This window comes from Tauraco erythrolophus, chromosome 5, assembly GCF_009769465.1.
Source record: "Tauraco erythrolophus isolate bTauEry1 chromosome 5, bTauEry1.pri, whole genome shotgun sequence".
NCBI classification, from domain to species: domain Eukaryota; kingdom Metazoa; phylum Chordata; class Aves; order Musophagiformes; family Musophagidae; genus Tauraco; species Tauraco erythrolophus.
In genome coordinates this window covers 77,301,574-77,364,097 of record NC_141469.1, presented here as the reverse complement: position 1 = coordinate 77,364,097, position 62,524 = coordinate 77,301,574, and the positions used below count along the sequence as shown (strand labels likewise).

At 44.6% G+C, this 62,524-nt stretch overlaps 1 protein-coding gene across 2 annotated transcripts; it reads right to left on the bottom strand.

Annotated features, from left to right (window-relative positions):
* Nucleotides 1-21,772: 21,772 nt before the first annotated feature.
* SLC20A2 (solute carrier family 20 member 2) lies at nucleotides 21,773-55,995 on the bottom strand. 2 transcript variants are annotated; one of them, XM_009977918.2, is made up of 10 exons: nucleotides 55,454-55,995; nucleotides 50,321-50,461; nucleotides 49,016-49,101; nucleotides 46,919-47,015; nucleotides 44,791-44,907; nucleotides 43,889-44,092; nucleotides 41,892-42,480; nucleotides 30,186-30,371; nucleotides 29,401-29,485; nucleotides 21,773-23,331 (listed from the first exon to the last, which is right to left on the bottom strand). In XM_009977918.2, exons 1-10 carry the CDS (start codon nucleotides 55,740-55,742, stop codon nucleotides 23,167-23,169), a joined length of 1,959 nt encoding a protein of 652 aa, XP_009976220.2. In that variant the 5' UTR covers nucleotides 55,743-55,995; the 3' UTR covers nucleotides 21,773-23,166. The 2 variants fall into 2 exon arrangements, with proteins under 2 accessions (XP_009976220.2, XP_086467471.1); XM_086611345.1 differs by lacking the exon at nucleotides 29,401-29,485 and having other exon boundaries at nucleotides 23,208-23,331.
* Between the last annotated feature and the right edge of the window lie 6,529 nt (nucleotides 55,996-62,524).

Below are 62,524 nucleotides of genomic sequence, written 5' to 3'. Positions count from 1 at the left end.
GGGGTGGAGATCAGCCGTGCACGCAGGATGGCAGGTCACAGGGAGAGACTGGCATGTCTTCAGTACTACCTGGCTGGTGTCACAAAGCCCCAAAGCAGGTCTCCAGCATCTCCTTAGCTGTCACTTTCTGTATTCGTGCATTGTTAGGTGCCTGGCAAGAGCTGATGTTAACCAAGGACCTAATTTCCCCCGGCATTTCAGTGCTCTGAGCTGGGGACTTTCTGCTGCTGCACAGACTCTGGCTACCTCCGCACAGCTGGGCACCCACACAATTGTCCTTTGCTTCTTGTTAAAGAGTGGAAATACACTCAGGCATACTGCGGTCATGTCCTCATCCTAATAAGATTAAGAAAAGCATGATGATGTTGTTTTCCTGAGAGAACAAAGATTTCTGTGCCCTTAAGCTTATTTCGGTAGGTCTGCGAATCTTCCTGTTGCAGAGAGGAAAAAAAACTCAACAGTCTCGAGTCTGTTGCCCATTTTTGATGTTCAGTAGATAAGAGAAGCAAAGGCATGCAAGTGTTTGAATATGTTTTTTTGATTCCTAGTTTCTTCATTCCATCTGTGATTACAGAGATAAGAAAGTATTTGGCTGAGCTCTGTTAGAAATGGAGTTGACTTGGCTCTTGGCAAATTCTTATCCCAAGCTCTTCAACAGGTACATGCAAATTGCTATATTTTTTTACTTTCCTTCACAGTCTCTATTTTCTCTTGTTGTAATGCATTAGCTTAGCCTTTTTAAAAATAAATAAATAAATAAATAAATAAACACATTTCTTTTGGGGAGAGTCTGTTCCTTACCATGCATATACCTCAGTGGAGATGGGACTGTTGGACAATTTAGTGGTTTGACCCTGCTCGCAGCATGGCCTTTGTCATTGTTGAGTCAGCTGGGCTTTACCAGCTGGGGAGACTTCTGTGCTGAGCAGCAGGCAGGTTTTAAAGTATAGTTAAGGCTTAAAATTAATAGAATTTACTTGTGCAGTGGTGGCTATGCTGCAGTTTCCCAGGAGACTAAGCCATGTGTTGTAATGACAGTGTTTTGCAAGGAACTCTAGAAAATAAGCTAAAGGCACCGTAAAAAGAATCCATGTCTCCAGGAATAACGCTGCTCTGCCATTAATGATCTGTTCTTCCTTTGTTATCTGAAAAAAAAAAACCTCAACAAAATAATTCTATGATTTTTAAATCCTCCACTTAAATTTTGAGACTGGTAGCACAGATCCTTTTTGATGCTATCCTCCCATCTTTTCTGAAAGCTTCCTGATTGCCACCTTTATTTTTTCCCCTCCAAATGCCTGTGTAATAGACAGTAGAGGAAGAAAAAAGTGTAGCTATTCCCAGACAGAAGGCACTTGCTTCCAGTGCAGTGGTAGTGGAGGCTGCTTTTTCCTTCCTAAGTGCTTCAGAGATCTCCTAGAGATCTCGTAAACTGTTTTAATTCAGAATCAGCTCTGCTTCTGTATCACTAGATAGATTGTTTCTTTTTACATGTTTTTATGAGTAACATTTAAAAGCAAGTTTCTGACTGAGCTTATTTGGGCCTTCTACTGTGTCCTAAATAACCTCCACTATACGGGTCCCTAAAGGAAGAATTTGTCCTGCGTGCCCGATTGTACTGCTTCCAGACAAAATCCCCAGGGCCAAATTCAAATCTTAACAGAAAGAGCATATTCCATGCCCCCCCGGCACAGCTCTTGGTCCCACTAACTGGTCTTGTCCCCTTATTCTCCTTTAAGAATCCGTCCAGAACGCCCTTTCTGCAAAATCACTGTGAAGATTCAAAGGGGGTTTTCAGCCTGCGATAACCTTCCCTGTAACACAAAGTCATGAAGAAGTGTGCCAGAATTAGGATGTTTAACTGTCAAGGGATCTGATAAGTCGTAAAGGGTTTTTTTTGAGTTTCCCATAAAACACCGAAGTAGTGAAATCTTTCGTTCCCTCCACTTTCAGCACTGTTAATGATTTATTTGCTTTATGCCTGGTGGGGATTTTTTTCCATGTTTGTATTCAGTGAACATTAGAGTTAATTTTTATTTCTTGAGTAGCGTTGAGCTATGACATTTTCCATCTTGACATTTTTGCACTATGTTTTTATTCAGTCTCATTGTCGCTCCTGCTGAAAGCTCATTAGATGCTGCTGTTGATGGGGGATCAAGGGCAGCAGTCCTGCCCTTCCTAGTCCTGCCCAGAAAAACATCCTTGGGTCGCCTCTGTGTCAGCCTGGGATCCAAAGTGCCTTTACAGCGAGCTTTACACCGTGGCGGGTTTGAAGCAAACCTGCATCCTGGTTTTTCTGCACTCCAGGAAAAAGCCCATCAGGACTGTTTCAGGAGAGCACTGTTTCAAAGGCTAGTGTCTTTCCTGACAGAACTCACCTGCACCTCCAGTGACCTTAAAACAGGAGAATCGCATCCTGCCTCTCCTCTGTCTCTATGCTGGTGCCTGGGCAAGGGTAATTTTGGTTCTTTATGGGATCGTAAAGCCTTTGCCTAGATTTCTGACTAATGGATTAGGAGGAATCCTTCACAAAGCATGTAGTTGCATGGACTAAAATTGAACAGACTCTTAACTTTAAAAACAAAGTGTAGGCTTCTGCCTTTCTCCTTTGAGGCTTTTTTTAAGGAATACATAAAATAGTTTCTTTCTCAAATAAAGAAGTAGCATTTGAACTATTCTTTTGTAAAATGAAAACGCAGCGAGTCTTTAAATAACACTTCTCATGCCACCTCCCGGGACATCCTGGGGTTTCCATATGGCTTACGGTTGCCAGAAGAGCTGTGCTATGGCCCGTTCCCTAGCAGTGGCTGTGTTTCAGCAGCTAGCACATGGTGCCAGCTGAATGCGTGTGGGTGTCTTCTGCGCGTTTCTGAAACAACGTCGTTTCATTGCTGGACCCTGATAAGCGTTTTATCTTGAGGAGGAGAAATGGAGCTTACTGAATCGAAAGTGTACACAGGCACAAGAGTCTATGCCGTTATTACTGTAAAAAGCACAGAAGCACTCTACTGAAAAATTTAACAGTTAATAGTGCCATACATTGGGATGATTATCTTTGTTCATCTCTTCCTCCTTCAATGATTTTATTAACAGCAAAAATTCGCAAAGCCATTCTAGCACTGCAGTTCACAGATGTGTAATATCTGTTACCCTCCTGTCCAGACAATGAGCTGTCACAGGCAAAAAATTTATTAAACCTTGGATGTGTTTCTTTTAGGAGTGTCCTCTTCCTATTCTGCTAGTAGTAATATACAAGCGAATGGAAACTACGGTGTTGTTTAGAAGGTGGGCGCTACAAAACTCAGTTTGAAATGTCTTCACAAAGGATTTTTAAAAAGATACTGCACGCAGTATCTTAATTTATGGAGGATCTTGTTTCTTTAAACATAGGTCCCTCATCTTACGCATCTGGGAAGGGGCCTCCTGCTTCCCTGAGCTGTGCCTGGCATTTCCCTGGCTCCTGTTCTGGTCCCCAGCCCAGCTGCAAGTATGGGATTGTGCACTTGTGTCTTTATCACAGCCACACAGAACTGTTCTCTTGATAAGTGTCTTGCAGCTACAAAACAAAAGCTCACTTGAAGAAGGGAACGAATTATCAAATGACTTTAAGGATCACAAAGAGGGACGTTCAGCAATGAAAGGCAGCGACATCAGAAGCCAATAGGTGCAACTCATACAAGCATGTTATTTGTCAGTTTAGAACAAAATCAGCGGTAGATGACTTAAAGTAGGACTGGACTAACTCCTGAGTTCTGGGTGGCCTGAAGAGCTATCGGTGTGTAACCGAATTGAGCTTTTATTTGGTTTGTGTAAGTCAGTCGTGTTGTGTACTGTCTCTCGAAAGATCTCCAGCTCTTCTCAGCAATGTACCGCTTGGATGCGTGCAAGCCAAACTGCAAATTTGTCCTGGTACTGAGAGAAGTCTTTTATAGTGCCTCTCTGCATCAGTTCAATCACTATTTTCTCCAAAATATAACTACTTCAGAGCATTTTTTTTAAATAGTTTTGGACTCTTAACGTGCTAAAGCATGTTCCTGCTTGGTCTCAGAAAAACCATTTCTGTCCCTCAGAGGGGCTCCCTGCTGGTTTGTGGTAAGTGCAAAGCAGGAGCCAAGTTCTGCAGTAGCATTAAATTGTGCTGGATGCAGAATGTCAAAAATGGAATTTAAATTATGCGCCTCATGGCTTACTTTTGAGCTTATCTTCAGCAAATTCAGCTTTTTTGAGCCTGGTGCAGTCACACTTTGGCTTTGACACTTTCATATGCAAGTCGTCTTCTTTAAGAAACAAAATCAAAATTGCTCTAAACCTTTTCCTTTATTTGGCTTTTCCAGGATGTTTAGCACATTTGTATCTTTTGCTTGCATTTCCTATTTTGCCTTCTGAACAGTGAAATTGTTGAACTGATCACCTGAAGCCCAGGCTCCTTAGAGTTAGCAGGAAGCTGCTGTGATTTTCTAAAATTGCTTACTTGAGACTTCCCATGTGCGTGCTCCATGTGTTACTTTCATAATAGAAAACATATCCTTATTCACAAAACTAGATAAAATATAATACGAATTTCTTTTTTAGGGTCATGTATTTTTGATAGCTGATTTCATAGCCAGGAGAAATGTGGCAGATCTAGCCTACCTGTAAATCAATAAAGGATTTATAAAATATGGGAAGAAAAGTGTAATAACTCAAACTGAGACAAGGGAAACAAAGAAAAGCTGTCAGACTGGAATTCTTCACAGTGGGGTCTGTAGATCTATCTTGTTTATATTTGCAGTAGTGATGGTAGCATGAGAATTAGGTATGCAATAAACTTACAGAAGCAATAGGAAGGATTATGCAAGAATGCCTTGGAGTTAAGGCCTGAGGTTAAAAAAAAAAGGCAGGAGGTAAATTTCGTAGTATGATGTGCAAGATCATATAGTTCTGAATTCATAAGAAGGCACTTCAAGAGATCCTTTGTTGAAAGCGACAAAGGAGGGTAGCTGTTTCAGCTGAACACAGGATAAAGAATAGGAGAAGCCAAGAATAAGCTGTAGCTGTCAGAATCCTAGGATGTTTTGGACAATATATTTTTTTTATTGACATGTAACAACTCATAGCATTGTACTGAATTTTGCTAATCTTTTTTTTTTAAATATATATAAAAATAACAAAATCTGGTACAGAGGAGATTTCATGAAAATTAAAATCTTATGGAAGCCAGCTTGTTTATAAAGGTAAAATGAAGTCATAGGGGGAGGAAACTAAGTGAAAAGGTGATGTTGGCTGAAGGGTAATTAGGCAAAAACTGTTAGTAATTGTAGTCCAGATAGTAGGAAAAATTTCAACCCCCTATTTGAGTAAGATTTTTAAGCAGTAACATCAGCGATGACAAGAACTCAAAACAGCTTTTAGGATAAAGCTTGATTGTTTCCAAAAGAGATGCTATGGGATGGTTGCCTGCAAGAGGGGAGGAATGGACTCCGGCTCTGAAGCACATTTCTTCCAGTCCTCTGGTACAGCTACAACTAAAAGCTGATCTGAGTTTCACTTGCGCTCTTCCAGAGACATCAGTGGAGGGCGCGGGGGGGTACGTTAAGTAGTCTGCAGAGATTGCCTTCTTGCTCATTTCCCCTGCTCTGGTTGTCAACACGTTGCAGTACTGTGTATCATGCAAAGGGATTATCGAACCTCATCTTTGCTCTGACTTTGGCTGGTTTAACTGAAAGATTCATTTCCGAGATAAGACAGTTTATACTTTGCTTAATACTGTTCTGATTGCAAATAGCTGATTTCTCTGGCTTGGAGGGAGGAGGCAGGAGCCTTATTATTTCCTATTGAACAACCAAGCTGGTATGATCTGTGTTAGCATCATTGCAGTGGAAGAAAGAAGGGAGTCAACCGATTATGCTCTGAAGTTATTGCCGAATTCTGCTTGCTTGCTTTTGGTTTGCTCAATAAACTGCATATTGTAGCAATGTGCCCCCAGCATCCTGGGTTGGACACTGAATTACTTGTGACCATAAAAGCTGATAATCTCGTGGCCAATGATGCGAGCAACACTTCCCTTTTCAGTTTAACAGAAATTGCTCAACAGTTACAGCACCTTCCTCCCCTTCCACGTGCAGCTCAGCAGCACACAGATGCCTGGGCAGAAACAGCCTTTCGCAAGAGCCATGGCAAAAGGGAAACCTTTTCAGCTCAAGCTAACAATTCACCAGGAAAACCACGACTGCTGTCACCTCAGGGCTTATCATACGGCTTCTGCAGTTGGACTGAATGACTCAAACTCAGTTCCTAGTCACTAAACCTGTAATCCACAAAGCAACTGTCACAGGTGGCATTATTTGATGTACTTCACCACCCAGTGAGCCAAAAGATACAGGCTTAGGAAAACATGGAGCCTGAATTCAGCTTTAAAGGAGGGGTAGCCCAAAGACTAGAACTTTGGGTAAATGCATCATATAACTTTGATTAATTCCTCCTTACCTCTGCTGAAGGAGAAAGGCTTGACTTTATCTCCTCTTTTGCAAAGGTGGAAGGAAGAGAGGCATATATAAAATAGGTCATTTCAGGGAATCTCAAAGCTAAGTGGGATGATGTTCTGAGACCAGCAAGTTTACGCTGCTTCAACCTGCATATAAAAGTTTTCCACCTCTGTGATGTGCTCTTCTGAGCACCGAGTTCTCTGGAAAACATACAACAGTAATGCAGGCCTGTACTTCAAGCTTGTTAATAGGTGTGGTTAAAACATGTACGCACACTGTCTTTAAAAACATGGATGTACCTTTTTCGTGGCTAAAGGGAACACACTGAAAAGCTATAATTTAATAAATTCACTTAGAATCATAGAATGGTTAGGGCTGGAAGGGACCTTCAAAGGTCATCTAGTCCAACCCCCCTGCAAGGAACAGGGATATCTCCAACTAGATCAGGTTGCTCAGGGCCTTGTCCAACCTGGCCTTGAACGTCTCCAGGGATGGAGCATCCACCACCTCTCTGGGCAACCTGTTCCAGTGTTCTACCACTCTCATAGTAAAAAATTTTTTCCTAATATCCAACCTGAACCTACCTCCCTCTATTTTAAAACCATTACCCCTTGTCCTATCATAACTGGCCCTCCTGAACAGCCTCTCCCCATCTTTCCTGTAGGCCCCCTTGAGGTACTGGAAGACCGCTATAAGGTCACCCCGGAGCCTCCTCTTCTCCAGGCTGAACAGCCCCAACTCTTTCAGCCTGTCCTCATAGGAAAGGTGCTCCAGCCCTCTTATCATCTTCGTGGCCCTCCTCTGGACCCTCTCCAACTGGTCCATGTCCTTCTTATGTTGGGGACTCCAGAACTGGACGCAGTACTCCAAGTGAGGTCTCACGAGGGCAGAGTAGAGGGGGAGAATCACCTCCCTCGACCTGCTGGCCACGCTCCTCTTGATGCAGCCTAGGACGCGGTTGGCCTTCTGGGCCGCAAGAACACATTGCCGGCTCATATTGAGCTTCTCGTCCACCAGTACTCCCAAGTCCTTCTCCTCAGGGCTGCTCTCGATCCAATCACCACCCAGTCTGTATTTATGCCTGGGATTGCCACGACCCAGATGTAGGACCTTGCATTTGGCCTGGTTAAACTTCATGAGGTTGGTACGGGCCCACCTCTCCAGCCTGTCGAGGTCCCTCTGGATGGCATCCCTCCCTTCCAGCGTGTCGACGGCACCACACAGCTTGGTGTCATCGGCGAACTTGCTGAGGGTGCACTCCATGCCACTGTCCACGTCACCGACAAAGATGTTGAAGAGGGCCGGGCCCAACACAGACCCCTGAGGGACGCCACTCGTGACCGGTCTCCACTTGGACATTGAGCCGTTGACCACTACTCTCTGAGTGCGGCCATTGAGCCAATTCCTTATCCACCGAGTGGTCCATCCATCAAACCCATGACTCTCTAATTTAGAGAGAAGAATGTCGTGCGGGACAGTGTCAAAAGCTTTGCACAAGTCCAGGTAGATGACATCCATTGGTCGACCCTTGTCCACCGATGCTGTCACCCCATCATAAAAGGCCACCAAGTTGGTCAGGCACGATCTGCCTTTGGTGAAGCCATGTTGGCTGTCACCCACCACCTCCTTGCTCTCCATGTGCCTTAGCATGGTTCCCAGGAGAATCTGCTCCATGACCTTGCCAGGCACAGAGGTGAGGCTGACCGGTCTGTAGTTGCCCGGGTCCTCCTTGTTCCCCTTTTTAAAAATGGGGGTTATGTTCCCTCTCTTCCAGTCATCGGGGACCTCGCCAGACCGCCACGACTTCTCAAATACAATGGCCAGTGGCTTGGCAACTTCATCCGCCAGTTCCTTCAGGACCCGCGGATGGATCTCATCAGGTCCCATGGACTTGTGCACCTTCAAGTTCCTCAGATGTTCTCGAACCTGGTCTTCAAGTACAGTGGGCGGTGGTTCATCCTCACAGTCCCTGCTAGTTCTTTCCACAGCTTGGGTGGTAAGACAAGAGGCTTTACCATTGAAGACTGAGGCAAAAAATTCATTGAGTACCTCAGCCTTCTCTATGTCCTGGGTAACCAGAGCACCAGTATCCTTCCGGAGGGGGCCTACATTCTCTTTGGACTTCCTTTTGTCCCCTATATACCTATAGAAGCATTTCTTGTTGCTTTTTATATCCCTTGCCAAATTCAATTCCTTCAGGGCTTTAGCCTTCCTCACTTGATCCCTGGTCACTCTTACAGCTTCTCTGTATTCCTCCCAGGCTATCTGTCTCCGCTTCCACCCTCTGTAGGCTAACCTCTTCATTTTCAGTTGGTCCAGGAGCTCCTTGCTCATCCACGCCGGCCTCCTGGTCTTTTTGCCCGACTTGTTCTTCGTCGGGATGCACCTCTGCTGAGCTTGGAGAAGGTGCTCCTTGAATGTGGACCAACTTTCCTGGGCCCCTTGTCCCTCCAGGGCCACCTCCCACGGCACTTTGCCCATCAGGTGCTTCAAGAGGCCGAAGTCCGCCTTCTTGAAGTCTAGGGTACAGAGCTTGCTGAATGGTTTCCTTGCTGCCCCATGGATCTTGAACTCCACTGTGTCGTGGTCACTGCAGCCAAGGCTATCCTTAAGTTTCACATCGCCCACCAGTCCCTCCCTGTTGGTGAGCACAAGGTCAAGCATGGCACCCCTCCTTGTCGGCTCCTCTATCATCTGCAGGAGGAAGTTGTCATCCACGCATTCCAGGAACCTCCTGGACTGCCCGTGCCCTGCCGTATTGTCTCTCCAACAGATGTCAGGGTGGTTGAAGTCCCCCATGAGGACCAGGGCTTGTGACCGCGAGGCTGCTCCTATCTGGCTATAAAGCGCCTCATCTGCTCTGTCCTACTTCCAAATAACTTATTAGACGTGATACTATGGCAACATATGCAATGTTACTGCAGGGTGATCAGCGATCCCGCATGTGACAAAGTCTGCTACCACAAAGGCTGTTCATGTTCATGTTCATGTTCAAGCTAACATATGTTATTATTTACTTTCCATTAGTACTGGAAAACCTCTATGCATCTGATGCTGCAAAATCCTGTTGTAAGAGATCGGAACTGTTTCTAAAGGCTTATATCTAAGGAAATGAAAAAAGGCAGAGGGTTGAAAATGGTATTTTTCTTGGGGAGATATGGAGTGGTCATAGCCAGGAGCTAAGACTTGTCCGAGATCAGAAGAGTCTACAGAGAGCTGGGAACTGAGCATTGGCCTCCCGAGTCCCAGTCTAGTACTTCACCATGTTAGTTTACCACTTGCACTTTTGCTTGGAGCACGCTTCAAGAGCTCATTTCAGAATGTGTGAAAATGTAGGTAAGCAGTCCGAACTCAGCTCAGTAACAAATTATTGGTCTCCGTTCCAATAAGAGAAGAAGAATAAATATTTCTACTGGTGTGAATGTTTCCCAACTATCCCATTAGAAAATACCCACTGAGCTGCTGAACCTACTGGGCATGCACAGCCTGAACTCTGTCTGTCTGGGCAGCAGTTGACAGGACATCAGGAGTGCTGCAGAAAGGAGAGCACTAGCTCTCAGCAGCAGTGACGTCCTGCGCAGCAGGCTGTTTCAGGTCTTCCAGTGGGAATACCCAGAAATTATATTCAAGAGTTTTAGTGCACTAATGGAAAAATCATTATCTTGCACATGGGAGCCTCATTCAAAGGTAGAAGCTCAAAACCAGGATTTAATTTCATGACCTGCTATGAGGTAAAGCTATAAACCCTGAGAGTATCAGCCAGTGGGATTTGACCGGAATAAATGAAGAAATGGTGCCAGAGGGTGTGATATGAAGTAAAAATAAGTGTGCCACCACAGACTGAAGAAATAGGTAATCTTTACTACCTGATAAAATACAGCAGGGGTTCATTTGCCACAGCTTAGTGCTGCGTTAAAAAGTCATCACAACTGTGACTGCGGCACTGTGAGCTGTGTTGTATCATTTTTTTCAGGGGAGTCCAGATGCTGTGATGGAAACAGCATGGATAGTGTTCCAGGAGCTTGAGGCCTTCACCTAATTTGACCATATGTTCATACAAACGTGAAACTAATTGACACCATCTTTGTGAATCGAATCGTATCTGCCATCACCACTGCCTCTCAATGAATGCTGCAAGACAGAACACGTACTGGGTACGGCTGGGAGGATTTCTTTTTGTCTTCAAAGTGAATCAGATATGACAGAATCAAACACACTCTCAAATTTGCATTTCTATGGCTGTTTTGAAACGAGACACGTGGTGCTAAGGCCGTTTCTATCAATTACTAATTTTCTTGGTGTTTGCCATTTACAAAAAGCCATTCTTGCTTCACTGGAAAATCTTTACCTCGTTTCAAGTTATGTACAAAAATCCTGGGCATAAAAACCAAGCTATTTGTCCTAGCCCCACTTTCATAAGGGTCGTTTTTTTTTCCAAAATACACTTTTCCAGGGGGACTCTGTTGCCGGGTAATCTGTCCCCTGAAAAATCAGTCCTTCTGGGAGGGAGGCAACCTATTGTTTAAAGAAGCAACCTTCCAGTGATGGAGCACTTACGGCAGTGACCAGCAGGTCAAGCATCAGCGTGTAACCACCAACCTCCGTAATTCTGATCGAACCTGCGGGTGAAGGATCAAAAGAAAAAGCGAAGAGCCACCCATCACGTCAGTGTGACACAGGAATACCCCCACTTCCCTCCGAAACATCAACACCGATTCCTAGCAGCACAGGGGAGTCCCCGAACTACCACATTGCAGTAAGTTTCCCAGCGAATTCCCCTCTCCCAGCAGTGGCTCTCGTTAACCGTTTGTTTAGCAACTCTCTCGGGGATTTTTGGGCTGTCAGTAGAACATCGCCTGCTGCCTTCTTCCTCTCCCGTCCACGCAAGACACACATGAAACGTTATCAGATGCACGGAAAATAAACGTACTTGCGGGGGGAAGGCGTCCCCTGCGGGAGCTGGGGACCCAGCGGCCCCGGGCGGTGCGTGGGAACGGGCCAGGGGGACCCGTACGGCCGCTGGCGGCTCGTGCGAGGACGGACGGCGCCGGGCTCCGGCCCTCCGGGCGGTATTCCCGGCGCCCCGACCCCCCTCCTGAGGCCCCGCCCCCTTCCCGAGGCCCCGCCCCCGCCGCCCCGGGACCGCGCACGGCCCCGCCCACCGGCCCCGCCCCGCTCACGTGCCGGCCTGGTCCCGCCCCGCGCAGGCGCCGTGGGGCCCCGCGCAGGCGCGTCCGCCTCCGGCCGCCGGAACGGCCCCGGCGCCTGTCGCCGCGAACCGGGGCCGTGCGCGGGGGCAGCGGCGCGGGACGCAGGGCTGCATCCCCAGGGCTTCTCCTGGGACTGTGCGGAGCCCGGAGCGGGGCGGCGAGGCCGAGCCGGGCCTTGCGGGCGCGCAGGGCCGGCGCTGGCGAGGGAGTCCCGGCCGCGGTGTCCGCCTCTTCCCCGGCGGGTGGAGGCCGAGCCCGGCCTCCCTCAGCGCCCGGCCTCGCCGGCGCCGTCCCGGCAGGAGGAGCCGCGCTCCGGCGCCGGGCGCCACTGGGGCCCTTCGGCTCCGGGCGCGGTCCTCACCGGGCCGGCGGGCAGCGGGGACCGCTGGGGCCGGTGGCACAGAACGGGCGGCGGCGGCTCCGCGCGGACACCGAATAAAGGCTGGGAACCGCCGGCAGCGCGGGGGCTGCCCCGGCACCGGCCGCCCGGGCGCGGTCTGACAGGATCCCGCACCACAGCTCGGGTACCGAGCCCGTGAGCAGCGACCGGGCTCTCAGCGCGCCTCTTGCCCCCGGGCCCGCCCCGGAGCGGAGCCGTGCCCGCCCCGGGAACAGCCCGGGGTGCTCCAGGGCTGTGCCCAAACTCGCGGGGCTGGGGCTCTGCTGCCAAACCCTGAAGCAGCTGCATATTCCCGGTTCCAAGCCCCAAAGCAACAGGTGTCCGAGCCCCCAAATTGGCCAAATGAGCCTGGTTTCAAGCACCCACGACGCAGGACTTGGTCTCTCTTTTGCAGTCCATAAAACTGATGCCAAAAATGCAGGATGTAGTTGCTGTTTCCGAGCCCGAAAACTGCCTGAATGGGCCTGGTTTCAAGCAGCCAAACCAGAGGACTTCATCTCTGTTTTCAGAGCTCCAAAATTAGTCACGTGAGCCTGGTTTCAAACCAAAACCACAGGACTTGGTCTCCATGTCCAGACCCTAAAACTGCCCAAATGAGCCTGGTTCCAAGCTGCAACAACACAGTACTTAGGCTCTGTTTTTCAAGCAGTAAAGCACAGGTCTTGCTCTGTTTTCAAGATCTTAAACTGCCCATACGAGCCTGGTTTCAAACTCCCAAAACACAGGACATCATCTCTCTTTCTCAAGCTCCATCACAATGCAGCACGCACTTACTCTTTGTTTCAGAGCCCTAAACCTGATGTACTGGCTTTGCGTGGAGAGGTTTTGGTAGTGGGGGGCTACAGGGGTGGCTTCTGTGAGAAGCTGATAGAAAATTTCCCTGTGTCCAATAGAGCCAATGTTGGCTGGCTCCAAGACGGACCCGCCACTGGCCAAGGCCGAGCCCATCAGGGATGCTGGTAGCACCTCTGGGATAACATAGTTAAGAACAGGGAAAAAAAACCTGCACAACTGCAGCTGGAGAGAAGAGCAAGAACGTACAAGAGAAACAACTTTGCAGACACCCAGGTCAGTGAAGATGGAACGGGATGAGGTGTGCCGGAGCTGAGATTCCCCTGGAGCCCGTGGTGAGATGACAGGCGGCCCCCCCTGCAGCCCATGGAGGACAAGGGTAGAGCAGAGATCCACCTGCAGCCTGTGGAAGACCCCACCCTGGAGCAGGTGGCTGCACCCAAAGAAGACCATGACCCCCCTGGGAAGCCCATGCTGGAGCAGGCTCCTGGCAGGACCTGTGGAGAGAGGAGCCCACACTGGAGCAGGTTTGGTGGCAGGACTTGTGACCCCCCCACACACACACAGGGGACCCTCGCTGGAGCAGTCTGTTGGTGAAGGTCTGAACACCATGAGAGGGACTCAGCTGGAGCAGTTTGTGAAGAGCTGCAGCCTGTGGGAAGGGCTCATGTTGGAGGTGGTCTTGGAGAGCTGTCTTCTGTAAGAGGGACCCCATGCTGGAGCAGGGGAAGAGTGTGAGGAGTCTTCCCCCTGAGGAGGAAGGAGCAGCCTGTAACACTGGCAGAGATTACAGTGTTCCATGACCCTTCTTTGATAAGGAGCTCATGGAACCAACAGGTTCCATGACCAACAGGTTCCATGATTGATTACCTGCTAACCAACAGGTTCCATGACCCTTCTTTGATAAGGAGCTCTTAGCAGCAAACTTCAGACCAAATTCCACAGGAAGCAAGAGCCGGGGCCCATCTGGGTGCACAGGACTGAGCGTCGCATTATCCACACTGGGGGGAACAGAAAAGCTCATTTAAGGATTCCTTTTCAAAGAGGAAAGAAAAGAGTCAGGGTGTTACAATAGAAGAGCCGAAGAACAGAGGGTGAAATGCCCTTTCCATGGACCAGCCTTGCAGTCACTCGAGGATGATGAGGCAGAAGGACAGCTCTCCACCACGGTAGGGGGGGCAGGCAGCATCTTGGAAGGGCTGGGCAGTTCTGATGCTCACTTTCTTTGACCACTTTAAAGCACAGCCTCTCCTTTCCACATGTTACTTCCCAAGCCTCCCATGTCTCAGCCATACCTTCACCCACCAGCAGGTTTTCTTTTCCAACAGCATTTGAAGTGAGGAGAGGACAACTGCGCTTTCAATAATGAATGCTTTCAGATGTGTCTATATTTTTAGTGAACACACTGTTCCTCCCTCCTTTCCTTGCTTTCCCAGGTAATTGGTGCACATCTCCTACTAAATTTCCTTTCATTCTTTGCGTTTGTCTGCTGATGAACTTTTCCCTGTCACTCACACTTCCTTGGTAGTTCAGCATGTCTGCCAGTATGCAATATATTTTACTGTTTGTTTTATGATACTAATAATGAAGCTTTCTTGTTTTGGTTTGGTTTTTTTTTTTTTTTTCCCAATTTTCAAATTACATAGTATGCAGGTACAGTCACTTACAAACTTTGCAAAAATCTCATTTTTCCTCTAGCCATTTAACTATTGGAAGCAACGCTCTTCTATTTGACATAGAGTTTATTGCCATTTCCTCTCTTCCTCTGTTTTTCTATCTATCTCCTCTATCTCCAGCTCCATGTAAATACTGGTAAGACAGAGAATACAACACTTGGATATTTCAGCATGCCAGTATTACAGATACTCCCAAGGAGTAAATGAGGGTCCCCTTTAAGCTCCTGTGACTTTTTTGCCAGGCGAGTTTGGCTATGAGCGAGAACACAAATACAGACAGATCGCTCAGCTCAGCTGACCATGGATAACTGCACTGAGTGTAAGTTTTTAGGAAATAAATGATTGTGGTCCTGATGCAAACGTCTCCGTGTTGTTAACCACAAATTACTGATGCTCTCCAAACAATCTTTCAATTATTGCTCATATTGTTCTTTTTCCTTGATGTTTTCCTATTCTATTATTTCAAATGTCTGCTTCAACACGACTGTGATTACCTACTAACCACACATTGTTTGTCTTATGGAGCTCTAACACAATTGCAGTACTTTTTTTCATCAAAGGACACAGACAGTGTTGAGATGTGTTTGGCATCAGGCAATATCCAGGGAAAATGTCTACAAAGGGGAGAATCTGCTGCTCAGCTCCACCAGAATTGAAAATGTAGTGGTAACTCATAAGTGATAGATAGATAGATAGATAGACAGACAGACAGACAGACAGATAGAGTAAAAGCAAATATATCCCAGGGTAGTCTGAAAACTAGCAGATCCACTTTATGATGCTCTTCGTCTTACCATCCACTGCACTTACGGCCAGGGAAACAGTGGGTTTGTACACTGTATGTACTCGTATGCTCCGAGGCGTATCGCCTAACAGCATGTTTGCAAAGGTGTTTAGGGGCCGTTAACTTCTAGTGATTTTACTGACTAGGGATGCCTTAGCAGCTCGTGAAGTTTGACCTTTCCCTTGTATGTCATCAAGTTACCTGTACATAAACCAAAAAAAAAGCAGTAACACGTTACTTACGTAGGGATTGATGTATTCAGGTTTGAGATGCTGAGGTAGTTTGATGATGGAAGGGGTGTAGGTCCCTCAGACATCCCCAACAAGGATTCTTCATGTACCTAAATTAATCTCTTCATATCACTGACCTCAATCAGACATTTCTGAGCCTAACTCATCAGCTCCAGCATGGCTGGAAGCAATGCAAGCAGGAGAATGGAGGATCTCCTGGTGTCGCCACAGAGGTGTACACATCTTTCACCAACCAGGCACTGCCAGCAGGTCCTAGATGACAGCAGCAGCTTCCCTTCTGGGCTGAATTGAGCTGTACTGAAATCAGCATCATCTGCCTCAACAAGTCATGTTGCTCATCAGTTCCTCAGAAGGGTCATTCAAGAGCTACTTTGTTCTGTTAGGTGGGACATGCATCACGCTGTCTGATGATCAGGGCCTTTGGCAGACTTTAAAAAGGTTAGATTTTTACAGAAGCCTGTTATAAGAACCTGAAAGCCTGCTGAATTAACAGACATTTGCCCCTGTCGTTATGATATGCCCAGTAACCTCAGCCATAGAGCTCCTTCCCACCTGGTGCTATGGTGGCGTATCAATATTTGTCACTTGTTATTTATGGATAAAAAGGTGGCATTTCAGGAGTCCCTGGGTCGCCTGTATTAATTTATAGGCTTAAGCCAGAGGATCAGTTCTTTGGCAAGTTCTTTCTTCTTGTACCACTTGATGGCACACTTGCATTAGCACATTGCAGGCTGAAATCAAAAAGCAAATCCTGTCAAAGTTGTTCCACTTAATTTGTTTTGCATCATGAATGTACCTGTCTAATTGATTAAAATACAAAATAATTACATCAAGAAAACCCTGCATTTTGCAATTTTAATCCCTGATTTTCGCCTGGGTGATTCATTACTTTTTCGTTCTTTCAGTAAGTTTGGCAAGAAACTCGCAGTTGCCTTACTGAGCCTTTTCTTCCAAGGGTGGCGAACTTTCCTTGCCCATTATTTTCTTTCTCTCTATGAGAAGGTTTATGTCAGGTTTGTTAATCACTGATGTTGCTAGACTGCAAATGGAAATTAATATATGTCCTCTGAGTAATAAAATTATGATCCAACTTTATATCAAAGGAACATTCTCCAGTGGACTATATGAGGTTAATAATTGATGATGAAGTGTTATCACATGTGCCACTTACCTCTCGATGGTTATAAATATGTCAGCAAGTGCTGCAGAGGGTTACAGGCCACAGGTAGAAACAACTTGATGGTCTGTTGGATTTTACGACTTCGTGAAGAGTGTATTAAAACATTTATTAGCTCTTTATATGTAGAATCCTAATGGCAAACATAAATGACCAGTATCTGAAGTTAAAATGCTTCAGAGTGGGAGCCTCACAAACAAGTGCAATGGGTAGGTAGCGCCTGAGAGGTTTGGAAGCAGGTACTGTCCTGACTTCCTCTGTTATCCACTGGATTGCTTTGGCAGCTTCAGGAAAAGTAGCTGCTAAACAATGACAGCAGTAAAGCCCCGCAGGCTTTCTCAATTACATTAAGTGGGAATTTAGTCCTTGAGTACTACTTGTGAAACTGGCTGAGCGAATAAGAAGAGCAAGCGCCCTGGTGGGTTGGAGGACAGAGTGGGGCAGGAGATAGACCGCTCGCTTTGCTCTGTGACCGCCCTCCCAATGCTTCCGTCCAAATAGTCAGTGGCCACCTCTGCCCTATATCTAATGTTGGCATGAGAATCAAAGCAGCAGATTGCAAGTTGAATCTACTCTAACAGAGGCCATGTAAGCTGGTGAATTTAGGGGAGAGCCACTCTCTTCTCTGTACCCATCATTTCTCCCCTGGTTTTGCATCGGCAGCCTGTACTTCCACCATCATTCATCTCAGCCGCACCTTCTTGATCTTTGAATGCTCTTTTGGCATTTTTAGTATGTCCTTTCTACCTCATTTATTTCTACCCTTTCTGCTTATCCTGGTACTTGTGGTTCTTTCAACACCATCTGCAAACATCTTACATTTGCTAATAGGTCTTATGAATTAGGACTTTTTGTCTCTATATATTCCTGTGTGAAGGGGAACTGGAGTCATTTTTGGTAGCAAAGGAAATATCTTTACACTGATTTCATGAAAACTATCCAAAATGAAAGAATGAAGCAAACAAGAAGTCTTTGTGGTAATACTCAGTGAATTGAGCTTTTTTTTCAAATGATATCTACGAGCACTTGCTTCAGCCTTCAAAAAGGAAGGGGAACTCAGCCTTAACGAACATTATTTGGATTAAAGATGGAATAGGAAGGACAGGCTTTTATGGAAGAGAACAGCCTGAAAATTGATACAGCCTCTTAACCTCTTTCTGCAGTGCTTAGAAACAATAAACCAAATACATAAGGTTTTTAGCCAACCTCCACATAATGTAACTCTTGAAGAAATGCTGTCTCAAAGACTCTGGGCACAGATTTCTCTGTCCAGATTGTTCACAGGGCTTAGAAAAAAACTATCTAAAACTTTGGAAAGCGGGTAGACACAGCACATGGCTGTGACCTAAGAAAACTGGCTGCGTTCACCTTTGTCTACCATCCAAAGCTTGTCCATGGAGTTGAATTTGTGCAGTTCTCCCCATAAGGTGACCAAGCTCTTCACAGAGCTTGAGCCTAGCCTGAGGTTCCCTTTCTCCCTTTTACTTTTATTTCTTGTGCCCGTTCCCCATTGCTTTTTGTGTATTTTGAGCAGCACTTAACCCCAGCCCTCTGGGGCAGGCACTTTATCAGTGTAACAAAGCATCTCAGATCGTGTGGGAAACAGAAGTCATCATCTGTCTAGAAGCGGCCAAGACTTACTGGAGGTTGTCATGCAGAGTCAGAGGCTGAGAAGAGAGAACTTGTCAGCTTTACCTTGATAAGCCCGTGAGTGTGAAAGACATGCCACATGCAATTTCCATTACAGAGATTGCCAGGAATCCATGGCAAGTGTGAATGAGTGGAAGGAATCAGGCATGCAGAAAATTATTCAGACCAGAGACCTTGGGCAGTTCCAGGTGCTTTTCCAGGTGTGCCTGCTTTCCATAGGAATCAAGGGGATTCTCAAAATTGTCTTAGAAGATCCAGAGAAGATCATCATTACAAAGTACATCAAGATAGCAAGATAACCTTTTCAGATTAACCTTCCTATATTTTTTCCACTCCAGCAAAAAAAGTGATAAATTTGTTCACAGTAGGAAAGTAGTTTTAGTATCATCCAAAAACATTTTAGTGCTTTTCTGCTTGCTTGGGACCATCTTCCTGGTTCACTTAAGAGCAGTGTACTACATCCTCCTTGTCTTTCCCTGGCACTGGCAACTTCATCCACAGGTATGAGCATCCTCTCCCTTTGTGCTGGAGGAGGGATGTGAGCTGTTGGTGGAGTTGGCTTTCAGAGGCCGAAAACTCCAGCTGTCCTTACAACGAGAGATCAGAAACGATGATCCTATTCTTTAGCCGCATCTCAAATTCAGCTCACAGCAAAGGCATCGGCACATGCCTTGCTGCTCTGCAGGACGATCCCATCCAGGAGACGACTGCAACTCAGCAATGAAGAGCACTGGACACCTACCACTCCTTTTCCTCCCTCTGAAGCAGAGCAATGAATAATGATCTACAGTAAGTACTTGTACTACAGCATCACTGCCAAGCAGTAGCAGATGTCACATCCTTGAATTTGAGGTTTATCGGATGAGAAGTCATGATTTGAGGCTCCTCTTCCTGCAGTTGGCTGTTTGGTGTCAGCTGGGGGAGATGCAAGGAGCCATGCAACTCAAACGTGTTTCTGCTTGGTTTCCAGGCACCAGCTTTGTTTTAAGAGCTGGTTGCAGTTAAGGGAGGAAACGAGCTTTTGTTACTTGCATTTGCTCCCTCACACAAAAAGCTTCTGCACCTGCAAGCTGGTGACAACACAGAATATTTGTACAAGTTAAAAATACTGTTATGCTTAGGAAAAATAATTTCCTTTTGAAAACTGCAATTAGTTGAACAAGTGATGTAACATGCATGTAAGATATTTCAGACCAGTGTTACCCCCGGACAAAGTGTTTGTTCATCAATAGAGTGCTAAAAGAGCATCACTGCAAAAGTTCAACAGTCTAGTTTAAAGAACTAAAGTTGGATAATGGTTACTTTCGCAAGGCAAGTAGAAGCAAAGTCTGCTTGTGTCACTCAGTATGAAAATGTAATTTAATTCAGAGCAACAAAAATATTTTTTTTTCTCCTAGGATCTAAGATAACTAAATATCACACAGCTTAATTAGTTTCTGATATTTGTAAAATTTCACCTTTAAACTCTGGAAAAAGCACAGTTCATGTGTTTGTTCTTTATAGTTCCTTTCTCTTCTGCTTTGCTGCTTAAAAGAAGGAAGCTTACAAAGCTTCACGGTGGCAATAAAATCTTACTCCAATTCACATTTTCTTTTGTCGACCAGAAGATGGAATCAACGCTCCATCAGATCCATCTCATTAGTGTCACTAAACTAAGCTCAATAGAAGGAAGAACACAAAACCAAAGGTCCTTAAACCTCTCAAAAACCACACTTTTTTCATTAGTTGCCTTCTCTAGACAAGTAGCAGCACACAACTGGCACAAGACCCTCATTCAAACAATCTTCTGCTCTCCAAACATATGTATCTGTCCAAGCTTTTTTCAGTATCATCTTCCAGTCCAGGGACACCAGGTCCCCAGGTTTGCGCTAGGAGCTCTCCCAAAGCAAACCAAATCTCTCTACTGTTCACAAACTAAGGGTCTCGTGCCTTCGTGTTGCCCTGCCCCACTCGTTCCCCAGCTGCATTTTCTGGGCTCTCCCACCCACACATGGCCCTGCAAGGAGCATGAAGTTACCAACACCACAAGTGTTCGTGCCACAGGCAGATCTACCAGCTGCGGTGGGAAAACTTCTGCCGTAGCACTGAGTTCAGGGGACGAGACAGCCCTGTGGGGTGCAGAGCATCCCCAGTCTCCGTCAAGGTCCAGACAGGTCTCGGCTAAATGAGGCTCGGCTCTTGGGCCCCAATGAACGCCCATGCTGCTGAAAAAATGCAAAACCCCCACCGTTTCTTGCTCTGAAAATAGACCTGTGCCTAGTTTGATTGCTGTCCGAGTGAAGGACATTTCAGCCGTGCCCATATTTGCAGGGCATTTCACCAGATGCACTTCCCCTGTGGCGATTCTGCTTCCCTGGGGTGGCAAAGGACACCTTTGTGGCATGGAGAAGGTCACTTTGGGTTTTCCCTCTCCCTCCAGATTAAAGGTGATTGTATTTGGGGCAGGGATATTTCAGAGATGCTTCCTTGCTGGCCATTTCCCTCCTACTAGTTTTATTCATAAACGTGCGTGTGTTGACAGATGCCCAGCTGGATGTTCCGGGGGATTATCATATACCCCCCGGAGCTATCCCAGCCCTCGGCACTCTGCCTGCCTCTGCCAGGGCTGCAGCTGGGTCCCTGCCAGCGCGGTCAGAGAAGTCTGGTTTGTCTCTGTAGATAAAACAAGGTGGCAAGCTGCTGCGCCGCTGGGCAGGCATTTGTTTATGCAAGCGCTGAGATAAGGTGAGTCCTTCCACCCTTTTCCATAGTTCCCGAATCATTCTCGTGCGTTTACTGGCTGCTCGAGTTGCTCAGCTGCTGCCCATCAGTCCCACCTGTTTGCCAGCACTATTTATACCCCAGCTCTGGGGTGTCAGAGAGCTTTCAGAGGGGTTGGAAACCAAGCACCATGGTGATGCTTACGGAGCCCCAAAAAAGAGAGTTAGGGTCAGGGAGGCAGCCAGAGCCAGCGAGTGCCTGGTGACTGCACCCAAAGCAGCCCCCGAGCTCCCAAACCTCGTTGGGGAGACACCCGTGAGCCAAGCCCTGGGCAGAGCGAGGGCTGGGCGCCGGGACCGCCGGGACGGCAGGAAGCAAAGGGAGGTTTTGTCATCGCCACACAGGGCGTGGCTTCATCCCCACCGACCTCGGTGCACAAAGAACAAAAGGCGGCCGATGCCAAGGAGTAGGTTTTAGCTGCCCATTACAGCTGGCACGGCTGAGTAACGCTCAAAAAACCCAAGAGGCAAACAGTGATAGGGGGTGTTTATCTTTTTATTATAAATTTAGTATGAATGAACCAATGGAAAAGTCACAATGGAGTACCAAGAACATTTTATCAAAATTTTAGCAGCATTTAAACAGTAATAGATTCCCAACCTCCTCTGGGCACCCCTCGCCCTTTGCCTCCCACCCACGAAACAGTAACCTTCACCCAAATGTGCTTTCCAAAGCCGTGCAGGGGATGTAGCTAGCCCTTTCCCCCTGAGCTGCCGTGAAAAAAATCTCATCCCAAATCTCCATCCATGTGGAGCCAGGCTCCTGTCCCCTCCTCACGGTCAGCAGCCCGGCAAGAGGCTGGTGGGCCATGGTGTGGGATGGGACGTGCCAGGAGGTCTCGGCCCCTGCTCACATCCTCACTGTGCTCCTCATGCCAGCCCCTGCACGGGTCAGCACTCCCACAGGCACCCATACCTTCAACCACAAAACCAAGGCGAAGCCCATTTCCTACCCGCTGCTGCCCTTCGCTTCTGTACGCAGGGGTGCCGCACACCCCGCGGTCCCGCTCCTGTACCTGAGAGTGTGTGGTTGTGGCTGGATGGACAGAAAAAGGGGAGACTGATGGTCCATTCCCCCTCCGGAATCAATAGCAGGGCAACCGGGAGCTGAGACTTGAAGGGGAAAGGTGGAAGGTGAGCAGTGAGATGCTACAAATTCAACCCACAAAATGAAGCTGGTCTACTATCAGCTAACGTGGAGAACCGTGGTCTGCCTATAGCAAGCAACGAGAACTAACTTTTTTGTGTGCTTTTTTTTTTCTTTTTTAGTTACATTAAGACATGAACAGTACTATCCCAGCCTCGCTGGCGGGCGCTTGGTGAAAAGAACATTGAGTGAGAGGTGGGAAAACACAACACGCACCCACACGTGTAGACAACGACATAGTATCGGCAAGCTATTCCCCTGCTTCTTTGGTACTTCCTAAACTTTCTTATCCAAAATATATGAGGGAAATGCACCATTTAAAAGTTACTGTTTGTCAGTATTTACACAGCCATAACCACCGCGCTATGATACACAAAGGTCAATATGATATGAACAAAGTTATTTTATGAAAAGCACTTCTGTGCGTTTTATTTTGTTCCAGTATCTTAATAGCTTTAAAAAAAACTCGTGTTATGCAGTCCTGTACCTCGCTTCTTCTTATATCAAACAGACAAGAAACATCTCCCAATCCATACTCTTCTTCAAAAGATTAAAAAATTGCCACCAAAATGATACACTATGTACAGATTTTACTAAATATTAAATTCTAGGCAATTATTTTCACTCCACTGATAATATAACTTAGGTATTGTTACCTAATATATGCATATATATTTCTTTAATATATAAGAAATGGCACCACATCACCATGTCACCAATATGACACATTGTTATGTACAGTAGATAAGAAGTTAGATATGGAAGATGGATCCTCTCTGACGGGTTCTTTCACAGGAACGCTTCTCCCCTCGGCAGTAGCTTGGCCGTTTCCCCTTTTCCCAGCAGAGAAGGCTCTTCAGACATAAGGCAGGATCCCGTACATCAGCAGCGCCATCACCCCGGCGCTGAACAAGCCGGCCACTGGCACAGTCACAAACCACGCCAGGAAGATGTTGCGGAAAAGGCGCCAGTCGACGGCTTTCTTGGAGCGGATCCAGCCGACAGCCACCACGGAGCCGACCTTGGGAGCGCGGGGAAGAGAGAGGGAGACAAGAGGTGAGGGGTAGGTCTGAGTGCCTGTAACACGCCCACGGCCACACCAATGCCAGTCAGCTGATACCAAGCGATGCTCTGAGATAAAAGGAGCCCCTGATGATGATGGCTCTGTTCTGTGGGGTGGCAGGAGGGTGACATTTCCACAGTCCTTTAACCTTTATTTTCAATGATCTCCTGTTTCTCATGGGTCTCATGGGCCAGCCAAAGAAGAATAAATAGGCCTGTGGGTTTTTCTCTGCCCTGCTAGCTTGCAGCTCTCTTCTAACTATAAAGGTGAGCTGGTGACAGCACGTCTAATTTTTGGAAGACAAGATAGGGACAGAGGAATCCCAACGGCAGTACACATAGGCAGAGCAGCATCCCTACAGAACAAACCACCTGGAAGTACAGGCTCAGAAAAAACTATGCTGTACTCAGTGCATCTGATCCTTTTAACTTTATCTGAAGAGTTGAAGGGCTTGTGGGCATTTCAGAACAGACACCAGAATACTGAACACACGTTCCCCACATGTGTCCCTGAGACAGGAGCCACTGCCTGTGTTACAGAGTACATAAAGAATCAGATCTAGAGCAAGATCACTTCTGCATCTGGATGTAATGCGATACTGAAGGCAAGCCAGCCTTGAGCAAGCTCGCCAAGATCAGCCATGATTGCAAATGAGGCAGCCCTCCACCTGCCCAGCACCTGGCTCTGTCTGTAGGGGAGAGGACAAGCATCCACTGAGTCCGAACAGGCTTTGGCCTAAATCATGAAAACACCAGGAAAGTTGTCATTAAGGCTGTGCTGGAGAGTATGGCATGGGGCAGGTCAGGACAGCTAGTGTGGTTCCCATCCCACCTGCTTGTCCTCTTGCTGGTTTGGGACTTCCTGCCTGTTCACCTACAGCAGCTGCTGAACCTCTGCAGCTTATAGCCTGGCACAGAGAGCCAACTCCAAACAGCACCTGTATATTTCACTATTGCGGGCTACAAACAGGACAGCAACAGCAATGTGAGCAGCTGAGCCCACCCTGTAACTGCAATACCTTGGCAGGGGGCAGACAGACAGCGCAAGGTTAGACCCAGTAAAGCTGCCCTACATCAAACTCATCAGTCCAAGCCCTCCGAGGAAAACCAGCCCTTCCGGACCAGCCAGCCAAGCAAAGCATTCAGAGCTAAAATCCTCCCTGCAGACAAAGACATCAGCCTGATGCTATGGGGCATGCAAACTGCACGGACATCAAGAGGTCTGGCTTCAGGTGGGGAACAGATAAGCCACCAAAATATCTTTCAAAGGCACTGCTACAAGGGCAGCCAGGTAGGTCAGTGTTTTTGTAGACAAAACACACTGTGGCATGGGCAAAGCTACAACCTTTTCTTCCTTCAAATGTATTTTCAGTTAATAAGCTCGGGGATAAACCCAGCATATTATCTTTTAGGAAAAAACTGGCCTGAGAAAAACATTTCCAGTGAAAAACGATACAAAAACTTCAGAAATGCTGCGTTTTCTTTTTGCCCTGGAAGTGGCCCTCCGCCTCATTAACAAAAACCTGTAAATCAGTGCAAGTCTATTCAAAGCACATGGTAAAGCAGCAAGAAATGTAGAAGGAATATCTTGTTTTGAAGGAAAGGACACTCCAAGACACAGCTGGGCTTGTGCTCCTTGAAACGCCATCCCTGCCTCCTCTTCCCTGCTTGTTTTCTTAATGGGAGTATCAGTCCCTGCCTATAGATTAGCAGATGGGCTGATCCCCACGTGCAGAGCTAGGAAAATGATAAATGCTGGGAGGACAGGGAAGTGGGGAGAGACATGACAAGGATATCGAATCCACATCTTTTCTTACTTCTAACTACTGCTTAGCATTCGTTTTTGGAGAAAAAAGTTATTTGTGCAAGAACCTGTAACTCTAGGGAAATAAGAGTCTCAAAAGTGCCTGTGACAGAACAAGGGAAAACTAAACTTGATATTCTAAGACTGAAAAGGCCTCAGTCTTGAAGTTTGATCCAATAAGGAAATCTGTTAGATAGTATTTAATCTGAATACCCCTTGAGAGGACAATATGCTCTTCTGTATTTAGGAGGTGTCCAGCTAAGAGGAGCCCCACACTTCTGACTATATCAAAGCGTTAACCTGAGAAAACAGCGTTTGGTATTCCAGCAGCTCGGCTGTTAGGCTCTGCTTTACATTTTGCATGTCCTGAGCACCCATCTGTCATGCTTGCAACAAGAAGCATTGCCTATTGCGCGAGCCTGCGGCCTTACGTATGATAATCTCTGAGTCCTTCCTGAAATTTAAAAGGTATCAGCAATGATGGCATTGGCAATCTGTTGTAAACATTATTAAAGTTTAGTTTATTATTAGTGACTTTGATGGACTAGAGGTTAGGAGAGTAGCTAAAACTTGGGTGTAGGGACACTACACCGTGTGCAGAATTTCAGATGGTATCTACTTTGAGATTGGTTTGAAACCAGTGCAGTTTGCCTTCAGTATGCTCTGCTTAAAGCATTACAGAAATGCTTTTGGCTCTCCTGTTCCTGTGCAATCGCGTATCATCATCACACACGGAACATGATCATTCCATCGTAGCAACGCAGAGAAGATTTTTCAAAACCCCAATATCGTAGTAGCAAAATGGAGCTGACGATATGACCTCAGCAAAGTCGCCTTTGCACAGAAAAAGCATTTAACTCCTGCCCTCTAATTTTACCCATATGTGAACACAGTAAATTTGTTACAGCTGAGAAATGCCTGTTTATTTCAACATCTCATATCTTAGAATAAATAGCACGCACTATGTGCAAGATTCAAGATGATCATTTGCCTACCTGGGCAGCAGAAAGGCAAGGTGTGCATTACACCACACCGGCTTTTCAGTGCTAAATCCCAAGGGAGGCTGAGCAGGTGCAGGCAGAGCAATGTGGCTACCGCGTTCAGACTCACAAATTCCTCCAGAGGCTCAAAAGGTCAGGTCTTTCCCTCAGGCCCTCTTGACTTGGGGGCTTTCAGAGGGACTTACCTGTCCCCTTTGACTTGTGGCAAGGACAAAGGTACAGTTCAGGCTTTCAGCAGGCACCGAGTGTGGAAAAGCTGCTGGGCTGTAGGTTTAGGACAGGCATATCGAGTGGTGGCTACTTCACATAGACCAAAGCCTCTGGTTTAGGACCAAATGCAACTCCTGATCTGAGAGGGCTTGATGACTCTTTCTCAGAAGCTAATGCTTTTCTTCCTGCCACCATATCTGCTCCAAGACCTCAAAACGGCTGCTCAAAGCTTTCCTTCATGTCTGGTCTCCATTTTTCATTATAGTCTATTGTTTCACCTCCAAAAGGTCTCCCTCCACCTAAGGTGTTTCACGCTGCTCCTTCTTTGCCATCAGTTTATCTACTTGCTGCGCCTTCAGTTGACTGATGCCTTCGGTAGGGCTCCTACTTCAGCAAATGCTGTTTTGCTGTGGAGCAAATGTTGGGGAAAAGAATAATTCCCACTGCTTGATGCTAGAGGCTTAGGACTAGGCTCACCTTGAACCCGTTTTCTTTTTGATTACTAGGGCAAAGTAATTTCGCTGCTAATTTTTAAGAAGGCATTTCTGTCTTGGTGGCTGACAGCACTTTCAGAGAGGCATTCTCCCATGGAGTAAATGATATATAATAGTTCTTTTATTCCTTCACCGGGCTTTTGAAGAAAAAAGGAATACATCTGTTTGCTTTATCTTGTGTTGATCACTTAAGATCTTTCAACTCAGGATCTCATTTTGCTGAAACATAGAGTCAGTTATAATAATGGGACATCCTGGAACAGTCTAATCCTATTGTGAAGTGGATCGTCCCATTAAGAATAATCCATGTAATGAGATACAGCAAACTACAGGGAGCAGACACAGACTAACCACATTAACTGCTTTTATGGAAGTATTTTTAAAAAAGAATTATTTCGCTCTGCAGTTAGAAAAGACCAAGCCCTTAACTGCATTGAGTCAATGAATATCTCCTAACGCTGCCCTCTCATTAGCTTATGGCTTCCAAGAAATTTTCTTTCTAAATTCAGTCTATTTGTCTGCACCAATATGTATTTTCTCTCTTATGATGGTTGGCTAGAAGTGCTTCAGGCATACAACTGGGATAATCAAAGCTGTATTATTCTCCCTGACAAATTCTTCATCGTGCATTTGATATACCAGTCAGTTTAAAGGGAGGTGGTTTCAGGCTAGCATTCTTAGAAGTGGATCACATTGTTATTATTTTTCTCCTCCCTGCTTCATTCAGAGGAACCAGAGTTCGGCCAACGCCAGGAAATCTGAACGGCCTTTCAGAGAAGCTCAGTCTTGGCTGCTTCTCAAAGAGCTCTACAGCAGAAGAAAGAAATGATTTTGCAATAGAGGAAGGCTTTCTGAAGAAATGGTTTTCACTAGAAAAAGGCTGATTGAACCAACTTGGGGCATTTTGCAGGATGTGTGGATTTCATTGACTCTTTCACTGGAAACCAGGTCAATGTCACAGGCAAGGATGCTCAGCTTCTTGCCAGCCTGCCTGCCATGCCGTGGAGCAGTTAGCCCCAAAAACCTGCCTGCCCCAGCCCAAGCAAAAGCTGGAAGGACTTCAAGGTCCCCAGGGTGCACTAGCAAATCCTACAGGATCTGGCTCTTGTAGGGCTTGGTTGGTAAGTCCCAAAGCAGAGGGGCTTTGTCGCTCTGGCATCTCTGATTTCAGAGAGGCTTCCCACACCAAGCCAGAGCGCAAGGGACACAGACAGCTCTGCGTGTCCAAGAGCTTGCGAGTCCATGGGGAAGCAAAGGAAAGAAAGACGGGATATTTGACTTGGGAATTTCCTAGGGAACAAAATTCCGAATTCCCACTATGTTCTTCCAGCAGTGTAAATGTCCACATGCTCCCTGTTGCCTACGAGCGATATAAATGTCTTCTCACACAGCATATCGTATGACATAATAAAATTCTGCCCATTACCCAGCCTATTTCTATATTTCAAAGTGGTCTTTTTTTTTTTTTTTTTTAAAAAGAAAGTCAACAACCTTGTTCAAAGAACTAATTACATAGGCCGGATTCTGCATTATAATGCACAAAAGTGAGGACAAGTTGGTTTAAAAGAAGAGAGACATTAAAGTATTAGCTTAATGACGTAGCAGTGTTTTTCAGACAGGTGGCTCTAAAAGACGTGTAACCCCGATCACACAAACTACAAGTCTACATTCTTCCAAAGCATCTATATTAGTTCAACATGATCACAGAAGGGTGAAAGACGTTCCAGACTTTTGTGCAATTGCTTATAACGCTGACTTAGCTTAGCCACACCGGCTTTAAAAGCCGTCCTCGTTACTTTGCGATCGCTGTCTGCACGGCGCATCGCATAGTGAAGGCAATCTGCAACGATCGGTCTCTCTCGTGTTTTGTTATGGTTTGTCCTAGTGATGTGATTTACTGATGCGATCACTGCAAACTCCAATACCTTGCAATGGGTGGAGCTTATTGGAATACCCACATTTGAGGCTACAAGTACCGTTAGCGCACACATTACTTCAATGCAAAATCCACTGTGAAGAAATAAAAAAAAAAAAAAAAAAAAGACAGATGGAAAACCTGTAGTAAAAGAGTTATACGCAGGAAATCCCATGCCATGCACTTATCAAGAAAGTGGAGTATAAATGATGAATGGTGCGCAGCCTCTGAACGAGAGAGAAACGCTACCCGACCAGGTTCAAATGGCACCGTCGGAGGAAACCAGCTTCTTCCTTCTCATCGTTTGCCTGAAAATTGAGGCCACGTTTTTCTACGTGCTGTTTTCCTTTAACCACAGCCATGGAGTTCTCGCTGTGCCCGACTGCAGCGACTTTACTGTGACAACTCCCAGGCGTTTTTTGGAAGCCCGATTATTTCCCAGTGCCGCTGGCACGACTGAGACGTGCTTACGCACCTCCGCCTAACCATCCTCCGCGAGCGGCTGTTTCCCCCTCGCTGTGCCATTATCCGCTGGCTCGAGCGGCACGATTTTAAGATGAATAGTCCAGACTGCCTTAACTGCAGTCGCTGGGCAAAGGCATACCTTGCAGTGTGTAGTACTGACAGGAAGTCCAACATTGGAAGCTACCACAACTGTGAACGCCGAAGCCAACTCAATAGTGAATCCACTGCGGGAAGCATAAGAAAACACTTCACAATCACTCTTTGCATCAGCTCAGACTGATACCATGCAGCGTGCCAACGTCTTACCCGTTTCTTCTTTCGACTGTTTTATCTCCGACTGATCTTTGTCATAGGAATAAGTTAAGAGAACAAGGAAGGGCTGAATAATGGGAACGGCACAGGCCAGTCATCGGTAGTAACCCAGCTGCATGGCTCATTGCGTCAAGGACTTCTGCTACTCTAGGCTGCTGTGAATCATGCCTAATTAGTAATTGGGTTAAGCACCAGCAGAGGTCGAGTATGCATTATTACTGCAATAAATACATATGGTTTTAACCGTCTGAAGCGCACTGGGAAAGCCACTGTAATCTTGCCATTTCCAAACGCGTCTTCTGCCACGTTAATTAGGTCATCAGCAGAAGCCGCTGTTCACGTAAACCTCTACGCCTCAAACGCGTTCAGTATTAATTTACAGGGTTATTTTTTTTCCTTTCTCTCTTTCTTTCTCTTTCTTTTTCCCATTCTTTCTTTCTCTCCTTTTCCTCTTTTTTTTTCTTTCATTTTTTAGAAAGACAGAGAAATTGAAGCCAGGTTATCATTAAAATCAAAGCATAGCAAATCCAGCAAACTGCATTACAAACAAAATACCAGAGCAGCAATTTGTCAGATTGGTTCACACAACCGTAATGACAACTGTGCACCTACCTTGATGGTGTGATCGGAGTGAGGTCTTTACCCATGGTCTGGATAACTCTTCTACCCCAGACCCAGAGACCCACACAGATCCCAACACCTCCATAAAACAGCAGCCAGACGGGTGTCGACGCTTCTTGCATTACACCACCTTGCTCGTAGATAAGCCAGAGCGCAACGAGGGGACCAATTGCATTGCTGAAGAAACACGAAAACGTCACTCCAGTTATACAAATGCAGATAACTGCCTTGAAAGAAGTATCTTGTTTTCTGTGTGATTTTTCTTCATCACATGTGCAGCACTGCTCTGACTTGACCCTACAAGCAATGCCCTTTCTCACTTGGAAAGGCTGCAGCAGGGGACCCTTATCATGTTGCTTTTTCAGTTGGCACTTCATCACTGATAACTATAGCAAATGCTGAAAGGAATTTCTCTTTTACAAATTGTTTCCTGAAATGTCAGAGTTGGTAATACCTCATTATGTCTGTTCTGGGACACAACCCAGTATTTTCAGTCCTGTGCTGAAATTATCTCAAAATTTAACAATTCAAGAGCCCTGCATCTTTAAAATTCAAGTATTAAATTAGCTCTTTGAGTCAAAGACGGAAACTAATGAACAAAATTACCATTGCAGACTAGAAGATACAAATATATTCTAGTCTGACAACCTTCAATGTTTGGAGATATGATCAGAATGCAGCCAGGAAGGTGACTTAGTCCTCTCAAACGTGTTGTAGAGCTCGTTGGACTGGATCAGAGAGGACTCGTTGGTGACACAGAGCTGGCGTAAGCCCTTTTTGCTACCTTTACTACTGCTGGGTAGAAAAACACTAAAAGTCAGCAACACTGAAGTCCCCACTCCTAATGCAGGTCACCCGATACTGGTGGCTGGAATCTCCAGTGTCTGGAGTGAGACTTCTGACTCTGTTTGTTCTAAAAAAAGCATCAAGTTTCTAGACATGAGAGTTAGAAGAAGAACTTGAAAGCTGGTATCCAGTTACTTTAGAGGCTTAAATACTAAAAAGCAGATAAGAACTTCGACATCCTTTTTTTTTTCTACAGCTCTTTTGCTAAACTGAGTAGCTGCTCACCCTGCTGAGCAGCATTTATCCACAACCCAAAAAGCGTAAGAAGCAAGGCAGCACTGCACTTATGTCTAATGAATCACGAGAAGAGCAGAGCAAACCTGCCCAATGTAATTCAAAAAGTCTGAAAACCAACAGGAAGCTCCCCTCTTTGTAAACCGATAAGGAGAGCAGGTCGCGGCGAGTGTCGCAGGCAAGACTGACAGCTATGCTCGCCCTGCAGCCAGGACTGGCTAAATTTAGCTCCTGGTCTCACTCCAAAGCACACTGACGGAGTTAGGGCCAGTTTTAATGTCAAATGTTGTGCAAACCAAGCCACCATAATTGCCACCATAACTGACAGTTCATAATTTACTTGAATCCCATCTTTACCAGACAGGAGGTGCTAGGATTTGAGAGCTAATTGTCAAGAGACGCAGGTCCTCAGTATTGCAAAGCTCAGCGCATCTAAGCAACACGAGACCCTCCTTCTTTCTTCTGGTCCTTGAGAAGTTGAGCTCTGAACCCTGAGAAGCAGTTGTGGAGTAAAGGAGCTAGGAAGGAATTTTCCCTTTTAAACACACGTAACAACATTCAAGCTGCGAGGCAAACAGAAAAAACTTTAAAATGTTTTTTGATATAAAAGGAATGAATAATTCTTATGGATTTTGAGAAAGAAGCTGGAAACAAATTAGTGAGCTAATGCAGGTAATAAATTCCAGTGGGTTTGAAGACACCAGGTAGTATGATGAAGAACTAAATACACTTCAAATAGAAAGTGATTTCCACTAGCAAAAATACTTTAAAATTCTGGTCTGATACTGGGACTGAGTATGCATTTGATTTGTTTAGTTTATGCGTGAGTGAAAGGATGGTATATGAAAGTCCTTAATGCCTAAATGCAAAAATTATTTTAACTTCAAGGAAGAAGAGATTCTTGATCGGAGCATTTCTAATATTTTTAAGTTGAACTGCAACTTCTTGGCCAGTGTTTTCAGGTGTGGGTTAGATTATTTGCACATTAAAATGTCTTACTGTGCATAGAAAAGGAAAGGTAACTCATTGTACCTTCAACTGATCAATGCAGAAGGATGGATAAAGGGAACTAAAACATCGGTCATCCCTTCTAATAGTGCTATATGATGTGGGGACAACCTCCCTGTTGAAAATAACAGGTACATCTGGAGCAAGCCCAGGCAGATTCCTGACTGTTCTGAAGAGATTATGAATGGATATTTGTCAGTCCTAATGTAAATAAGAAGACAGAAAAGGCTTCAAAAACTACAGCAGCAAACTATGCTCTTTTGTACCAAAATCTGGTTTTAAGTATTTGCAAATGCTACACCTCTGTGAATCAACTAAGCTTAATCCTCGAAGAAAAGGTTATTTTCTTATTTGTGGCAATGGAAGGCAAGGCAAAACTCTTCTGACTTATGCTCAGCCTCAGAGGATCCAAATGGCTGGTGCTGCACAACAGATCAGAAGAGATGACACTGACACCCACAGAGGAAGCAATTCTGATACCTTCCCTGTAAAAAAGGAAAGCAGAGGAGCACTGGATCCATATACGCTTGAAAAGGCAAAAAAGTAATTAACTGCATTTTCATTCGTGGGTATCTGCACCACTGGCTATCTATACCAGAGACATTTCTCCTCTCCCTATAAATCACACTCAATGTGACTTAAACATTCAGCTCCTAGGGAAAATGGCATCTCCTAGCCCAAATACCTGCACATGGCTACCAACAGCCAGCAAACCGGCAGTGGTGCACAGCCAGTGGCTCCAGTCTACCACCGTCACGGCTCTTCAGAGGGCTCCTTCAGCTTCCAGATTTGTTCAAGTAGGTCCGGTCCCAGGGACTTGGGGTATCAACGCTTCCTATGCCAATGGAGAACAGCTCTAGAAGAAGCCATTAGGCCTGTCCCACCACAAAACTGCCAAAGCTCACAAGGAACACATCTAACTCACAAACTGCAAAGACTAGGATCTCGGTACTGCACACATTAGCTTCGAGACATTACCATGAGCATGTGAGATCAACCATCTCTGGGACTAGGAAGAGTTCATCAGTAGAAGACAATCAGTCCCATAGGAGGGTAAGAGACAAACAGCACATCAAAAAAAAGGTGTTGTTAGAGAAGAGACTTTGCTCGAGACCTTCTGTGGTTAACAGATGAGTGACTAACCAGATGAAGCATGAGGGTGCTAGCTAGACTGGGATGTGGCTTTCACAATATTTCCTACTGGTTCTATCTCATTTGACTGAAGACATGACTTAGCAAGAAAGCAGACCTCAAATCTTCCATGCATTTGGCTAAGACTCATTTCACAAGTCTATTTTCGAGAAGTGATCTTCTCTCCCACGCAGCTCTTTCGCTTGCCTTAACTAACTCCTTCGTGCTGGATCTCCAAGTTTTATTCGTGGTAGTTTAGAGGGAGAAGAAAAAAGCCTGAGATGGTCATCTGGGGGCTCTGAACCCTTATCTGCATCTATCTATCTAAAACCCTTTCACTGTGAGAGCACCCATGCAGTGGAACAGGCTATCTGGAGAGGCTGTACATCTTTAGAGGCGTTAAAGGTATAGCTGGATGAAGCACTGAGCAACCTAATCTGATGTCATAGCTGGTCCTGGCCAGAGGCCTGGAGTCCCCCTGAGGCTTCTTCTAACCTGGATTATTCTGTTGGCGCTTGTGATTCTACAGGCAGGGCTCTGACCATTCTCAAAACCTTTGTTTTAGGAAAGAATGTAAACCTGTAAGTAAAACTGTCTGTGTTTGTCATATACATGTGGATTAGTAGCCTGATCTAGTTGAGAGGTGTCCCTGCCCACGACAGGGAGGTTGGATTAGATGATCTCTAAGGTCCCTTCCAGCCTATGCCATTCTATGATATGTAAAACTGCCATTAGGTTCCTATGTTACTGAAATGCTTTTGAGGATGTTCCTGTATTATTTAGTTACTGGGTTTAAAAGCCAAGATAAGCTACTCCTGTTGTGGTATTACTTGAGTTTTGTACACCTAATAGGCATTTTTCCACTGAGAACAAGAGGATGACCATTAAGAGTTAGTTTTAGGATGAATTTACAAAACATTATGGCATGAGAAGCCTAACTGCTGAGTCTACCTGTCGTGAAGTGTGTTCTCCACGTCCAGTATTTTTCACCATCTCTGCCAGGCTCCGCCAACCCCGGTCACTCGCAGGGCGCAGGACTCTGCAGCGGGGGTGGTGCGCAGGGGCTGTTTGCCTTCCCCGGAGGCGCGACGCAGGATTAAATGCCATCTACAGTAATGCTTGTACTTGCAGACGTGTGTCACGGTGGTTCAGCCAAGTGCTGCTGAGTGTTTCTGAAGTGCTGTCCGACCCTCATGACGATTTTGCTAGCTCGCTCTCAACTAACGTGAATTGGCACAACTTCACTTTTTCTGCTCGCTTGTGCCAGTTGAGAATCTGTCCTGCACCATTTATAAAGCTGTTGTGAAAGACAGCATTTGACAGTGAATCTCAACTATAAATAGAGCTGGCTTCTCCCCTCCCCTGTGAGACAGATAGTATTACCAACAAAAAAACCTCCCACATTCAGCTATCACGAGACACGCTTTGAAATTACAGTTTCCCATGCGCACATACACACGAGCAGAGATTTTTAGGTACCTTTGGGTCACAAGTCCAGGCCCTTCTCTGGAGGAACAAGGACTACAACCTTTTTTTTTCTTCTTTTTTTTTTTTTATATAAAAATTAAGAGCTTTTTTCAGTAATGGAAGGACGTCATCAGCTGAATGCTCTATCGCCAGACCCCATCAAACTTGTCACACTATTTTATGAACTAGCAACATCGCTATTATCTCGCTTCTCCTTATTTGGGGGGAGTAGCGAGTTGCTCAAAATGAAAATCCATTTGTATTTGAATGCTATGCGCTGAATAAGCTTTGTGTTATAATCCACAGTGTACAGACTACTTGATGACCATGCTTTGATTCTCTGCTACCTGAAAAAGCAGGTTGTTTTAGCCACTTTTTCTAAATGAGTGAAAAAACCTTGACGCATACGTTATCACTGATTAAAACTGACTGACGAGCAAAATAGCTGTCTGAGAAATCTATATTAGGCTTCCAATATTACAAATATAATTACAAAATCCCCAGTCATTTGACTATTTCCCAAACCAGGATTTCACAAACGAACTTCCTGCTGGGAAAATAAGTGGGATGATATTTCTGAATATGCTGCAGTTATGCCTGGAGACATCACCCAGTTGAGTAAGGGTGCAAGGAAGATATGCCTGCATGTATCAACAGGAAAAAAAAAAGTTCTTATCTCCAGAGATCTCAGATTATCACGAAAGTTTAATCCTAGTTCAAATAATCAGACAGTTTTGAAATAGTGCAAGAAAAGTGTGTCACAGCTGTGCCCTGTGAAGCACACAGCTTTGGGTGTGTTAATGACTCAGGAAGGCCACCCACTTCCTCATGCAGCTCATTGCTGCGTACTGAAAATGCTGGCCCCGAAATCCCAACTCCCTGGACGCTGGAGGGTTGGGTCCATCCTCCTCCTCACCCACCAGCATCAGCCTTTCCCTGCAAGCCTGGTCACGGGTCCCGCTCACAGCAGGATGGAGAGGGATTCCCGTGCCCACTGGAGCCCCCTGTTTCTTGCTGCTCTTCTCTGGTTTGCCTGTGTGGCACAACAAAGGTGCCACGTGCCTGCACAATTAAGGACACAAGTGAAGATTCGTATCTACTTGGGACACAGGCTGCACTTTCAGGATGGTCTGCTATTAAAAAGGGAAGAAATCAGATTTCAGGCTGCTCTCAGTAATCGTAATGGACAGATTAGCTTCCTAAATATTCCAAGTGATCTTGACTGCAGCTCTCAGGGAGGAAATAAGAATTACACATTTTGTAATCCAGCATTATTATAGCTCCTTTAGACTCCTTATTTAGCCAGGAGACTGAATCCCGCTAAGCTATCTGTGTGCACTGAGATACTGGCAATGTTCTGGCCCTTCCCTCCCCTAATCCCATTGCATTTACTTTAGGAAGAAGGGAAAAGGTGAGTTCCACTGCTGTTTGTGTGCTCTGACCTAAAACTCCAGTGAAGTCTGTAGGGAGGTGAAAGGAGAACTTTCCCTGTATTTTGGGCAAGCAGGTATTTCCTAGTTTCACTTGCATTGATTTGCTTAATAATGAATTCCCTAACTGGTAGCAGTTCAGTTTCCCTAAAACCACTGAGAGAATGTGCGGAAATAAATAAAAAATGCTAAACATTTTTACTACAGCTCTGAAATAGTTTTAAATCCTGTCTTCGGTAACGTAGCCTATATCGTTTGGATAATAAGAGCCATTCTTTGTCAAGCTTGTGCCATAAATCTATATGGCATTACCTGCAGGCTCTTTTTCCTATAATATCTAAGTATGAATACGCAAGGGTAGTCCTGAAGTCCTCCACGTAAAATTTAATTAGAACAGCCACATTCCCACATTCCAACAATGTACGCAGAAGGAACTCAGCAAAACTGAGATCCCCTGCACAACCACGAAACATCTGCAAGCAGGTTTCTCCTCCCTATAGCACATAGCAGCTGAAACTCGGTCCTGCCTGCACCTTGGTGCACACAGACACCGGCAGGCAGCGCGGTCTGCGGTCACCCTGTTCAGCTGGAGCATCACTGCTCCTGCTGCCGTCACGGTAATAAACCACCTTCCTCCACGGCTGGAATCCATGAGCCCAGGGTAGACGCCGGCTCATGCAAGCCAGGGCATGCAGCTCCTTCTGTCATCCCTGGGGTTTCTCCTGTGACAGCAGGAATGATGGCCTGAGGTGGAGAAGGTGGGTAGGAAGGGACAGAAGAGGCTACTCATTTATAGGAGAAGGAACCTGTACAAGAAGAAAAGACTAAACACACGCACACAGAGGTATGTAGGAGCACAAGGCTCAGGCTTATTTCACATCATAAACAGGAGATTTTAATCAGAAAATCTCACGATGACCTACAGCATCTTTCTGTGGGTCATCCTGCTTCGATGGCAAGAATTCAAGGAATAATGAGCTCCAGAGGTTGCTTGAGTCAACAAAAGCATCTTCCCGTGTGCTTGGATGGGCTGCGGGGCCGACGCACCATTTGCTCATATATTTCTCATTCCTAATCCAGTAGCAAAGCAGCCACAGCCACCGTTGTGCTGAGCACAGGAGACAGCTATGGGGTTAGCAGTCCTCTCTAGCCATTTCCAAAACAACCTGCCCAACCGCCCTCGTTTTTGGCAACTAGTTAATTCAGCCACACTTTCAGACTATGAAACGCCGCACAAACACTACAGCTTCAGCGACTTTCCCCCTGCCTGCATTTGTACAGGTAGGCTGCTGCAGCGCTGAGCTCCGGATCATCGTGATTCCTGCAGAACCAACTTATATTGACAGAAAATAAGCTCAGTGCAACTCAACTATAGGTGCATATAATCCCTGCCGGCCAACAAAGCCCAGCCTCCTGGCCTCTCTGGAAAGCTGGCTCTGAACAAGCGTTTAGGAAGCTGGCAGTTCTCCTTGTGTCACGCTCCTGGCCCAGGTCTTTTTTTCCATCCTGCCCTTTTTATTCTCCTGTTGCCCTTGCAATGACCTGACGTGCTCCCTTTGTCCTCGGGTGCTGAGCCAGTGGGACCTGCTCACTTGGCGCCACTAATTAAGTTCAACAACAACATTTTTTTCAGTGGTTCTGTCCCAACACATTTAGTTGGGATTTTAAATTCTTTAGATTTCATTCAGCCCATGTGCACGATGGTGTCACAAGGCTCTCAGCCCAGCTCAGTTAGTCCCAGCCCTGGAAAGGCTCCAGCATCCTTGACACAGCGCATATAAGCTCTGCAGCAGGGGAGCAGGAGGGGATGGCCTGAACAAAACAGTCACCCAAATAAGGAGTTACCATGACTCCCTGTTTCTTTTAATGCACAACTGCCCCGGCCAGGATCCCTGCTGAAGTCAGCCCAAACATGAGCCCTGATGGCTCCAAACATCAGCTCCTAGAGCAAAGATGGCTGGTATCGTTACGATGCCAAAAAGGCATCATCTCAAAAGAAACTGGGGTCTAGCTAACCTTATATTACGGAGTTAGTTCTGCAGTTGAAGGAAAATACTGATTTAACTCTTCCAGGTCCAGGAGAAAAGTCTGGACAATCAAACAAGGGAGATAGATCTCCATATGTTTTTTTGCACACTAAAATGCTACCCAAACTATATGGGGCACTTCTGCTCCATGAAGTGTTTCGGAGCTGCATCATGACTCAGTTGGACTGTATGCCTCATGCCTAAATGTGCTCTAAAACAGGTCAATCATTTAACTACCTGCAGTTTTTAATTTTTAAATTAGCTTTTAATTTTTCTCTCTTCGCTCCTCTTATCTGCTCCTGTTCCTTCAAGAGATAGCAGCAAATAGTCCGATGGAAAATAAATAGGAAACATGGGATGACAGTGAGTTCCAGGATAAGGAAGAAAAATGTGGGCAACAAGTCCAAAGAAAAAGATGTGGATAATGGAGGTGCTGTCCTAAATATATGAGTGAGGAGCTTAAAACCAAACGCAGAGGAAAGTGGGATTTTAACAACAGGATTCAAGGCTGTGAAAAAAAATGAGAGAAGCAGCTTGACAGCAGCACCTAAAATGAGCAGAAGGAAAGTGAACGAAGGAGGGAGATGAAAAGATACCAGCCTTCAGTGGAAGATGGATTGCCAAGGCTTGCTTTCTTACAGAAACATGGACAGAAAGCTGTGCTACTAGCTAGGTTCTACTGTGTTATTTTTGAAACAACATACTGCCTTTTGAGCTCTGCAGATCTTGATGCAACATGCAGAGGAGCCAAGAGACCAGTAAGAAGTCTTCTGCTCTGCTAGACAAAGACTGGCAAAATGTCTCCGCTACGTAATCCACAGGATAGATATCTGCATTCCCAGAGTGTTTTATCTACTAAACCTTTTTGGCATACAAAGGGGTCTTTAACTTTTATCGCTTAGCTGGAACTCGGTACAATTGCAAGGATGAGTTCCTATCCAATCCTACACCCATGACCACCTTCTTGCATTTCTACCAGGTTCAACTAAGTGAAGCCAACTTGTTCTTTAGTTTTGCAATTACACAAATGCAGCTTAAGAAGAGATTTTGGAATAATCAGCAGTTAAAGAAATGTATGCTTGCTGGCAAATTTGGTAGGATCACTTACAGAAGTAGAGATCTATAAAATGCTAGAAAACATGAATTTTCAGGAAAGGATATTGCCAAGGCAACAGACCAGTCCAAATGCAGAATTCTGGGGGAATTAGGCTGCAAGATGCAACAAAGCATACTGCACAGAGTCTAAACCTTGTCTTTCATCCTGTCCAGCTCCCATTGACACCAAATTTGATTTCTGAACTGACCGCATCCTTACAGATCACTTCTAACAAACTCTGCTACCCTTGTCTCCTACAGAAGAGGCAAGTGATGCTTGCATAAACATGTGTGAGTCCTTGAGGAGCATGTTTAGGCATCACCTACAGGGAATAAAGGAGCAGGGGCACCTACTGTGGTAGGCTGTGAACTTTCTGCAATGGTATTTCCCAGGGTACATTACAAGAAGTATCAGTGGCGTTTGTCCTTTTTCCTACATTCCCCTTGGCACTCGCTGCTGGCCACTTGCAGAGCATGGGTACTGGCCTCCACGGGTCTTTGCTCTTGCCCAGTGTGCTCAGAGCAGAGGTCCTGATCAACAGAGACCATTTGAGAGGAAAGAAAGTTGCACTGCTGCCCTCCGACCCAGAGGATGAGGGGACGCTAGATCCTTTCCAGCACGAGATCCCTGCAGATACGAAGGGAGTGTTAACAGTAGCCAGAACAAGAAGGCTCTTCAGAAAGCCCTATTCTGAATTCCCAGGACGCTGGATGGTCGGGGAAGGAAGAGACATGTTTGTGAGTGTTTTCAAGATGAGCTGCGAGTTAAACCGGGTGGCCGACGAGCAATAACCGTTCTCCTTGCGGAGTGAGACATTGTTTGCCCAGATGCCTAAGGAGGACCATGAAAGTTATCAACACTGCCAAGCCCCGCTGCAAATGTTGAAACCAACACCGGCAGGGCACGGCTAACATGGCGAGGGTCCAGTGGGAAGAGGACTCACTACAGCCCCAGCTACAACCCAAATAAAGGCTTCTGCTTCAACAAGCAGATTCTGAGTGAATTTCTCAGGGGATCTTATCACAATACATGAAAGAGAGCCTACTAATTACCAAGTGGATCACTCCAGGCTTAGGGAAGAGGCAGTCTAGCCAAATCCTAAAGAAAAAATGTGCAATGTTCCTAGGGACAATGCAAAAACACCCAAACTGCCCTTCAGCCACATGCCAGCAAGATGGTGAGGTGTAATAGGGTCCTGCAGATGAAGCAATGGTATAAGCAGATAAGCAATGCGAGTGCAGATGAAGAAGGTATAAAATGCTTCATCATGAGTCTACATCCGATTTCTTTCGGTCAAAAGTCTGGCACTTCGTGGAATAAAAGAGTGCTGAGCCTTCGAAGGGAAAGAGGTTGGCAAATGAGTGACTGAAGAGAGACTTGAGGGACTTATTTCATGGGGGTCTGACCAGACAACAGAGGGCAAAGAAGTGCAGACAAACATTTTTGAGATCGACTCAGATTTTGTCAGCTGCCTGAGCCAATGTGAATATGACAGAAAGACTCCTGGAGGATGATCCTTTTCCTTTATTCTTGGGAAATGATGTTAGTGTCACGGGATTTAAGGATAGACACACTTAAGCCAAATGACTGAAGGATGACTTCATTGCCTTCTTCCAAACTCAAGGAGAAGTCAATGGTGATAGCTCTGGATAAAGCTCCCTCCAGAGAGTACTGTGTACCAGAACAATGGCAGAAAACAGGAAGCTTAAACAAGCACTAGGAGATAAGCCATAGCCCACGTGCCCTCTCTGCATGGGGCATTTGGGAACATGCCCAGGGCTCCTCAGGGGTAGCTCCCTTTATTTTGGTAAGAGCTGGAGAAGTTGTATGTGCAGTTTATGAACTTTGGTAGGACTTCGATATTAAGGCTTTTTAGATTTTCTGGGCTATTTAGTGATACACTGCATCACACAGTCCTAGACCCCTGTAAAACCCCAAGCAAAAGATTCAGCAAAGGGAAGTCTATAAGGGCTGCAGCAATCAAAACGAAGACATTCTTTAGACACTCTTTTCACAATGTGACAAGAGACAAAATTCATCTAATGATAAAAATAGTCTAAACCTCTCATTTGCTGATGGTCTCCAATCTTGCAGTTAAAATAGGCTGCCAACTCTGCACAGCTGGGACTGTCCTGTTTGCTTTTACTGTGGTTGGCATACCAGGGGGAGTCTCATTGCCTCAAAGCCTGCCAAAATTAAACCTGATGTAAACTAATTACTGCACAATTGTTTAGCAGTGAATAAAAAAGACGTTACCATTGAGAAGAAAATAAACTGACTGAGCAGCCCAACTCTAGGAAAGCACCAGGGACATCGGTGTCACAAGCTTTGCAAAACACAGCCCTGATGACCATCTGCCTGCAGAAACGAATACACTTTCCAACCAGCCAAGCTGGCAAACCTTGTTCCAAGCACTTAAACTGTATAATTGCTTGTTTGTGAGATCTCATCCTCTTACCTGACATCATTGCCTCCATGGGCAAAGGATCCAAAGCAGGCTGTTAAGATCTGGAGGAAGTGGAAAAGCAGATGGACCTGAGATGTGTCTTTCTCTTCCTTATCCTTTTCCACAGGATCAACTGGGGGTCGGTTAGGATCTGCGAGTTCAGAGGCCAACTTCATTTCCACCCCACCTTCCTCCGCCTCGATCTCTGCCTCAGCCACTGCATTGCAATAGCTGGAGTAGCTGTCATAGCGAACTCGCTTCTTGGAGTAGGAAACAGTGTCGCCCACCAACTTCTCACTGTCCTCTGGGGTTGATGTATCTGCTGCCTTAAAGGAGGAATGCACGGGCATGCCACAGATAGCAGCTGTGTAACAAGTGTAGCTGTTGTTGCGTCGTAACAGTTTGTAGTTGTTTTCTTGCGTTGGCCTCTCATCAGTGGCCCTGTCCAGGTGTATTTTGTGGAGCAAGTCTTTGTATAAACCTGAGTCCTTGTGCACAGTGTGATAAACGTGGCCATCGCTCCTCACCTGGCCATCGAAGCTGAAGGTGCCATTGGAAACGGGCGATTTCACCGAGGTGTGCGTCATTGAAAATGCCCTTCCTAAAAAGGCAGAGATTTAGAGGTTTTATTTCTATGAAATGTAATACAGATGCCCCCTCCTCCCACCTCACAAGATGGTAAAATAGCAGCAATCCGAGAGTACAGGACAAAGAAGATCAATTTGCAATATATGCAGTGAGTAAGCCAAGACTCAATTCACTGCAAAATAAACCCTCTCATCTCCTGTGCAAAAAGAGCTTTGTTACAGCGTTGGGTCTCTCCCAGACAGCAGCAGGGCAGTTGGGATTGGCTAGTCAAAGGCGATACCTGAAGGTTAAATCCTCAGGTTCTTTGAAAAAGTAATTTCTGTAAAATTAAAAAAAAAAAATCTGTAAAAAAAAAAAAGCTGTACTGTTTCTGAGGTTTTGTCTACATTGAACAGGCATAATAAGGATTTCAGGAAAGGTGGTTTACTGTATTTCATACTGCATATGACGTCACCTTCAAAAGTACCTATGTTTAAGAGACATTTACATAAATTTTTAAAATAATTAAAAAAAACAGAAAGCAAAAAAGCTCACGCTCTGCCAAAATATTTCCTCAGCTTTTCCAACATTTTGTATATCTTATTTCTATGAACATTATAGTTATTCCCACTGTATACACTTAACATTAGCACATGCTGTAAGACACATGTCACAGCTAAGGCAATATTTCTGAAGAAACTACCTGTTTCATCTCGTGACTTCCCGGATTTCCACTGTGCAACATTCAGAATTTTAAACTGGAAGTGCACGCTCAAAGGGCTTCGCATCATGACTTATTTGATTTTGTAAGAATCAGTTGAATATATTAGGCATTTATTAACCAAATTACAGGGCTCTGTAGATGTTAGCAAAGCGATACCAAAGTCAGCAGACTGCTAAGTGAGGGGGGGTGGAATCCCACCACATGGGAGAACAAAAAGAGCTTTATGCACGCAAGCCTACTTCTTAGAAATATACGTTCAGAAAACAACACGCAAGATTTTTCTAGTGGACACGCTCCAAACGGTCATACGTTTGTCAACTAAAGCCCAAATCTTTTCATCTCCTGTGGTAGTATGCTAATCACCTTTATGCTGAATTTAACCTTCATACATCAGCAATTCGTGCTCTCTGTGTTTTTCCACTGCTTAAAAGGATGGAAACATGATTAAGGATACAAAGTAAGGCAAAAAGGAAAATCAATTTTGGTTATGGCCGTTTCTAAAACTGAAACACAGCCAAACAGAATGCAATTGTTTTTAAGTCCTCTCTAGAAAATGACACTTGTAAATAAGCATCTTTCCCAACAAAGTGCTGAAGAGGGATTAGAGCTGGAAACCCCAAACACTAACTCACCATTTACAACAGCGACCTACTTGCAGTTAAGAAACCCTATCGGAAGAGGGAGAAGATAAACCCTCCGTGTTGTGATAGTTTCTTACCATACGGTACACGTGGATGGTTTCCATTTGCAATAGCATCTGATGCCCCAGCAGCTTCTGAAACTGAGCCAGTAAGGGGAATCGTGCTCTCGTCAGATGCTTTGGCACCGGGAAGCTCTTTAAAGACTGGTGTTTCTTCATCTTGAATTTTATCAAGACTTTCATCTGATATCCTGGACAGTGCAGCATCTTTCTTTAACCGGCCTAAGGAAATAACAGTACTGTAATTTTAAACCCAACCTATCCCTCTTGCTGCTTATGTTTCCACTGTTTGCATCAACGGCATAGATCAACATGGATACAATAACCTGGCTCCGTTTCATACACATTCTTTATTTATTTCTAACACTTACCTTCACTAAATTCATCTGAGAAAATACTAGAGCATCTGCGTCTCTTCCTGCAAAATTTGCCAAAGTAGGTAACTGAAGTAAAACACCGAGCTGCTCATTTATTAATGAAATCTGAAACTTTTCTCTGCGTTTTAAACACTGCGTTTGTTGAGTGTAGCAAAGCAAACAAGCAAAATACCGTAAAAATGCTATGATCAGCTCAACTTACTGTAAAGGTAAAGAAGTCACTTAAAAGATAAAAATTCTGCTGGATTTCTCCTCTAATGTTTCCTTAATAAAATATAAACCAGATTATATTCCAGGATTTATTTTCCTGTTTCTGCTAGACTCTAGAAGAAGTGAGCACTGCAATGGATTGCCTAACAAGGTTTTGAATTTCTACCACTGCAGGTCTTAAGAGCAAGTTAAACAAATACATGAGGAATAGTTTAAGCACATCCTGCCTGTGGGTGGGGACTGGACTAGGTGACCTCCCAAGGGCACTTCCCGCTCTGAAATGAAATTTTCCATGATTTTACATCACTCGCATTTCATCAAGCAACTACTTACTTTCTATTTTTCTCTTCATCCAGGGACACACAAAAATCCAGACTAAGATGGCAAATACTAAGGACACGCCGACTGATATTAGAGCAATGGCCCACATTGGCAGTACCAGTCCCAGTACTGTGAAGACAAAGAATAAAACCCAAGCAAACCATAAATTAACATGACTTTATTATCTTGGGCAGTGGAAGAGTAGTCTCTTGCAGAAAAGCTTGTGTTCACAATGTATTCAAAACCAACATGAATGAGTCGATCATTTTTAACATGTATGAGTTAGTCTAGTAGCTAAAGGCCTAGTAGACACGCAAACGTTTGCAGGTTTAGTCTTCCAATTCTCTGTTACCCCACCGTGACCTTATTTCCAAAGAAGTCAAGGGCAAAACTCCCACATCAGGGCTGATAAAACAAGTTTGCAATGAGTTTATACACTAATGCATGTTAAACTGTGTTGCCCATTAGGGTATTTACTTGACATTTGGTCTGGTCAACAAAGCCTGATGCTTAGTTTAATCTAAGCCATTATCTGCTTATGACAATAGCTTAACGTAGCACTTGAGAGCTGAGGTTTCAGTTTTGCAACGCGCAATCACGTCAATAACTTGTGTTCCTATAAGTATTCCCCCAGCGGAGCTCGTTGTGCTTGTTCAGTTAAATGATCAGACCCTCAATGAAGAAAGAGCTTGGACTCTGATCTTTCAAACCCATACATACACGCTTATCTTGAAACCTACATGGTTTTAATTCATCCTTGTGAGTAAATGTTGCCAGGACAGGGGCCTTGGAGAGCCAATATGTATTTCCTGAGTATCAAAACCAGAGTCCCACCTTTTTATTCATGCACTTTAGAGATTGCTAAGCTGAAACAGAAGGGACATTAAGATTCTTATTTCATTTATTTTGCTTAATGAGTCACTGCAGAGCACCTGACCTACTTCTGCAATACAACTAATGAGGAAATGTTGGTTATACAGCTGATTTACTGTGAAACATCTTGGATATATAGCCAATTAGACTTAAGAAAAAGGAATAATTGAGTTATGTTACTCTTAAATTTGGAACTTCTCAAGGTTTTTATTAATTTCAGTAATGCTACACTATGGAGTATATCAACTGCATTTATCTAGTACATGCAGTGTGTCAGGTTTTAGAGAAAACAAATTTCTCTTCAAAAAAGGTCACTTTCTAAGTCTGCTTTCTTATTCAGGGGCATGTTCAGGAGTCTCTCTTCAATTGCCTGTTCGTTCATGGCTCTGGGGCAATAATCTAATCTAAAGATAACATTTAATGACCAGAGTCTTCAGTAAAGCAGTTGAGAGCATTGAACATATTTTTTCTGAACTCTTCTGCTGCAAGCGTGTGTTTAAATGTACACGGCTTAAGTAAAGTTAAATATAAACATATAAATGCAAATATATCAACATAAAATGTGTGAATATAAAATATACAAACATAAATGTAAAAATGTAAGTTTGAATATAAACAAACACAAGCATACAAATGCACATAAAATATACAAAAATACAAAAATATAAATAAAGTCTTGAAAATGACATGTATCATTTCCTACTACTGAGTTGCAATGAAAACACAGCACCCAGGAAAGAAGATGCATTAAATGCAGAAATAGGCTCAGGGCTTCTTATCATTGAAAGGAAATAAAGAAGTAAATTTAATTAATAGGCTCTGAACCAGATCTGGCAGAACAGTGTCCCTGCTGATTTCAATGGAGCTACAGCGTTAGACTGAGCACAAACAGCCGACCTGCTCTTACCACTTGCTCTGAACCGTCTCTCCTTGATGCCCGTATCTGAAATACCTTTGAGAGCTCATCATGTGCTCAGATTTATGAAGCCAAAGCTGGCAGCTCAATAGTTCCCCTTCCTCTAAAGGGGGATCTTTTTTTGCAGCTATGCATTTCCCTACTAACCAGAGTGACTGGGAAGGAGTCACAAAACCACACGCACAGACAGAAGCATGTGGGGAGGTGTATGATTTACTCTTGCCCTCGTTAACTCCTAACGTATAGATAACCGTGGGGTGTTGATGGCTACCTGACAGCAGCTGGCAGAACACCATTATACACTGTGGGAAGCCTCCCTCTTGTGCCTCCTGCTGCAGACGGCTCACTCACCTGGTGCCCCCGTGTACATGATGGAAAACACGTTAATAGCTATGGTAGCAGCATAAAACACTGGAAGTGCGCGGAGACCATTGGGCACAGGGTCTTCCTGCATAGAAATCAGGAAAAAAAAAGGAAACGTTAGCTGGATTTTCCAACAGATTAATGTCAGCATGAACTACCACGAGGAAAACGTGCTCTCAAGTCAGTGCCAGGCAGGTGGAGCTTTTGGGTGGATGATGAGGAAAGGATGGTGACCTGTCTGGTTACACCCGAATCCACAACACTGGTCCGGGCAAGCGGCAGCATTCTGGGGAAACTTGGCATTGTTAATGGGAACCAGGGAGACAGGTTGTACTTTCAGGTAGGCTGCAGACCTGCTGGGTGACCTGGAGGTAGGTTTCTTTCTGCAGGAGTTTTCTTACCTATCTTGTCTCTGAGACGAGGAGTCTCCTTCACTCAGTACAACTGAAGGGTGCAGAGCAGGACAGGACATCACAAAACCTTATTCCTAACCATGAATAAGACTGAGACAGCCTGGCATTTTCCATCAGCTAGTAGAAATCTCTGAAATATTCAGTGTCTGGCTGTATTAAAGAGGTAACGTACAGAAAGCGAGCGTGCAATGTTCAGCACGCTGCTGTGCCTGCTGCCAGCCGCGGTCTCGTGCCCTCGGTGCTCACGAGGAAAGGTTTGGCTGACGGCGCAGAGGAAATGCACCATGCGAGCCATGGAAAAAGCCTTTGTGAGGAGGCTGCTTTGGTCTTTTGGGGGCCTCCACGTGGTTGCAAAGAGCCTGGCGAAGCTAAGGGCTGGCTAATGCGGTTTTGTTTCTTGCTGCCACGAGCTATAAAAGGGAGCTGAGAGAAGGCTGCGGCCGCCCTGCACTGTGCCCCGCTCCCGAGGCGTGATGCAGCACGGGCTGTATCCGCAGGGCCAGCTGCTGTTCACAGACACCCCCAACAAGGGCACGAACATCAGGCCACGGACTCACAAGCTAAAAAGCTGCTCTTTTCTTATGCACACACACAACACAAGTCACTACCTGCTTATGCCAGAAGCTCTACGGATCTTACTACTTTGTCAATGGTACAGATGGCAGTCAGAAGACAATTTCCTTAGCTTGAACTTTTTCTGCCTCTTGAACGCTTAAAGATGTGGCTTTTATACCAGAGTTCATGTGATTTTGATGACTAATTTCTTAAGTTGTTAGGTTTTGAATGCAATAGAGGAACTTTTCCTCATCCTTTATGCAACCTGAGTAATTTTAAACCCAAAGCTGAGTCTGATCAAATTTATCATCTGCTTTTACCACTGACATGTCTTTACATCAGGAATAAAGAATGATGAAGCTGAGGTTCCAGGTGGTGTTATTTATAGCAAAAGAATTAATCCCTCATCTATTTAAGTTCCCTGTAGAACTGCTAATACAGTGTCCCTTATTTTAGGTCATTGTCATGTGCTGCACTCCCCCATTTTAGCAAGTTGAATGGTGTGAGAGAAATGGAAAGAGCAAATAAAAGTGTTCTGTTTTCCAGTTCATGCTTGGTGGCTGGCAAATCTTCTTCCGCAGTGGAGATATATGGACTGATGTTACCTCAACGCTGCCTTTGTGACTGAGGTCACTAAAACTCATCGCTTCAGGTTCCTTGAGAATCTAGGAAATAGCCAGATGCCCATCTTCTAATGCCTGGTGTGCTAGAAACCCAAAGCTTGAAATTCCACAACTATGAAATACCAATTAGAATATCTCCAAGGAAGGACTGTTCTGTTTGAGTAACAGTCAGAATGGCTATCATAAGCCTAAGTCAATGCCAACAGGTTTGTACTAATAGAGAAGCAATCTCAATGTACCGTCCTTTAATCAAGCAGAATATACAATATTAATTATCACTTAGCACCTTCTAAGCCTCAAATACTTGTCAAATTACTTACTCTGAGCTTTCAGAACTGCTAACAGCAAGTGCACTTCCAATGGCTATGAAAAAAGATAACTGGTCTCCAAAAAGCAAGCCACAAACTTTCAACTCTGGAAATGCCAGCACTCAAATGGGAGGCTAGAACACAGCCTTCGTATGGAGCACTCATTAAATACTGAGATTTCTTTACCTTATTTAAAATGAAGAATCTAATCAGCACAAAGAGGACTCCGGACATCAAGCCAGATAACAGTGGGGAAATAAACCAAGAGGCAACTGTGTTGAAGAAAAGAAAGAATGAAACACGAAATAAACGGTATTCTTGCATAATAGTAAGTAAGTAAGTAGTAAACAAGCAATAAATTTGAAACTGCTCTTGTACAACTGGAATGAATGTTTCGTACGTTTACTTACAACTGGTGCAACTCAATGTCCACTGAGAGTTATGAAATTCAAAGTAATGCTAGGCACAATCAGAAACATCAGTCAAAGCATTCCCCGATAATTTTGCAAGTTTGGCAAACAAATTCATCAGGAAAGTTTCTTATAGTTTGATGCAGAGTGGATCAAAAAAGCCCTGTAATTTCCTAATCACCATGATTGTGAATGTTGCAAGCAAGTGGAAAGCAACTGCATCTAGCAGGATGTCATGCTGCTTGTAGGGTAGAAATCTCAATTTCCAAATGCCACAGAAGCACCAACTGTAATGAATAATGCATGTACATTTTTTGCAGGCCAGATTTGCAAGTGTCCACAACTAATTTAACTGAAGTAGGTGGCAAGACTCCCACTGCTTCCAATAAAATCTGATTAGGGTAGTGCTCTGGAAATCTCGTCCAGATAGATTTACTGTTTGTGACATGGTTAACAGATTGACTCTGCTGTCATTGCAAACTCTTCTACTTTCGACAGAATTAAAAAAAAACGTGCACTGCTCTAACTTCTCTAAAGCTCAACTATATTTCTATGCCTTCAGCATTAAAGCTGCGACTCGGGTGACAAGGCTTCCCAAACAACAATGAAAACTCCTTCACATTCCTGCTTGGCTGTGTGGATCTCTGCAGTGGGAGGCTGTGAGTTAAACATGTGCTGTATGCCCAGCTTTCGCCTCCCTGAAGCTGGTGGGTGGAGAAACATGACTGTGGGCATTCACATGATGGCTAGCTTTGTTGAGAGCAAGAACGAGGTGGTATGAGCTGCCACGAAAAGAATTAGAAGAGGAGGAATGTCACCTTGAAGCATGTCTCTGAGGGACAATGTCTCTGCAGCTTACCGCTGGGGAAGTGCAACTTGCGTCTTACCCCCTTCTCCACTGGAGACACACTGCAGCCCTTAATGAACACGGCATCAGTGCATCTTTGGAATGACAGGACTGGGGTGGGAAAAAAATTAAGAAGGCAGTGCTACCAGCACAAACCAGATTTCTGGGAATGTCTTTTGCAGGCAGCGCACACTATTTCACATACCCTCATGCATAAAAGGAAACAGCATTTACCAATCTTCACAAGCTGCATCCACTGGACTCCCTGTGTGCCAATTGCCACCAGAGAAAATCCAATCGTAGCACCTACGATGCAATGGGTCCCCGATATAGGGAGTTTCAAGAATGATGCAATCAGCTGCCAAACAGCAGAACCTAGAAAAAAAAACCCACAATCATATGGTATAAAAAACAACAGTAACAGTAACGTCACACAGAAAATTCTTCGTCGCGTACCCACATTCTTTTACGAGTGCTGCCTACACTCCACACGCACAACAGAGATGTCCTAAAGAGAGTTTTGTTCCTGTTCTGTCTCTAAAAGCAGATACTAAGACAGTTTAACAGCAGCTTTGAATGCTGCATCTTACTTATGAGTTTTATTACCAACAGCTCTTTATACTGCACAACAGTTCTGCTTTTTTTTTTTTTTATATATATATAAGGCTTTCAGTATTTACAGCCTGTCTGATTAAAGACACAAACTGCACCCAGTCTACATCAAGCTTAGGCATCCTTATTCTTGAGAGCTGGACCTGGAAGCCTCCAAGTCATCAGTGTGAGGACGCATCCACTGTTTCACTAATGAACTACCCACACTCCTAAATTGAGATGCTACCTGAGAAAGGCTCCAACTGTGGGGCAGGGAGTTTTATGCCTCCTCTTAGTGACATGCGGCCATACAGAATCCTCTATAGGAAAACTGGACTGAGGAGAGAATGAGGACTACTCTGACTGCCTTCATTTGCAGCTCATTGCAGCACTGGAAAAATTCAGAACTGCAGAAGAGGCATGGAGTAGCCAAAGTTACCCTTGGCATAAAGGAATAAGATCCCCTAACTAAGGGATAGTGGCTAATGGTCTATAAAGTAAATGTGATGTCTGGTGTCCCAACAGATGGCCCAAGGAAGGATGTTTGCCAAGACTGCAGGGGAAAAAAAAAAAAAAAAGAAAAGACTCCACGCACCAGAGAGGATGCCTTGTATTTGTTTTCAGTCCCAGTTTTTGGTAGTTAGATCAGGCCACAGTTGGCCACCAAGCCCTCGAGCACACAGGTCCATGCACTGACTCTCTTTCATCTTGCAAGGACCCGGGTTGTCTGCTCCTCTTGCAGTGGCACCAACCTCAGGCAATAAAATCATTTTGGCAGTGACACAAGCTTTCTGTGGATCTCACCTAATATTAGAGAATTCTTAAAACATCTTCTTCATCTTAAGACTTCATAGCCTTAACGTTAAATCTTCATGTGTTAAGAGGTCCCAACTGTAGCAAACAAACTGTCATGAGAGATCCGTATTTTCTGGCTCGTGTCATCTCTCTTAACAGATCTCCAGCAGACACAGGTGATAAAGCAAGGTCTCTGAACATACACTGTTACTCAAAATCCCAGCCTCCATCCTCAATTCCAACAAGAGAGGATGGTTTGAAAGTCTTGAAAGGGAGCCATCTGCAAATGGTGATTTGCTGGCATCATACGTGGCTACGTTTGGAAGTCAACCAGTTTGTAAAACTGATCTCTCCTGGGGTACTATCCCAAAACAACTGGTACTCCTATTGCTATTGGAAATTCTAGATCACAGAAGGAACACCTGCTCTTTAATTTTTTGGCTTCTCTTCCCCCGTACTAAAATAAAAATAAATACACTTTGAAACATTTGACATGAACTTAGAGATCAGCGAGTGGAAGCGAGGTGAAAGAGAAAACAGATGGTAACATCTGCAAAGAGCCTAATAAACAGATAAGCCAGCCATAGATATGTAATTACAAAATACTCAGTCTAAAAAATAGGGAAAATGCAACCAAGCCACAGCTGCACTGCAAACGTGTAGCAAGGGCTGGTTTTGTGAGGGGTTTTTGTTGGGGGGGGGGTGGAGGTGGAACAGAGGGAGTATGGCACTATTTCTTATTTAATCAACTTTGCTTCAAAAATAAACAGGAGAACAAAAGGGAAAGTGGTGGAGGATGGATGGATGGATGGTCTGAGAAGGACAATGTGTGGTCTAAGAAGTTTAAGGAAGCATGTTAAGGAACAGAAGAAAATACAGATCAGGCCAGAGCAGGACTTTCCTCTGGGGCTTGCAATGCCTTAACTACCTACATCAAAGCTTTAACTCCTCTTTAATATAAAATGCATGTTCCTAATTTTTATTTTTTCAAAACTAACCTAGGAAGCAGGAGGCTCATTAGACCTGTCACAGAGTCCCAAACTCAGACTCTTCATGCCTGCTGACACCATGGCCGCACACCCTTTCCTCCTGGTTGCTATCTCTTAAAGAGAGAGAGTTGGCTGCACACTGCCCTGACCAAGAGTCACCAGCACCAGCTTTCGGCCCAGGGTGCATGTCATGCTCCCCTGCTGCTGAAGGCACCACTTCCAATCTCCTGAGGCTCCAGTGCTGTGTGCCAGCCGCGAGCCACCATCAGGTACCACACCACTTGCAAGACTGGGTTAGTACTTTGCTCTGCTAATCCTGGCTGGGATGTCCTCTCTGTCGGTGGTATCTCCTCATTCGCACCAGCTGCTGACTTCAGCTTGCCCCAGGACCACTAGAACAATACTTGGGCAATTTTGAAAGGGTTGTCAGCCACTGGAATAGGCTGCCCAGGGAGGTGGTTGAGTCCCCATCCCTGGATGTGTTTAAGAATAGGGTGGATGATCTACTTAGGGATATGGTTTAATGGGGATTAGGGACGGTTGGACTCGATGATCTCTGAGGTCTTTTCCAACCTAGAAATCTATGAAATCTATGAAATTCCTGACAATAACCTGACAACTAGTTAATGCTGGGGGAGTACTACGATTTACCCACAAAAGCAACAGTCTCTAACTTCCCAACTGTCTAACAAACAACATTTTAATAAGCTACAAATTATTACAAAATGTTACATTTAAAAATTTTAATCCCACTGCTCCCTGCTTCCTTCTCTCTTAGGAGAGAGGGTCATTCTGAAAATCAGCATCTGCTGTTTGCTGCAAGCATCAAAGGATCTTCCAGCAACATCTGGAAAGAGGATACAGTGACTTTTGGTCTCTCCCAGACTGTTGACTCATTTAAGCCTCATCGAAATTCAGAAGCTAAGTCCATTTGCAAAAACATGATCATGAGGCATGAGAGAACAGGGGTGGGGGGAATGCAGAGCGAAAACAGAAAGAGGAAAAGAAAACATCCAGGAAGGCTCAGAGAAAACAGAGAAAAAAAAATAAATATCCTACATCCAGAGAAAAGCTGGAAATGGATTTGAGGGGAAAAAAAAATGAAATCTGCAGTTTGTAACTTGTGATTAATTCTGAGATTTAAAATGTGGAATTTCTTCTTAATGCCCTTACTGGAGGAAGGGAATGCAACTGGTCATGAAGTTCACAGAGGCTTATGTAAATAGGCATGCAAATAAGTTGTTTTCTTTGAGCTTCTGGCCAGTTGCCTCCGCAGGGGGCATCTGAGACTTAAAATGTTGCCCAGCCAGGATCAGGATGCCATAAATAGACACAGAAAAGGAAAAGGACCCTTCCTTCAACAGGGACCATGAGTATCACGAATGTGAAGATCAGAAGATGCAGGTCACTTACATTTCAGACAGTGTATGCTGCTCCCGGGCACACACCCATGGGAAATGCTGGAGCTATCTCAGGAAGCAGAAGGCTAAATGATGCAAGTGGAGTGGTATTAAGAAGTCACCCTACAGCTTGAGGGAAAGATCAGAAATCTGCAGCTGACCTTGCAAGACATGGGGAAAGAAGAACTGATGGGGGTGCCCAAGGGGATTTGATGTGGTTGAAGCTGGCAGCCTCACAGAGGGACTGTTTAGGGAAGTGGCTGTGGTTCCAGCAGTGAATTCTCGCTAACCAACCTCTCTTCCCCTTGGGCAGGGGAAAATAGCCAACCTTCAGGAGGCTCAGGAGCAGCAAAAGCCCAAGGGAACCACCTCCCTGCTCTCAAGCACACAAAGTCACCTCAAACAAGTCCAGAAACCAGTGCTCAAGGTCCATCTTGATCCATTAAAATTAAAAATAAAAGCAAAATTTTCCCATTTCCCCAAAGAAATGGGAAAATAACTGCATGTAGTAGACCTCTGCATAGATTCACCTATCTCACGTGCAGGTCCTGCTTGAAAACTGTGAGGAGGTCAGAGGGGGTAGGTGGAAATAATATTTAGGTTAGGTTTAAGGAGGTTTAAGGAAGAAAATCTTTGAGTGGAGCATCCCTTTCAAACAGAGGACACTGCGACGCTCGTATAAATCACACTGCCCTGGCATGGGATGCCACGGACCTGCCAGGCTGAAGAAGTGGTGGTGGGATGGGCAAGCTGGCCCCTTGCCTGGGCTGCCTCTCCCACAGTGAAAGGGTTTCCTTCCGGCTGTCTCCTGCCCTTTAAAAGCAGGTTTGCTATTGATCCTTGAGGGAGCTCTCCAAAAGCTCGCAAAGCCTCTTGCATATAAACAAAGAGTAAATACCGTGGCTTAATGTTACTTACCTCAGAATATGCTATTTGTTCTAAACGGAGATTAATTTAACTGCAAACAGAAGCACACGGACCAAAGTCTAAGGTACGCTGAACTGCTGTCGGTTTGAGTCAGAGAAATTAAAAAGACCTTAAATGTGCGGCCACCTATCTTCACTGCTCCTTTAGTTTTGCCACGGGCAAGGGTGAAGTGCACGATTAATTGCAATCACTCAGCTAGACAGTCAGTTTAAGCAGACACCTTTGGATTTTCTGTAATTTTTAAAAACAATGTAGGTAATTCCTTCTCGTACGTATTCATTGCAAACTGCTATTTCTGTAGGATCTTCTGTACAGTCAGAAATGCTATGCTTACATATTTTCCATGTACCATCATAAAAACCTTCAAAATAATTTTTTCAGTACCCTAGGAATACATATATATGATCCATCTGGGAATATATACATATGATCCATTATGTTCAACATTTTTTTTCTTCTATTAGCTAAATGGCTGAACCATTGAAAAATGTAAATTATTAAAAGTATTTAAAAAACACAGGAGACTAAAAAAGGAATACAGGCCCCTGCATTCACACAAAACCAGACATGCAAGTCTAGAAGATGGGAAGACTTAATTAACAATATTCACAACAATAAAATAAATACACAACGAATGTTACTCGGAGTAGGAAAGTATTACTTACCAACCATTGCACTCACTTCTCCTGCCATCAGCAGTGGGACAGTGTTGTTGTAGAGGTTAACATCAATGATACCTTTCCGAATCGTTTCTCCTACTTTTGCTCCCAGTAATACTGAACCAGTGGTTTCAAAAACCGAAGCCAAAATGCAAGCCTGGCGTAAAGTAACAACACCAGAGCCCACAGCCGTTCCGAAAGAATTGGCAACATCATTTGCACCAACTGAAAAGGCTAAAATAAAAGCAATGATAAACCCCACAATGACCATCCACAGGTACTCATCCATTGCCATCTTTCCCCAAACCGTAGATTTGCTTCCCCTTTGCAAATAGTTAATAGTCAAGGCTGGAGGGCACCGTAACGGATTTGGAAAGCAGATTTCTTGTAAACAATGAGTTCTCTCTGGAAAGTGCTGGGTAGTGTTAGAATGTGAAGAAACTGCTAACTGCTGGTTTTCAAACTACTATAAATACTGTTCATTTGGCTGCCTTCGGTCAGCAGTGAAACACATTCCATATTTTGCTCCCAAACTGGTACGACTGCGATGTTCTGTCCTGCAACAGAAAAAAAAAAAAAGGAAAAAAAAAGGAAATTAAAAAAAAAAAAGGGGAATACTCAGCGGAGCCTGTAACAATGCGCGTTTTCAGAAGTAAACAGATGATTTAAATCCACTAATGGGGTCCTACTTCGGCATGTGACTGTTCTAATCATAAAGAAATTCAGAAAAGGTTAAAATTAGGTCACCACCAAAGCAATACATTTCTTGCAATATCACTGACCAAGAAAATCTTTTGAGTAATTTAAAAGGACTTAGAAAGGTTGGGGTTTTTTTTGTTTGTTTTGAATTTACCAAGCAGTGTGATAAGCCCTCTCTCTAGAAGAAGGATCCTTCCTGACTTTTTGCACCCAGTGAACATAAGACATGTAGAATATACAGACCATACCATATAGCCTGACTCCCAGCTGATGTATATCACATAGCTCCACCGTCCTCAGCAGACCTCTCACATTTTATCAGCTAGAGCCAGGGACGCACTCCTTTGAAAATGGTTTTATCTATACGTCTGCCTAGGTAGCGCCACTGAAAACACTCTGAAGAGCATTAATATTCACCTATTGCTGTTATCACATCCCATGCGGTAAAAATACAATTTTCCTAAAGTTTCTCAGTCACTGAAACAGCACAATAATTGCAATACACCCATGTATCCCTGCAGATCTAGGGGAGTCTATAAAAAAAATTTAACTAAAAAGTTGAGCTCTCTGCTCTTTCCTATAGATGATTACCAATTACTAACAGGTTTATTGTATCTTTTAGTATTTCTTTTGATGGTTTCAGTTTTACGATCGCCTTTCCAATTACATCTTAATTAGTCCTTAATTAGTCTAATCTTAAAAAAAGAGTGAGCTCTTTCAAACCAAAAAATGAACAGAGAGGGATTGTAAAAAATAAAACCTTCACTGTCCAAAAGACTGCTAAGCAGAGTGATAAGGTCCACACTGATGTCAAGATGGTCAAAAGCTAGAAACAAATTTGCCCAAACATCTGCCTCTTCTGCTGGCTGCTTCTCTTCTGCTAGCAGCCACCACGAAGACATCCCATGCCACCCTCTGCTTTCCTATCTATGCTGTCTGGCTCCAGAAAAGTGCCATTTTGGAGGTGGCAAAGGATCAAACGAACATTTCGCAACAAATATCCATCGGTCAACTCCACGCATTTTAAGAAGCATTTCAAGAGACATGGGGATATCAGATGAAAGGCCCCAAGCCCACCTCCTGCCCTCTCTCCAGTTCCCTGCGGTCGCTTCAGTATCATACACTATACCCACACCCTCAGTTTCAAGACCATGCTTAATTTCTTCCAATGAACCCAATGCAATGTAGGTCCTGCAGTAGCAAGGAGGAAGGGTCTCCGAAACCTCTGAAATAATGGCAAAATCAGGAAATAAATGAGATTTTACATATTCCTGAGATCCTAGATCCTTGAAAACAACCAACAGGAAAACATCACATCTATACGCAAGTGTTTCCTAGAAAACTCCGAAGTTGATGTCAAGGATTGATGCTTTCTCTAAAGATACATATTCAGGAGAAAAGATGTCCCTTTCTTTCTCCAGGCTGAACTGTCACTCCAGTATTTTCCAGACATGGAACAGACATCAATCCTTGAATGCCTTACACTCTAAAATAACATCTTGGAAGGTCTTAATGGCTAAAAACATTTGTATAAGGATTTTTTTGCTATGAGGTAACATGAGAAAATGAGGCACCGATGTATTTTTGATGAAGACTTGTTGCCTTTTTATAATTCATGAGCACTCAGCTCATTGAGTGGAAAAGGACTTGACAGACAGAAAAGGCTAATGATGTTTGGAAGAAACAACCAGAGTTAGCACTTGTTTGCCTGAGAAGAAAGACAAAACTCCGTTAAATTAATTCGTTAAAAAATTCCTACTATGTACATCAGATTTTTGTAGGAGATGAAGTGCTGGACTAGAGTCCTTCCTTGATCCTGGAGATTAATGATTAAATTCTTCATCCTGCGTGGATTTACACAGAACCTTTGCCAAGTCAGCCTTTGTGTCTCAGTGTCCTCCTGAAAACGGGCAAAGTTGCCTGAGATCCACGCATGCATGCTCAGACACTGTGAGACCAGTTTCCTTTGGACCCACAAGATGAAAGCACACCCTTATTCCCAACAGAGATCTGTCTTTTGTCCACTTATCAACCAACTTACCAATTTACTGCAGTGACCCAATTTCTGGGATGAGGAAGAGCAGAGGGATTGTGACACTCCCCCACTGCAGCAGAGTTCACAGGACAACGTTTGCCAAATGTGGCTCCTCCAGCCACAGAAAGTTCCTGCAGCTTCCAAAATAAACCACTAAGTCACAAGGTTGCCTCTCTTAGCTTCCCTGGGAGCAGGGGGAGAACAACTCCGGATGTCCCAAAAAAATTAAGACTTCAAGCTCCTAAAACTCCTCATGAAGGCCAAAGTGTCTCCCAAAGTTGGTTGGCAGGGCTCTTGGCAAAGAGCTCGGAGAGGCGGCTACATAATCTCCATCCCTGTGAAATGGGATATACGGCCTCAGGAGAAAAGGATGTCTTAAGTAAGAAGTCACCCCTCCTATCATTTTATGCAAGGTGACGGTTCGAAATTGAGCTTCCTCGAAAACTTGGGAGGCTCAACTTGACATCCATCGCATCCGCACAAGTGACAGAGCGCAGCAACGGCCAAGCCTTGTCTTTAACGAGATGAAAATCACATGGGAAAGGGAATAAACATGTTTAAAAATTAACATGCAGACAGCATTTGAACGGCTACGTGTTACTACTTTCAACCTTAAATAACTGAAAGAGATGTTAAACGTTAAAAGAAAGAAAAAAGAAAGAAAAAAAGAAAACAAAAAAAGGCACATCTCTGCTGAGAAAGTTTTCAGAAACGCAAAATATCTGCAAAGTAGGCCAGTGACTAAATACAGACTAAATCTTGTAGCATGCTTCTTTCTAGAGCCCAAAATACATCTGGCATGCTCAGACACGCTGAGCTATGCCCCTCATCACCTAATCTAACCCAAGAGCCTGTGGTATTTCACGTTGTTACTGGGATGAAAAAGAAACTGGAAAAAATGTCGTACATTAGGGAATGGCAGATCTTCTGCTCTCTGCATGACAGCTGGAAGTCACTAGCCTGGTTTCTCTCCTACACTTATTTATATTTCATCAACATGCCTCTATGCATGCCAACTGCAATTCGACCTGACCTGCTAGACTCCAGGAAATCCTCCCATATACACCTGCGGGATCAATACTGCCTCTCCGCCGAGGCCTCCGCAGTCGGGTGCGCTACGCTACTGCAGCAGACCCTGGGTGGAAAAGTTCATTTTCCTATTTACACTTTGGATAACTCTTCCTGAACCAGCCCAGCCTGCGCTGCAGTGCTGGTGCCGCAAACTCACTCGTGGTCATCAACAGGACAGAGGAACTGTGTTAGCGCCGGGGAGCTGCAGGACCCGAGGCTGGAGCGTGCATCTCTGATGGCTGTTAGAGCGATGGCAGACGTGTAGAGATGACATTTCAAGTCGTAAGAAGCTAATTCTGCGTTAAGGCAAGACTTTTAGCAAACACAGTTTTCTTATGATCCATAATTGGAGTCGCACACTTAGGAGGTCCGAGCTGAAGCTTTTTAACGGTTTTTAATCTAAGTGGATTTAGAAACTTACAGAACTCGCACCTCAGTGAGAAAAATCTGAGTTTTAGAAAGCTAAGCACGTCCCTCTGCCTCGCTGGCAGATGATCCAGACACCCCCCTCGGACTTTATTTTGCTGCTAGCTAAACATCTTGTTATAACTCTGTCAACACGAACTGCTATTTCTTCCCTAAGGGAGAGATGAAAACAAAACCTAGGTAAGGAAGCACCTTGATTCATGCAGAACGACAAGTGAATCCTCAGGAAAAAGTCCGGATCTCCTGGTAACCACAAGATCATTTTAGGACATGTTTATGTACAGACATTTACTAAGACAGCTCTTCCGAAAACTATTCACAGTACACTTCTAAGCCTAGACAAGTTTTTAGTGAGAAAATAATACAAAATTCCAATAACAAAGTTTTCAGTTGTTATTTTTTTTTGCCAAACAAATTGCTGATAAAGAGAAGGCAGAAACATCTAACAACACAGATGAACAGTTAAATAAAAGCTCAGGACGAAGTTCAAAGTCTAGGGAAGCAATCAGAGTGCACTACCCACCAGCCATCCAACTATGTGACATAAAGGAAACAAACTCAGTCCCCATAAATAACCTTTAATCTCCTCTTCGCAGAAAATTAGGGAAGAACTTATTGCACTCGTGAAACATTGAAAGGTCTATAAATCATACCATGCGCAGCTCATACCGTATACAAATCATACTGTATGCAGCAATTCTGCTCTCAGAAGCTGCCCGATGCTGCAGTTGAAAATTTTCTCCTACTCCGGATGGGACAGGGATTCAGCAAGGTCCTGGTTTTAACTGTTTTGTTGTTGCCCAAGTATGAGCAAAAATCAAAAGACAGCAGCTAGTGCAGCATTTCTCAGGATAACTCTTACAGCTGCTCCACTTTGCGTTACGACAAGGCAGACGGGGAAGGACGATCTCCCCCGCAGCGTAGAAAAAAGCAGACGTTTCATGATAGACAGTCGCACTGAATCTCTACTGACAGGCAGGTTCACTTCTAGTTACCAGCAGCTGAGAAGTCTGTCTAAAATGCTTAGGAGATTATTCCATACCTCTCTAACTTCTGTATGTTGTTTTTATATAAAACCAATCTGTCAGGCTTCCCACCTGTGTATATAAACTCCTAACAGATCTGGCGTTCCAATCGATTGGTACTAAACAGCACTGCATAGAAACCAAGCCCGATTTACAACCAAAGCTACTAACATTGTTCACATCTACAGTCCTTATCATTTCCAGTTTGAGCTCAGGCCACAAGGCTCGCAAATTATCTGCTTTGAATTACTAATACTACCCTCATGATACGAAAGGTGGTATTAATTCAAGTGGTTCAAGACTAAGAACATCCCTATATGGCTCTAAATTACATGCACAGGACTTGTCACAAGGCCAAGCATGATGCAAGTTTAATGTTCCAGTACACAAAAAAGCACCCTCAACTTACTTAAAAAAAAAAAACCCACATAAAAATCAATTACTGCATCCACAGAAGTAGGTTTTGTATCAGACCTTATTTTAACACGTTCACAATGTGTTAAGCGTACTCCACACTACTTCTTGATATGGAAACAAGACTGAAGTTGATAGCTTTCCAAGGACTCCCATCCAGTTTAACATCGCTGAGAGGGACTGTCACTGTCAGCTCCCAAAACTTGCAGAGGATGCTTCCTTTTCTCAGTCCCTATCAACCTCTGTTCCCACCACTGAAAGGTCAAAAATGCATATAAAATATTTAGCATGAGATTCTGTTGCTGAAAACATTCACAAAAAACACAGACAGCAGTCACATTTAAACAGCAGTTCTACAAAGAAGTAAGATAGGTAAAGTATCAACAAGTCCTTGTTGTGCATTTCTGATAAATATCTTTTTCTCTAACTAAAGGACAAGTTGATCCTTCGGTGACTGAACAAAGTCTTTCTAACAAGCAAGTGGTTTTTATGATTCGACAAATTTTTAGAATCCATTCAGAGAAAACAAGTGTTCATGGTTATGGAAAACATGCTTTCCAAAAAAAAAAAAACAAAAACCCAAAACAAAACAAAAAAAAAACATGCACAGAAATCTTTAAAACTCACCCAGCACTTAAAAGTTGTTTCAAAAGAAAAAGGAGCTAAGCTCTTTCAGCGACTTGCCCTCCTGATTGTAAATACAGGCTGAAGTCTAAAATAGACATCCTGTCATTCAGCACAGTCACATCTGAACATGCAAACTTCCAGAGGACAGAAAGAGGGCTATAACTTACACCAAGCAATCCGAGGGTAAAATTCACTCCGGCACAGGAGAGCACACAAGACAACACCGAGAAGCATCAATGTGAGTCCAGAGTCTTATTGAGTAGGTGAAAATCTGCCTCCTCTTAAGCAAAGAATTCTGCTGGGGGTGGGCACTGATAAAACACAACACTGCGTCACGACGGCACTAGTGAGACAAACCAATCCAATGAAGCTCGTATTAAAAGCAACGAAACGTTCCTTTTTTTTTTTTCCTTCCCCAAGCATAGGCATAGATGAGAAAGGAGATCTCATTTTTGACCGCCAGCTGGGCGTTTTGGTGCGATCAGGTAATCTCTGAGGAGCCCCAGGTCTTCTATTTGCAAGCACGCTCAAACGCACGCTTAATGCAACCGCATGTGACAGCGGGGTACGGACATCCGACTCGGGAAAGATGTTGCATGCTTTTCACTTTATCCGTGTCAGCAGAGGTCTCGCAGGCTACACAGGCAGCAGAAAGTTAAAGATGTGCATGAGTTTTCACTGGATCGATGCCTAAGCAAGCAACTTCACTTTCAACAGTTCAACCTAAATTACCCAATCCAAATTCCTTCAACCGCTTTCCGTTAAGTGGGAAACATTTTT

Bases quoted from the DNA above. Each gene is read 5' to 3' on its own strand.
- SLC20A2 (XM_009977918.2), bottom strand. From the start codon at position 55,742: ATGGCAATGGATGAGTACCTGTGGATGGTCATTGTGGGGTTTATCATT. The intron at 29,486-30,185 runs GTAGGTGCACAG...TGCTTCCCGCAG, and splicing joins ACTCCGATCACACCATCAAG to TGGATTCACTATTGAGTTGG. The intron at 23,332-29,400 runs GTATGCCTTTGC...CGCGCTCCCAAG, and splicing joins TCAGTACTACACACTGCAAG to GTCGGCTCCGTGGTGGCTGT.